A 72,089-nucleotide genomic window follows, 5' to 3' on the forward strand; every position below is an offset into this window, starting at 1 on the left:
AATAAATCAACTAAACCAATGTATTTATAATCATAAAATTGATATTCATATTATTTCTTTTAATCAAGCTTGTCTTGATTATATATTCTGGAAATTTTTCTCAAAACATATTTTCGCAAATATCAAGTTGCGAATCGTGGGCTCACATTATTTATTCATTCAAGATAATATAGGGATTTCTGCCAACTTGAGCTTATGATAGTGGTATCAAATTTGATAAGCCATAAATAAAATTTCCTGGATATTTGATTAAAAAATCTTCATATTTATCGATCCAAGAACTTTTGGCTTCATCATTAACATCTTTGTGCACAATCAATAGTTCTTAATAAAATATTTGTATCGATGATATTTTTGTAGAATATTAGCTCTTCTAGAACTATTGATTTTTAATATACTATTTATACCAAATCAATATTGGCATTGGATTCTCAAATCCATATACGTCAATGTTGTTTATCACTATTTTATTGTATTAAGCATATCATCATTTTCTTTTCATCATCAATCAAATGATCTTTTAGATCCTTAATACATTCATATCAACATACAATGAAAATATAATTTGGGTAGACATCATCGGTCTTCACAAACTTTATATCGGGCTTAATGTATATCTCAATATTTTGTGCCAATTTTATAATTCATTTCTCGTTTGAGATAATATGTTCTACTTTGATATCAAGTGTGTTCATTGGCACTATCACATTCATCTTATAGAATGGATCATATTAGTTAGAAAACTTTGAATTATTTTCGACCTTTATTTCTCTTTGAATAAACAAAAGACTATAACTAAGATATTGAAATTGAGAAATTAAACGTATCTTTCAAATTCTTACATGTATCAAGTAGATTTTTTATCTTAAAGTCTCTCATGAATGTCATTTCATATATGAGATTTTTTTTCCTACATTAGCAAAACATATAAAACAACAATATGTAATACAATATTTTATTATTTACAAGTACTTTAAAATAAAGATAATTTTAATCAAATAATTTTGAGACTAGTCAAAATTATATCGACACTCAAAATTTAGGAAATAAAGATCTAACAACCTACATGTTCTTAAATAAAAACAATCCCAAATCAGAAAAATTATCACAAAATTGCATAGGCAAAAACTTGTGTGAGACGGTGTTAGAATTAAATTTATTGTGGAAATGCTAAGGAAAAACCAGTAGATGTTGGATTAGTACAAAAACAGTAGAACCAGTAGATACAAAACCAGTAGAACCAGTAGATGTTGGATTAGTACAAAACTAGTAGAACTAGTAGATGTTGTAAACCAGAAGTACTTAAATCATGCTAGAAATCAGTAGCAGCTAAAACCAGTAGCAGTATTTATCAAGTACTGCTTAAATAATTTCTTAGCTAAAACCAGAATAAGAAGAATATAAAATTCGAAATATACACTAACAAAATCTTGCGTATCTCAAAGTCTCTAAAATATTACCGTTGATCTATTAACGTGATACCAGCATTTATTGCTTCATTAAATGCCATTAAATGCTATACAAGAGCATTTAAGACAGTATACCATTTTTGGTATGAACTAAGACTGATTACTTTTAATGTATTTTGCAGGGTCCATTTTAAGTAATAAAGCTGAATCACCAAAAAGAAAGAGCCGTTCAGTTTTTGAACGTTGAATAGAGCCTATATATACAGATGAAGGATTTTGTGAAGACAACAACAACGACATACAACAACAACAAAGTGTTGAACAAAAAAAAATCTGAATTCGAGCAATTGTTAGAACTCTCAACTATCAAAAGAGCTCAATACAAAAAAAGGGCAGCACACGCTTCATTGCATACTATTGATCACTGAGATCATATTGTGCTAGCTACTTCAGTTATATCTTCTTAAGCTATTCATTTCATCAATTTATTGATAGAAGAACTTGTAACTGGAAAAGAGTCTTTTCCAGAACTTAAGATTATTCAAGAAGTTAAGTTGTAAAGGTAAGAGTTTCAATAGGCGAAGGGTAAGTCCTATTTAAGTGGGTGCATACAATTGTTGTGCTGTATTCACCAAAGTCTTTTAGTGATACCTTCTGGAAACAGAAGAAGGGGAGACGTAGAAGATTAATCTTCGAACTTCCAGAAACAAACCTTGTGTTATCTACTTCTTTTCGGTTTTATTATTTTTCACCCTCTAAACCAACAGATCGTTTTCCGCACATTATCTTGTGATCTCCTGGTCTTTATACTTGAACAAGAATTGTTAAAACCTCTAACAGGATTTTAGCACATAAATTCGAAAGAATTTATAAGTTGGCCGTTGAGTTTATTCAACCCCCCTCTTCTAAACTCAACCCGATCCTCAACAAGTGGTATCAGAGCAGAGTTATTCTTGTTCTGAAAAATATTTAACAATTATGGCTCATTTCAGCAAAGTTTCAATGTTCTCAAAAGAAGATTTCGATGATTGGAAAATCAGAATGCACGCTCATCTTGCGGCTCAAGATGATGACATGTGGTATGTCATCACTGATGGTCCATTAAAGATCTTAAAGCCAAATCCAGCTATTGCTATCACCGAAGGTGCACCTCAGATGCTTGAAAAACCAAGATATGAATGGACAAGTGAGGACAAGAAGAAAGCCAATCTTGACAACGTTGCGAAGGACATTTTATACAAGACACTCGACAAAAACACCTTCAGCAAAATCAAGATGTGCCATACTGCCAAAGAAATCTGGGAAAAATTAATTCAGATCTGTGAAGGAAACGAAGAAACAAAAGAAAACAAACTGTCTGTAGCCATGCAGAAGTTTGAGAATATGAAGATGAGGGCTGGAGAAACTATGAATGAATTTGATGAACGATTCAGCAGTCTCATTAATGAACTCTCAGCTCTTGGGAAAGATTTTGGCAATAGAGAAATTGCATTAAAGATAATGAGAGGCCTACCCAGAGAATGAGACGTCAAAACAATGGCAATGAGAGCTTCCAGGGATCTCAACAAGTTAGAGCTACACGACTTGTTCTCTGACTTGAAGGCATATGAGTTTGAACTTGAAGTTCGAAGTGGAGAAGAGCCCTTAGCAAATCCACCAACCAAAGCTTTCGCAGCTACTGTTAACTCTACTACGACAGTTGCTCCAAGTTCATCTTCTGCTACTGGTATAGAAAACATTTCTGAGAGAAGTGCTGAACAGATAAGCAATGACGCAATGTCATTATTTGTTAAGAAATTTTCCAGATTCATGAGAAAGAATCATAGAACATTTCAAAGTCCCAACCGCAATTTCAAAAAGGAATCATCACCTAGTGATATGGCATGCTTCAACTGTGGAAAAGTTGGACACTTCATTGCAGATTGTCCAAAACCAAATGGGCAGACTCAAATACCTCTCAAAGTGTCAAACGTAATGATAAAAAGACCAGAAGAGACAAGAAGGCAATGATTGCAGAAGAAAGTAAGTCCAAATGGGCAGACTCAAGTTCTGAATCTTCTGGTTCTGAAAGCCATTCGAGTGAAAGTGATGAAGATAAGATCAAATGTCTGATGGCAAATACTGACTCAACCTCGACACCTGGAGAGGTATTTGACTTTGATTATGATGAATTCACACGCACTGAGTTAGTCAAAGCATTACATGACATGGTAGAAGAGTATTCTAGACTTTCTCAATCATTCGAGGAAGTTAAGATTGAAAATCAAAATTTAAAAGATCAGAACAGTAAGTTAACTTGCTTGCAAGTAGACAGCTGTATTGATTTACAAATTGAGATGAGTAAATTAAAAACGGAGAATGAAATAGCAAAAGCAGACTACCAGAAGAAGATTTCTGAAAACCAGAAGTTATCACTACTGGTAAATGTTTGGAACAAGTCTTCTATTTCACTGGAAAAGATGCAAGAGTTACAAAAACAATTTGGAGACAGGAGTGGTCTCGGATTTTGTAATAATGAAGGCACGTCTGAAATGAATACTAAGCCAAAACTGGATATGTGCAAAGGGAAGTATATTCACTTTGTGTAATCCAGTGTGGTACAGAAACCAGAAGTACCTACTGCTTCAGTAGAAAGGAATGTAAATCAGATGAACAAAAAGATGCATTATGGTCTGGGTTATGTTGAACCTAAGGAAAAAGTTGACCAGAATTTTAGAATCAGAAGAGGATTCAACTCAAGAAGACAACCTCTTATGAAGGTTAAAAACTACCAGTACTATAATTCTAGACCTGTTCAGAAGAGATACATGCCAGACAACAGAAACAGAAGGGAAGAACAACACATTAAGATGCACAATGTTAAAAACAACAGACCTTCTGTTGCACACACCTCCATGGACACCCGAAGTACAAAAATTGTACAAATGTGGGTTCCAAAGGGACTAATAAGGCTTGGACCCAAATAGATTGGGTACCAGATACTAAAATTGATGCTTGCAGGAACAGGTGAAGAAAACCAAGATCAGTAACTCAACATGATATTTGGACAGTGGATGTTCAAGACATATGACTGGACAGAAAAGTCTATTATCAGAAGTGGTAGTTGTGCTGGACCAGAGATAACCTTTGGGGATAACTCAAAAGGTAAAACCGTGGGTAAGGGTAAGATTATCCATGGTAACATCACTATTAAGGATGTGCTCTTAGTTGAAAATCTTTGTTATAACTTGATCAGTATTAGTCAATTATGTAGATAATGGATTTTCAGTAGCATTTCAGAAGCACACTTGCACAGTTAAAAATGCTGATGATTCTACTATTATAACCGGAGTAAGAAAAGGCAACACCTATAAAATCTCATGGAACATAGATCATATCATTGCTCCTACATGTTTAGTTGCATCCCTAAGTATTAAACACTGGTTGTGGCACAAAAGATTGAATCATCTAAATTTTAAGTCCATCAACAATCTCAAAAGGCAGAACTTAGTCGATGGATTGCCAGACATAAAATTTATTAAGAATCATGTATGTTTTGCATGTCAACTTGGTAAGCAAGTAAGATCTAGCTTCAAAAATAAAGGCAAGCAAATCATCCTCAAGATGTTTAGAATTATTACATATGGACTTATTTGGTCCAATCCCTATCATAAGCTTAGGGGGAATGAGATACACTCTTATTGTTGTTGATGATTTCTCTAGATTTACTTGGGTAATTTTTCTCGCTGGAAAAGATCAAACCAGTAGCCTCCTGATCAAACTTCTGAAAAAGATTCAAAATGAAAAATCAGTTTCTGTCATTAGAATCAGAAGTGATCGAGGTACTGAATTTACTAACAAGAGTCTTGAGATATATCTAGATGAACAGGGCATTCATCATGAATATTCAGCTGCCAGGACGCCTCAACAAAATGGAATAGCTGAAAGGAGAAATAGAACACTTAAAGAAGCTGCTAGAACAATGCTAGCAGATGCAGACATCTCTCAGCGCTTCTGGGCAGAAGCTATTAGTACAGCTTGCTACACACAAAACAGAACGATGATCAACAAGAGAAACAATAAGACTCCTTATGAAATATGGAAAGGAAGTAAACCAAACGTATCTTACTTTCATGTTTTCGGCTGTAGATGCTTTGTGCACATTAATGGTAAAAATCATTTAACTGCTTTTGATTCAAAATCTGACACTGGCTTATTTCTTGGATATTCAGCAGTTAGTAAGGCTTTTAGAATTTTCAATAATAAAACTCTTAATGTTGAAAAATCTATTCATGTTGTCTTTGATGAAGACAGTAGTGTTCTCGAGATTACTAACATATCTAATTTAAGTAAAATATTAGACAGGGTTCATCTGGAATTCGACAGTGAAGAAGATGCAGAAGCAAGTGTCAAGGATATTCAAAATCCAGATCCAGACATTCACATTCCAGAACAAGCAGCTGATATTCCAGAACAAGCAGCTGATACTCCAGAACCAGCAGCTGATATTCCAGAACCAGCAGTCGATACTCCAAAACAATCTACCGCCTCATATGAAGACAATCTAAATCCTTTTTTTTGGAGAAAATCTCATCCTCCATCTTTGGTAATTGGAAATCCAGCAGCTCCACTAAGGACTAGAAGACAAATGATGAATGAATACATGCATGCTGCTTTTATTTCTCAAGATGAACCAAAGAAGATTGAAGAAGCTCTTCTGGATCCCATTTGGATAGAAGCTATGCAAGAAGAGCTGAATCAATTCGAGAGAAATAAAGCTTGGTTTCTAGTACCCAGACCTTCTCACCAAGCTGTCATTGGAACTCAGTGGGTATTCAGAAATAAACTAAATGAGGAAGGAACAGTTGTAAGAAACAAAGCAAGACTGGTTGCACAAGGATTCAGACAAGAAGAAGGAATAGATTATGATGAAACCTTTGCACCAGTAGCTAGGCTCGAAGCTATCAGAATATTCTTAGCCTTTGCTGCTTCAAAAACTTCAAAGTATATCAAATGGATGTAAAGAGTGCGTTCCTTAATGGTCTACTACAAGAGGAAGTCTATGTCGAACAGCCTCCAGGTTTCTCTAATCATTTGTTACCAAATCATGTCTTTAAATTATATAAAGCATTATATGGTCTGAAACAAGCACCTAGGGCTTGGTACGACACACTTTCACAATTTCTCATTAATCATGATTTCACCGTTGGCACTGTAGATAAGACTTTGTTTACCTTATCCAAAAACAAACACATATTGTTAGTTCAAATTTATGTTGATGATATCATATTTGGGTCAACTAACCCCAAATTATGTGCAAGGTTTGCTAAGTTAATGCAGTGTCAGTTCGAGATGAGCATGATGAGAGAATTAACATTTTTCTTAGGACTTCAAATCAAGCAACTTGATACTGGAATCTTCATAAACCAAATTAAGTATAAAAAGGAACTACTGAAAAAGTTTGGGATGGAAACATGTTCTGCTACTTCCACTCCTATGAGTTCATCTACTAAACTTGATAAAGATGAAGGGGGAATTTCAGTAGAGGTAACTCAGTATCGTGGCTTGATTGGTTCATTGTTATACCTTACTGCCAGTAGACCAGATATCATGTTTGCTGTTTGCATTTGTGCTAGATTTCAATCAGACCCTAAACAATCACATTACATTGCTGCTAAAAAAATTTTAAAATATCTTAAGGGTACTCAAAATGTAGGCCTCTGGTATCCCAAGGACTCGTCGTTTAATCTTATTGGATACTCAGATGCTGATTATGCAGGATGTAAACTGGATAGGAAAATCACAAGTGGTTTTTGTCAATTTCTTGGTGATAGGTTAATCTCATGGTTTAGCAAAAAGCAGACTTCCATAGCCACGTCTACTGCAGAAGCTGAATATCTTGCTGCTGGAAGCTGTTGTTCTCAAATACTTTGGATACAGCAACAAGTCAAAGACTATGGAGTTCAAGCCTCTGAATCACCTATATTTTGTGACAATACCAGTGCAATTGCTATATCACATAATCCAGTACTCCATTCCAGAACTAAGCACATTGATATCAGACATCATTTTATCAGAGATCATGTGCAAAAGAAGAACATTCGTTTGGAATACATCCCTACTGATCAGCAAGCAGCAGACATTTTTACAAAACATCTGCCTGAGAATAAGTTTTCTTACTTTCGAAATACACTTGGATTGATAGATTTAACTTGATTATTTATCATCATCTGATATTATGACTTAACGTTTCCTCTGTGATTATTTAGATTCATTTTGTAGAAAATAAAAGACAATAAAAGGAAAAATCAGCAGACAAATTACAAAACTTCATTAACGATAAAGGCGGGAGCGTACAATCATTACTTCATCCTTAACATTCTCTCTCCAGAAGGCCAACCAAGTAGTTAGCTCTCCGGTGGAGGTACGCAAAAACTCCTCTGAAAAAGCAATCTTTTTCAAAGTCCTATGCTCCTTTAAGAGCATAAGGAGGTAAACACCATTATCAGAAAAGACATCTGCACTGTCAGCACTATGGAGACGTCGATAATACTTCTCCATTACTACCAGCTGCTTGGTAGTAGCGCACAACCCACTTTCAAAGTCGGGCTGAAGCTCCTGGATCTTAGTCCAGGTGGAAAGACCCTTTTCCAGCACTTTATCTTCAATCACTTGTTTTCGTGCAGTGGTCACCTCTTTCATGAACTCCTCGGCCAGATCAGAACTATTTTCTTTTGACATTCTTTTCGTGATTATTTGGCATAACCTTTTGTTCTTATTTATAGATGTCAAAAAGCACCAAAAATCGAGATAATCATAACTGTGGTAAAGGATACTGAAAAGTCCTATGTCCGGATATTGACAGTTCATTTATCAAAATTATCATTAATTTAGAAAGAACATTTTTCTGAAATTTCTCTCAGAAGCAGAAGATAATTTGTCTCATTAACAAAACATGGCTTTTCTTATCTTCCAGTAAAAGCTATCATAAGACGACCTCTCTTCTTCTGAATTTAATCCATTATTCATCAATTATTTATCTTATTTAGCTAACAGTAAGTTATTTGCAGAAAAGCAGAAAGGAATATCAAGTACTTAAACTGAAATTTTATTAGAAACCATTCCAGTACATTAAACGATGCAGAAGTAAAAAGCAGTAGATCCATAAATGCTCTTTAATCAGAAACTTTACATTAAACTTTTGCATTCAGTAATATCAGCAGATCGTAGTATCTTCAGCAGGAAAAAGATAGTCTTCTTCGAAAAATATTCAAGCAAGCTTGGGTCTTGTCAGCACTAATGTATTGGAAAAAGGCTTACAGGAGTACCACTGGAGATATCAGTATTATCGATCAACCAGCACTCTCTTATTGCATTAGCATGCTTCTGGAAAGGATCGATGCTACATATCAATCTCAATGAAAGCAAACAATCTTTTTTATTGTTAATATTACAACTCCAGAAGTATGATCCAAGGATCATCATGTGCAGAACGAATTCTTCCAACATCTTCTTAGAAATCACAGCAAGCTGTCTTCTGAACATTCTTGCTACTGCTTCTGGATCAGTTGTTACCTCTTCTTTCATTTGATTTTTTTGTTTACTTAACCGTGTTTAACCCTTGCAGGTATTTATAGTAATATTCAAAGGAGATAAGGATCCTTGCAACTGTTCAAATTCAACGGTTTAAATTGAAAGATTGCCAAGAGTCATTTAGTATTTAAAATCCATTACTTTTGCATTAATTGAGGGGGAACATCTTTATGGCATTTATATTAGAAACTGATTTGCCTTTTCGATAAAACAGTATACCTACTAGAAGTTGCTGAAGTGCTGCATTTGTTTCAGCACCTTATCCACTTCCAGTAAATGTTATCATAAAATGCCAAATCAGCTTCTGTTTTTCATTTATTTAGCAACTGCCTCGGACAGCCCGCCAATTTTTTTAAAAATATTTTGAAATGAGTAGAGTAACTGACATTTTTGTCTCTCTCTTCTAACATATTGACACGTATCCCTATGTTCATTGACGGCTGTATATTTTGATTTAACCAGTTCATTTTCTTTTACTACGCTTTACGAACTCAGATTATTTCCTCGTCTCTACTGCTCTCTCTCGCATCTACTGCTAACATACTCTTACTCTCTTTGAAATTTAGAAATGGCCGCAGCATATACACTGAATGCTTATCCGGTGAATTTTGCTTCTGTTCTCACTATTAAGGATGAGAATCTTGTCAAGATGTTCAAATCATTGGAGAAGTCTGGGCTTCGAAAATTCCTGGAAACGCCTACTGGTATCTACAAGTCTGTTCTTCTGGATTTCTATGCCAAAGCAGAAGTTGTGGACGGCAATATTACCTATACACAGGGAGATGCATCGATCTCTATTGATGCTGGACTTCTGGGTTCCACTTTATTTCTACCAATTTATGGCCTTTCCGAGCTCTCGGACATTTCAAAAGAAGACATGTCCATCGCCTTGACAAATTTTTCAGCCACAGGAGAAGAACTTTCACCTTCTTGCTTCAAAAAGCTACTGAAAATTGAGTACCAGGTACTCGCTGATATAGTAGCAAAAGCCTTGTTAGTTAAGGCCGGAACCTTTGACAAACTAACAAAAGAAAAGGTTCAAGTGATGGCGGCCATCACATCAGAAAAGAAAGTGGATTGGGGGCGTTTTCTGTTTCGCACGATGAAGGATATGATTCTCAGGAAAAGTACTGGATTTGCTTTACAAATCAGTACAATGTTGAAAGATGCTGGTTTTCCAGGAACAGCAGAAGAGGATGGCTCTTCGGTAACAATGACTGATGCTGATAGCGTGCTTGCTTTAAGGCCAAAGCCAAACGTTGGTGAATTTGTGGCCATTAAGAAGGAGATTGGAGAATCTCAAATTGAGGGGCAGAAGATAATTAAACGAAAAAGAGTTGTGGTCTTGTCTGATTCTGACAAAACAGAATCTGGAGAATCAGCAGCACCCACTCAGCAAGCTTCACCGCCTCCTACCCCAGCTAAGAAGAAATCTCGCACAACCATCCGCATCAAGAAAACAGCAGCTCTTTCTGCACTGGAGAATGTTCCTCTCCTCCAAGTTTTTCCATCTGTTGTTTCATCCACCAAAACCAAACCTACTGAATCAGGGCCTTCACCTGCTCATAGCTTCAGACCAACTTCTAGTTTGAACATTCGAGAATCAGCTACTGGTTCGTCTGCTTTTAAACCAGTAGTCTCTGCCTCTTCTGGAAAAGGGAAAGGTAAGATCACTGAGTTGGTTGAATCAATCGCGGCTCCCTCCTCAATCCAAACAAAAATAAATCTTCATCTGGAAGAAGTTGAGATCTCAACCAGAGAAGATATGAAATTTTTTGACGAATGGCTTAAGGTACGAGTTTTCCACCCAATCACATTTCTGAAAACTACTGGTGTTTATGCTCAAACTGTAGCCAATGAGAAAAATGTTTTTGATGCTTCCGAGACACGAAATGTGATAGAAGCTATAAATCGTCGCAATTACATTCTGGAAAAGTTGAAAATGCAGAAGATGGGCACTGTTCTGGAGACCTTAAAGTCTAATTTTGATTCTTCTAGCCCTACTGCTTTTCATGACCAGAATGTTATTCAAATTCTGTCGGAACAGCTGACAATTCTTTCTGAACAAGTTGCCAATAAAGAAAAGGCCTTTTCTCGGCCTCCAAAGCTCAGTCTCACATCTGTCTCTGCAAGTTTGAAGAATCAGACAGTTGAGGAACCGACCAAAGCTTCTCCTGAAGTCAAGGTCTCTAGTACTCCTGTACCAGTAGAAGCTCCTACTCAGTCTTCGTCTCTGATCTCTGTACATGAACTGGCCTCTGTTGATGAGGTAATACAATCGCTTGTGCCGACCCAAACAGCACAAAATGAATTGCTTCCCGCTATCCCTACTACTACTGATCCTTCTCCAGAATCTGCTACTGCTATTGCAACTGCTGCTGCTAGTGCTACTGCTATGCCTACTACTTCATTGTCTCTTCCAGCACTTGAGCATTTTTCAGAAGCTCACCAAGCTGAGATGGCAACTTTGTTGCATACTTCACCCTCTGCTGTTGAGACACAAGCAGTAATCGTACCTGCTGCTGATTTGCAGCAACAAGACGAAGGGCCAACAGAACAGTCTATTGCTTCAGTAGGACCTTCTGCTGAACCCGAACCAACTGATACAACTCAAGCAGAAGCTGCACCATCCTCTGATCCTTCTTCACAATCTCCTGAGCGCATTGCCCGAATGGAGGATATTAAACGAAGAATACTAGCAAGGACTCCTTCCCCAGAAGTGGAACCATTTAATCTATAATTCCACATTGATGCTCTCCAAAGGGATCTTGAAAATCTTTCAGACTTAGTCAAGCGAACATCTTATGAATATGCCGCCGAAACTTCTGATGCTAAATTCTTCTGAGACCGCATGTCTAAAGAAATACAGACCACTGCGGAATCTCTGAGTAAAATGTATGCTGAGAGCATCGTCTTTCGACAGGCCATATCCAGAAGTTACGGTCAGATCGCGCTTGGTCAGTCTGATTTACTTACCAGGATCACCGAGCATGATGAAATGTTTCGATCAATCTCCACCACCATGGACCTGATGGATGCCAAAATTGACTCTCAGTCTCAAACACTCACTGCTATTAATGATAGAGTTTCCATTCAGACTCCTTATCTGGAGATGCTGACAAATGGCATTCACGACTTATCTGAGCGAATGGACGAATTACTTGCTAGGGTTCTTATTGATGATGCCAAAAAGGGGGAAGAAGATAGAACTGGAACAAGTAGCAGCAGACCAACTGGAAGGGATCAAAATCCAGATGAAGCTACTTTCAGGGATATTGGAACGAACTGATTTTTATTTGTGTTATTTTTTTATATGATTCTCTGGACATAAACTGTTTTGTTTATCTAATCGGCTCTTATCTCTATTTTACTAACACAGAACATCTAGGTTTTGGCATCACCACAAAGGGAGAAATTGTTAGAATTAAATTTATTGTGGAAATGCTAAGGAAAAACCAGTAGATGTTGGATTAGTACAAAACCAGTAGAACCAGTAGATACAAAACCAGTAGAACCAGTAGATGTTGGATTAGTACAAAACCAGTAGAACTAGTAGATGTTGTAAACCAGAAGTACTTAAATCATGCTAGAAATCAGTAGCAGCTAAAACCAGTAGCAGTATTTATCAAGTACTGCTTAAATAATTTCTTAGCTAAACCAGAATAAGAAGGATACAAAATTCGAAATATACACTAACAAAATCTTGCGTATCTCAAAGTCTCTAAAATATTACCGTTGATCTATTAACGTGATACCAGCATTTATTGCTTCATTAAATGCCAATAAATGCTATACAAGAGCATTTAAGACAGTATACCATTTTTGGTATGAACTAAGACTGATTACTTTTAATGTATTTTGCAGGGTCCATTTTAAGTAATAAGGCTGAATCACCAAAAAGAAAGAGCCGTTCAGTTTTTGAACGTTGAATAGAGCCTATATATGCAGATGAAGGATTTTGTGAAGACAACAACAACGACATACAACAACAACAAAGTGTTGAACAAAAAAAATCTGAATTCGAGCAATTGTTAGAACTCTCAACTATCAAAAGAGCTCAATACAAAAAAAAGGCAGCACATGCTTCATTGCATACTATTGATCACTGAGATCATATTGTGCTAGCTACTTCAGTTATATCTTCTTAAGCTATTCATTTCATCAATTTATTGATAGAAGAACTTGTAACTGGAAAAGATTCTTTTCTAGAACTTAAGATTATTCAAGAAGTTAAGTTGTAAAGCTAAGAGTTTCAATGGGCGAAGGGTAAGTCCTATTTAAGTGGGTGCATACAATTGTTGTGCTGTATTCACCAAAGTCTTTTAGTGATACTTTCTGGAAACAGAAGAAGGGGAGACGTAGAAGATTTATCTACGAACTTCCAGAAACAAACCTTGTGTTATCTACTGCTTTTCGGTTTTATTATTTTTCACCCTCTAAACCAACAGATCGTTTTCCGCACATTATCTTGTGATCTGCTGGTCTTTATACTTGAACAAGAATTGTTAAAATCTCTAACAGGATTTTAGCACATAAATTCGAAAGAATTTATAAGTTGGCCGTTGAGTTTATTCAACCCCCCCCCCTTTTAAACTCAACCCGATCCTCAACAGACGGTCTCACGGGTCGTATTTATGATACGGATCTCTTATTTGGACTATCCATGAAAAAGTATTATTTTTTATGCTAAGAGTATTACTTTTTATTGTGAATATAGGTAGGGTCGACCCGTCTCGCATATTATGATCCGTGAGACGGTCTCACATGAGATCAACTCAATTGCATAATAAATAATGTAATATTTCATGAAATATATTGATCGAATAAGTTCAAAAAATTTAAATTGTTTATGTCACAAAATAATTTATGTGAATCAAAATAAATACATGCTAGAATTTTTCAAAATTTAGTTGAATCTACTAATTCACTATAAAAATTCAAGGCATGTTAGGGAGTAATGCAATGAAACATGGAATTAAAAATCAGTGACAATGGATGAGAAATACGTGAATGTTCAAAGCTCAATTCACTGCCATGATAGTGCATAGACTATTATAATTGTCAATATTTAATATACACAGTGATTATATATTCATTGGATTTATAATTTATTTTCTTTTTCAATTGATAACGTTGTGATCTCACTGCCATATATTCTCTTTCAAACATTGTGGTCTCACTACCACATACTCATATATATTTTATCAAATAGCATATGCAGTTCATCATTGAACATGAAGTCACTACAAATAATAAAATAGTGACTAATAATAAATCATGCATTTTATTTTGATAGATATTAGACTCGACAGTCAGACTCGACAAAGATGAGGGAGGTAAACCTGTTGACCAAAAGTTATTTCGTAGCATGATTGGCTCCCTGCTCTATGCGACTGCTAGTAGACCTGACATTATGTTTAGTGTTTGCTTGTGTGCACGATTTCAATCATGTCCAAAGGAATCACACTTATTCGCCTTAAAACGCATTTTCAAATATCTTTCAAATACTCCAAATCTCGGATTATGGTATTCTAAGAACTCATTTTTCGATTTAAAAGCTTACTGTGATGCCGGCTTTGGAGGATATAAGGTAGATAGAAAGAGCACTAGTGGTACTTGTTTCTTTTTGGGAAATTGCTTGGTGTCATGGTTTTCTAAAAAGCAAAACTGTGTTGCACTTTCAACGACCGAGGCCGAGTATATGGCTGCCGGTAGTTGTTGTGCACAAATTCTTTGGATGAAGTATCAATTACTCGACTATGGTGTTACTTTTTCAAAAATTCCAATCTTTTGTGATAATACAAGCACCATATGTCTAACAAAGAATCCAGTTCAACATTCTCGTACAAAACATATTGACATTCGACATCATTTTATTCGTGATCACATTGAGCAAAATGATGTTGAACTTCACTATGTTGACACCAAGAATCAAATTGCTGATATTTTTACAAAACCACTAGATGAATCTACTTTTACTCGTTTTCGTGGTGAACTTGGCATGATTGAGTTGTAAACATTGGACAAATACTCTCGTACATATTTGTTAAATTGAGGGGGAGTATTATTAATGTGAGCATTATAATGTCGGATAATACAAATTAATTGTATTTATCCATAATTATGGTTCAACATTCTTTTATGTGCTAAATATTTTAAATTTTAGGTGTTCCTCATCTTGGCTACTTCGGAATCACCGTTCCTTATTCGGATGCTTCGTTTCACTTCGGATCCACCGAACGTGTTCGGATCGTTCGAGGATGCGGATTCTTAGCTTATGTTTTTGTTATTTTTGTTTATTTTATCTTTATGCATCATTGTATAAAAGACTTGCATTTATTAGTGGATATTTTACCTGTTTATTTGTCTCTCTTTATGCTTATGTCTTTTTTATTATCGCAAAAAGGGGGAGAATTTATTTGGTTAAAATTGCTATTAATTCAACCTCTTAGACTTGTTATTTGATTAAGGGGGAGCTATTTAATAACATTAGATTATGTTGATTATTGTTTCTCAATTTTTAACCAAGTTTTGTGATCATCAAAAAGGGGGAGATTGTTACGCCTTAAACGCATACAAATCTCGAGGATGAGATTAATGTTTTTAATGCTGTAACATATCCCAAAGTTTTTGTTTTGATGATACCAAAACTTGGATTAAAAATGTACTAATGTTTTATATTGAGGCATGCAGGAAATTAAGAACAAGGTTACGTTCGGAAGATCCGAAATTTGGTTAGGACGTTCCGAAATTGTGCCAATCAGAAGCAAAATAGAAGCTGTTCGGAAGCTGCGAGGAGCAAGTTCGGACGTTCCGAAGACTGGATCGGACGTTCCGAACACAAGCAATCAAATCACTTCAATCCGGAGACAAATTGATCTGACTGTTGATTGAGTAGATTTCGGACGCTACGATGGACATGATCGGAAGCTACGAAGTGTTGAAGATTTCAAATCTCCGGAAACGCGGGAATGTTCGGACGGTACGAACTGGAGTTCGGACCTTCCGAAGTTGTTCATACACTGTCTAAAAGAACTGTTCAGAAGAAACGAAGTTTGATCGGTCCCTCCGAAGCATATGTTCGGACCCTACGAAGTCAAGAACGGAAGATCCGAAGTCATTCCAGAATTACGCAAATTGATTTCAATCACATCGGACGTTCTGAAGTATAAACAGAAGATCCGAACCTTGGCGTCCAAGACTAGTATAAATAGGCCTTTGAGGATGCATTCTCAAACATCCCACTCCATTCTCTCTTGTATCTTACAAAGCTTTCTACTATCTCTTGTGTGCGTTGATTAAAAGAGTTGTAATATCAAAAGAGTTGTAGAAAAAGAGTGAAAGTAATACTCTCGAGTGGGTTGTAAAGTTCGTGGCTATCCTTGGAGCCCTCAAGGCCAAGTAGACGCATCGAGGCGTGGTTGTAAAAGCTAGCTTGGAGCTCCTAAAGCCAAGTCGTCATAGTGATACCTCGATCCTCATCGAGAAGGGGAGACGTAGACGATTCTTCGTCGAACTTCCATAAACATCTCTATCCCTCTTTACTTTACGCATTTACTTTACTACGCATTTATTTTACGCACTTACTTTACGCATTCATTTTTATTTGTGATTGTCCCTCAAGTCTTCCGCTTGCAATTTTTGCAAACTCGTTTTAAAAACGCTAAAGGGCCTTAAAGAACCTATTCACCCCCCCTTTAGGTTCTTCAAGTGGTATCAGAGCCTAGTTTTTCAAAATCTTTTAAAATAGCCAATCTAGCAAGCGAGTATGCCCAAGGACAATCCACAAATCGTCCCCCTCTTTTCAATGGTACCAATTACGGATATTGGAAGAATAGAATATCTCTATACATCCAATCCGTCGATTACGACCTTTGGAAAATAACGGTGAAAGGTCCCTATATCCCCATGAAAACGGTGGATGATAAGGAAATTCCTAAGGGAATGGATGACTTCACCAAGGACGATATGAAACTTATCTCTCAAAATGCTAAAGCTATGAATATTCTTCATTGTTCCCTAGATATGAATGAATACAACCGAATCTAGGCTTGCACCTCCGCCAAAGAGATTTGGGACAAATTGGAGATTTGCCACGAAGGAACCAATCAAGTCAAAGAAACGAAGATAGATCTTCTCCAACTCAAGTACGAGACCTTTGAGATGGAACCCAAGGAGGATATCGACACCATGTTCCGGCGGCTCACCCAAATCATCAATGAGCTTGCCCAACTTGGTGAGAACTACCCAACTAAACAAGTGTGGAGGAGAGCCCTTCGAGCACTACCGGCGGAATGGGATGCAAAGCGCACGGCTATCATTGAATCCAACAAGGGAGATGCGGCATCCTACGACCTTGATCAACTTCATGGGACCCTAAAGACCCATGAACTTGAAGTATCTACCCGGAAGGAGACAAAGAAAGATGACGACAAAGTAAAGGCGAAAGGGATCGCCTTGACCAGTCAACTTGAAGATAGCGACGATGAAGAAATGACACTCCTCACTAGAAAGTTCAAAAGATTCATGCGGAGTTCCAACTTCAACAAGAAGGACAAAAAGATTGAGAAGGAAGTGACCTGCTACAACTGTCAACAAAAGGGTCACTATGCAAACGAGTGTCCCTCCAAGAAGAAGGCCGGCAAAGACAAGAAGAAGGCCCTTCTAGCCATGTGGAGCGACAGCGACAACGAAGAGGAGTCTACCCTATGCTTCATGGCAAAGGAAGATCATCTGACCGACTCGGATGACGACGAGGTACCCTCTTACGATGAATTACTCTCCGCTTACACTAGTATGTACAATAAGGCTAAGTCACTTAGAAATGAGAATAAGCAACTTAAAACTGAACTAGAAGCTAGGATGCATGACAACACTAGGCTCAAGACAAACCTAAGAGACTTAGAGAAAGCCTTCAACAAGTTCAATGTGAGTAGCGGTAAACTAGAAAACCTCTTGAGCATGCAAAGGTGTAACTTCGACAAAGGAGGTCTAGGATATGAAAAGAAATCAGTCAACTTCGCTAGTCTTATCGCAAAGGCAAAACTAAGAACACCACCAACATGCACTTACTGTTGTAAGATAGGCCACATAAGACCTAAATGCAAGAAACTTAGACACCAACACAATAAGAATAGTTATTGGAAATGGATCCCCAAATCCCCAACTACTACTAAACTCAAAGGACCCAAAGAAACGGGTACCAACTATCAAATTGTATCTCAATCTTATAGGGACAAAGGGGAGACAAGTTATCGAGCACTTGGTATCTTGACAGTGGATGCTCTCGACACATGACGGGAGAAAAGAAGCTGCTACAATCCATTCGACCAAAAGAAAAGGGATCGGTGACCTTTGGAGACAACAGCAAAAGGATCATAGAAGGCATCGGCTCAATAGGTATATCTAACTCTACTATTATTGATGATGTACTTCTTGTGAAAGAACTTAAACATAACCTCCTAAGCATTAGTCAATTGTGCGATAGGGGTTATGAAGTCAAATTCACATCACACGATTGCACTGTATCACTCACAACTGACAAATCCATTAGTTTCAAAGGTTATAGAAGTGAAAATGTTTACAAGGTCGATTTAAAGATTTCATCTTTTTCAAAAATAAAAAGCCTTGTAACATTAAATGTTGATGACAACATTCTTTGGCATAGACGACTTGGTCATGTTGGGATGAGCACCATAGAAAAACTTTTAAAACTTGACCTAGTTTCCGGAATGCCAAAGCTGAATTTAAAATTAGATTCTTTTTGTGATGCTTGTCAACTTGGTAAACACACAAAGGAATCTTTCAAAAATAAAAATTTTGTATCCACTTCTATGCCCCTTGAATTACTTCACCTAGATTTATGTGGTCCCTCGAGGACAACTAGTCTAGGAGGTAAATCCTATGCTTTTGTCATTGTGGATGATTTTTCACGTTTTACTTGGACATTGTTTTTAGCCCACAAAAGTGATGCCTTTGATCATTTCAAAATTTTTGTCAAAAAGGTTGAAAATGAGAAAAATCTTTTGATCAAACAAATCCGTAGTGACCACGGAACGGAATTTCAAAATGAAAATTTTTCAATTTTTTGTCAAAGCAAAGGCATTGGTCACAACTTTTCTTGTCCTAGAACTCCTCAACAAAACGGTGTCGTTGAGAGGAAGAATAGGACCCTAGTAGAGATTGCAAGGACCATGCTATGTGAGCATTCTCTACCAAAATATTTTTGGGCTGAAGCGATGAGTTCTGCTTGTTACATCATCAATCGCGTATCAATAAGGCCAATTCTCAAGAAAACTCCATACGAACTATGGAGAGGGAGAAAGCCTAACATTTCTTACTTCCGCGCTTTTGGATCAAAATGCTTCATCCACAACAATGGTAAGGACAACCTGGGTAAGTTCGATGCTAAATCGGACAAAGGTATCTTTCTTGGTTACTCTACTTCTAGCAAAGCATATAGAGTCTTTAATAAACGCACTTTACTAGTTGAAGAATCTATTCATGTCATATTTGATGAAACTAACCCTTGCTTGCCTAGACCTGTTGTTTCTGATGATGATGATATAGATATCCTTGGCGAAGAGTTGGAGTCCACAAGCCTAGATGATGTTCCTAAAGATCAAGAGGACGCACCTCTTCCGAAGGAGTGGACTACGCACAAGGATCATCCCATGGACCTCATCATTGGTAGCCCATCGAAGGGAGTATCTACTCGCTCCTCTAATATGTGCAATTATCTTGCTTTTCTTTCTCACATAGAGCCTAAGAACATAGAAGAAGCTTTACTTGATGATTCTTGGATTATTGCTATGCAAGATGAACTAAATGAATTTAGAAGGAATAAAGTTTGGAATCTTGTACCTAGACCCACTGATAGACCTGTCATAGGAACTAAACGGGTATTTAGGAACAAGTTAGATGAGCATGGTACAATCACTAGAAATAAAGCTAGGCTAGTAGCTAAAGGATATAGTCAAGAAGAGGGAATTGATTATGATGAGACTTATGCCCCTGTTGCTAGACTAGAATCCATTCGCATGCTACTTGCTTTTGCTTGCTCTAGAGACTTTAAATTGTTTCAAATGGATGTTAAAAGTGCTTTTCTTAATGGTGATTTGAAAGAAGAAGTGTATGTTGAGCAACCTGTTGGTTTTGAAGATGTGCACTTATCTGATTATGTGTATAAACTTGATAAGGCTTTGTATGGTTTGAAACAAGCTCCTAGAGCTTGGTATGAGAAATTGTCTGCTTTCTTGCTGTCTAATGGTTTTTGTAGGGGTAAAGTTGATATTACCTTGTTTACCTTGACTAAAGATAATGATTTGCTGGTAGTACAAATATATGTAGATGATATTATTTTTGGTGCTACTAATGAACACTTGTGTAGAGATTTTTCTAAGCTTATGCAGGATCACTTTGAGATGAGCATGATGGGCGAGCTCAACTACTTCCTTGGTCTCCAAATCAAGCAATGCAAGGATGGTTTCTTTGTCAACCAAGGGAAGTACATCAAGGAGATGCTCAAAAAGTTTGGGATGGAGTCTTCCAAAGCCTCATCCACACCTATGAGCACGACAGTCAGACTCGACAAAGATGAGGGAGTTAAACCTGTTGACCAAAAGTTATTTCGTAGCATGATTGGCTCCCTACTCTATGTGACTGCTAGTAGACCTGACATTATGTTTAGTGTTTGCTTGTGTGCACGATTTCAATCATGTCCAAAGGAATCACACTTATTCGCCTTAAAACGCATTTTCAAATATCTTTCAAATACTCCAAATCTCGGATTATGGTATTCTAAGAACTCATTTTTCGATTTAAAAGCTTACTGTGATGCCGACTTTGGAGGATATAAGGTAGATAGAAAGAGCACTAGTGGTACTTGTTTCTTTTTGGGAAATTGCTTGGTGTCATGGTTTTCTAAAAAGCAAAACTGTGTTGCACTTTCAACGACCGAGGCCGAGTATATGGCTGCCGGTAGTTGTTGTGCACAAATTCTTTGGATGAAGTATCAATTACTCGACTATGGTGTTACTTTTTCAAAAATTCCAATCTTTTGTGATAATACAAGCACCATATGTCTAACAAAGAATCCAGTTCAACATTCTCGTACAAAACATATTGACATTCGACATCATTTTATTCGTGATCATATTGAGCAAAATGATGTTGAACTTCACTATGTTGACACCAAGAATCAAATTGCTGATATTTTTACAAAACCACTAGATGAATCTACTTTTACTCGTTTGCGTGGTGAACTTGGCATGATTGAGTTGTAAACATTGGACAAATACTCTCGTACATATTTGTTAAATTGAGGGGGAGTATTATTAATGTGAGCATTATAATGTCGGATAATACAAATTAATTGTATTTATCCATAATTATGGCTCAACATTCTTTTATGTGCTAAATATTTTAAATTTTAGGTGTTCCTCATCTTGGCTACTTCGGAATCACCGTTCCTTATTCGGATGCTTCGTTTCACTTCGGATCCACCGAACGTGTTCGGATCGTTCGAGGATGCGGATTCTTAGCTTATGTTTTTGTTATTTTTGTTTATTTTATCTTTATGCATCATTGTATAAAAGACTTGCATTTATTAGTGGATATTTTACCTGTTTATTTGTCTCTCTTTATGCTTATGTCTTTTTTATTATCGCAAAAAGGGGGAGAATTTATTTGGTTAAAATTGCTATTAATTCAACCTCTTAGACTTGTTATTTGATTAAGGGGGAGCTATTTAATAACATTAGATTATGTTGATTATTGTTTCTCAATTTTTAACCAAGTTTTGTGATCATCAAAAAGGGGGAGATTGTTACGCCTTAAACGCATACAAATCTCGAGGATGAGATTAATGTTTTTAATGCTGTAACATATCCCAAAGTTTTTGTTTTGATGATACCAAAACTTGGATTAAAAATGTACTAATGTTTTATATTGAGGCATGCAGGAAATTAAGAACAAGGTTACGTTCGGAAGATCCGAAATTTGGTTAGGACGTTCCGAAATTGTGCCAATCAGAAGCAAAATAGAAGCTGTTCGGAAGCTGCGAGGAGCAAGTTCGGACGTTCCGAAGACTGGATCGGACGTTCCGAACACAAGCAATCAAATCACTTCAATCCGGAGACAAATTGATCTGACTGTTGATTGAGTAGATTTCGGACGCTACGATGGACATGATCGGAAGCTACGAAGTGTTGAAGATTTCAAATCTCCGGAAACGCGGGAATGTTCGGACGGTACGAACTGGAGTTCGGACCTTCCGAAGTTGTTCATACACTGTCTAAAAGAACTGTTCAGAAGAAACGAAGTTTGATCGGTCCCTCCGAAGCATATGTTCGGACCCTACGAAGTCAAGAACGGAAGATCCGAAGTCATTCCAGAATTACGCAAATTGATTTCAATCACATCGGACGTTCTGAAGTATAAACAGAAGATCCGAACCTTGGCGTCCAAGACTAGTATAAATAGGCCTTTGAGGATGCATTCTCAAACATCCCACTCCATTCTCTCTTGTATCTTACAAAGCTTTCTACTATCTCTTGTGTGCGTTGATTAAAAGAGTTGTAATATCAAAAGAGTTGTAGAAAAAGAGTGAAAGTAATACTCTCGAGTGGGTTGTAAAGTTCGTGGCTATCCTTGGAGCCCTCAAGGCCAAGTAGACGCATCGAGGCGTGGTTGTAAAAGCTAGCTTGGAGCTCCTAAAGCCAAGTCGTCATAGTGATACCTCGATCCTCATCGAGAAGGGGAGACGTAGACGATTCTTCGTCGAACTTCCATAAACATCTCTATCCCTCTTTACTTTACGCATTTACTTTACTACGCATTTATTTTACGCACTTACTTTACGCATTCATTTTTATTTGTGATTGTCCCTCAAGTCTTCCGCTTGCAATTTTTGCAAACTCGTTTTAAAAACGCTAAAGGGCCTTAAAGAACCTATTCACCCCCCCTTTAGGTTCTTCAATTTCTCGGTTTATAAGATCCTCAAAAAACCTTCAACCAAAAAGGCATTAAATTAATATTCCTCAAGAATCTTGTCAAGTCTCGGATCTTATATAAATATTCTTCATAAATATCAACAAATCTTTGATATTTTGATCAATATTTTTTTATAAATGTTGATATACTTTGATATAGATCTATCTTTCAATAATATAATTTATAGATCTTAGATATGTTATCAGATCTCAATCATGAATATCTTTAGATTCTCAATATTTAATCTTATATCATATCTTCTTAATCATGAATTTCTATCAATATAAAATCATGTTGTATTACTTTAGAGCCATCAACATCATGATATTTCATGGGCACCAATATATCAATAAGTATAATTGTGCTACTTCCAGAGCATTCACAAATATATCATAAAATTGAGTATTGACGACACGAATGTTGTGCTATTCCAATAGCATTAAGAGAATGAGAAATATGTTCATCATCAGTTTTTTACAGCATCGTGCTGATAACGTGTTATAAGCCATAAAAGAAAGAGAGATTAGTAGAGAGAATTCATAAAAGAAAAAAGAGAAAGAGTCAATACTCAGTGCAATTTTCATTGAACACAATCACCCTATTTATAAGGAAAGATTACAACATACAAATCTTTATAAATATTATCTTGTCATATTTATGTTGATTACAATCTTTCAAATCTAACTGAATAAGGTAATCATCTATAATAAGAATATATTTGTAACAATAATCGCTTTATATATAATTAAATTCTATTAATATCCATAAAGAATCAATACTATCCATAAAATATAGTTAAAATTTTCATCCATGCAGTGTGGAGCTGAAAATTTACCTGTTGTCTTCTTTATTATATATGTGAACTAAGAGGAAGTTGGGGTATTATTTTTTAACTTTGGTCAATTTTTTTTTTTAAATGATATTCTCAAGTGAAATTGATGAACATGATTGTCAGAAATTTTTTTAGATATTTAATATTTGTGTGACAATAATATTGATATATTATATTCTCGATTTTTAAAAAAAAAAATCAAAAGATTGTCTTCTTCTAAAACATTTATCAATTTATCGTGTTTTGGTGGTTTATCAATTCAAACTAACGTGAAAAATAATTACGAACTAAAAAATATTTATTCACTTCAACCCCATCTCTTAGTTCATTAATTAAATAATTTTTTTTAAAATTTAACATTTTCAATAGAAATTTGAAATATCATATAAATAAATAAATGTGTTAGGCTAGAAATACCCAAAAAAATATTCTTTAAACAACTTATATTATTTATTTTAGTTCGTAATTATTTTTACTTTAGTGTGATAAACTATCACAGTGCTCTAAATAACGGTCGAGGCAGTCGCCTAGGCAGTGTTTAGGCAATAGGCAATCTTCGACTGCCCTGCCTTTGTTTAATATGGTCTCTATAGGCGATCCAAGATTATCTTGCGAGAGAGCATGCGACGGAGGCAGTGGAGGTGGGTAAGGCGGTCAATGATTTTAAAATTCTAGTCAACTGTCAAAGTCAAATATTTTTAAAAATTAGTCAATCAATTTGAAAAACCTTAGATATAATAAAAACTTTGTTGAAGTGTCGTTTTTTGCACCCAATGAGCAACGGAAGTTTAAAAATTTTGTATTTTGACAATAAAAAATCTTTTTGAGCATATTATCACTTAAAATAATTAATAGGGCGTTTCGATAATGCATCGAGACCAAAAATTAAAAAGTTAGTTGATTAAAACCCAAAAACAGTAAAGTTATTTGACCAAAAAAAAATATCTTTCATACTGATATGATCAAATTAAATATTAATTATTATTAGTACTTAATAAAATTTATAATAAAAAAAACAATACATAATGATGACGATAGTAATAACAAATAATTTTAGAACAATTATTATCAAGACCACAAGTACCCAGTAGTCCAGTACTACTATCTCCAACTAAAATGATGACATGGCTATCAATTTAGCGATTCTGAATGAATTTCCATTTTTCAGTGAATTTACTTAGAATACTTTTAAAAATGACTTTCTTTATTAAATTCTCTACAATATAGCCTCTTATAGTTCAAAGTGCTTAAAATACTTTTTTCTTTATCACAATTAATTATTATCGATTTCCCCTTCCCTTCCTAGACAAAAACTTGTGTGAGACGGTCTCACGGGTCGTATTTGTGAGACAGATCTCTTATTTGGGTCACCCATGAAAGAGTATTACTTTTTATTCTAAGATTATTATTTTTTATTATGAATATGGGTAAGGTTGACCAGTCTCACAGATTATGATCCGTAAGACGGTCTCACATGAGACACACTCCCCTCCCTAAACCCTAGCTGCCTCTCTCTTTTCATTAATAATTTTAAATGGTTTTTTTTTTCAAAAAATATTTAGAAAAGTCTATAAAATCTGAAATTGGGTTTTTCTACCTAAGTTTCCATCCATTAAGATTTTAAAATAAAATAAATAAAGATTAAAAATACAACAAAAGAGGCATAAAATAAATATTTTTAAGGTGATTTATGTTTTAAATTAGTCTACATACAAAAAAAATAAAAGATAGAGATCAAATTCATTAATTTTTAAAAAAACGAAAATTATTGGATCGACACACATATACACCTTCATTTTTAAAAAAAAAATAAATTACCTAATATTTTACAAATAAAGAATTTTTTGAAAAATGATTGGTTCATTATTTTGAAGTGATCTATCTTTTAAATTATTGAAAACTTCAACTCTCATTTTTGACTTCTTATCCTGAGTGTCATTTCCTTAAACAAGATATGTGTCAAAGTTTTAAATAAAAAAATAAAAAATAAAAAAAGAATATATCCGAGCTCGTGTCGAAACAAAAAAGAAAACTTGTGATATTTATGAGAGTGCGATTATATCTATGCGTATCAGCAGGGGCGTAGCCAGAATTTCAAAATATGATGGGCTAGAAAATAAAAAAAAATTCTAGAAATCAATACAACATTTTCTGTATGACATAAAGAAGACTTAGTATGGGAAACAAAATGATGAAGGAACATCAAAAAGATAACACGGGAAACAAAATGCACTTTCTTTTATTTTAGAAAACTCAAGCCATGGAAATTTTACGAACCAAGAAGACTGAAAAATACGTTTTTGATGCTTAAAATCAGCAAGTGGATATTCATATATAGGTTGATATGGTCCCATACCAACATATTCTCTTCGAACATCATCTTGTTTATCACATGGATATTCCCATATTCTAATTCGTTTCCCAAGGATCACGCTCATAATATGGATTATTTCCTTCTAATGGATCGAGAGCAACTTCATTGTCAGGTTTGAGTTTTTTGGTTTCAATGTAGATCTTGAACTTGACGGAAGAGGATCATTTGAAGTTTTTGATAACTGCTCATTGTTCTTTTGGATGAAATAATCAGTAATGCTTCTTTTTGACATTTTAATTCACCTATAAATAAAAAACCTATAAACATCATTTTATTTCACCTGAAAGAATACTCTTCATTTAAATTAAAATATGATTAAAAAAACAATTTTATCTATCTTTTGAGTCACCAAACATCAAAGACACTAAACAGATAATTCATGGTGCTAAGATTCCATAAAAGAATACAATTAATTTATTGCAAGTTTTTAATCTTGAACTCAGAATAGACCATACTCATATTCAAAAAACACTAGAAACTACAATAATCTTGGGGAAAACACAAATCAATTAACCCAAAATAATAATAAAAAAAACCAGATTCAATAAACTCAAAACAATGTGAGCAGCTGTCATGAACACAAATTCTGTCTAGCATAAATTCCTCCAATAGTCCAATAATAAATAAATAATAATAAAAAGATGAATATTGATTATTACCGATCTTTCCACTGTTTGTTGCTATTGTTTACAATATGTCAAAGAAAAAGTTGGAGCAATTTGGTGCTTCAGTAAATCAAGAAAGATTATATTTGAAAAACACTAATTAAAGAGTTAAAAAGATACCTGACAAGTGGAGATTGGAGAATGAGAAAATTGGGAAAGAAGAGAATAGGGCAAAGGAGATGCGGCCCAGGAATAAAGCCTAATTAAATAACTAATTTTTTAAAAAAATTTGTAATAGATGGACCTACACTATAACTATATAAAAAAATGAAAATCTTAGCTGGGCTCAACTATAACTATATAAAAAAAATGAAAATCTTGGCTGGGCTTGAGCCGAGCCCAGCCCAGCCCATGCTATTCATACGCCCCTGCGTATCAGATGTGGCTATCAGAGGTATAAGTAGTCGTAGACCTAGTAATACAAGAGCATGGTGGTGCCACTCTTGTCCAATTAGATCTGACATGCTATAAAAAAAAAAAAAAAAAGGTTTTTATGTTGTCAAATTTAAATTTTAGTCAATTATAATTATTATTTTTTTTATCAATTTTAGTTTTTTGTCCGACGTGACACTGATGTATGTAGTGTCAAATTATCACTCTCGATGAAAAATCAAATTAAAATTGATAAAACTCCGGAAGATATATACTAAAAGTGAAAAATTAACAATATAGAAAATTAAAATCGCAAATAGACAAATATATATAATCTAAAATATATTTTTTTTCTTATTTTATTGATAAATACATGTACATGGTTTTTTTTTTTTTGGAATATGTGGTTTTTATTTCATCAATATGTTATAAAATTTTCAATATTAAATATTTTTACAGTACCAGCACAAAATATAGTATCGGACCCAAAAATTGATATGTACATTTATTTTCGGAAACTTTTATTGAAAAAAAGAAGAAGAAGTAATAGTGTTGTAGAGAGGCACGTTTTAAAAATAAGTTTGAATGTGATTTGACAATTGATTTGAAAACCTCTAAAATTACAAATATTATAATTTAAATTTTATTTTTTTGGAATAAAAATTAACATCTACGTAATACAAAATTTAAATTTTTATTTTTAAATAAAGAAGACTCTAAAAGAACCCAAATATTCTTGATATCTAAGATTTGTTGAGCTGAAGGAGCTGTTTTAACAATCCTTCTCGTTTGAAATTATATCTTTTAGACTAATCAAGCTCTCTCCTCGTAAATTACTGCACTCATCGAACGACGGGATCCATAAATCTCAAATTTTTTGAACCCGTTTCCATGGATTGTACAAGCTGCCAGTTGACCCTTGAAGGTTTCAAATACCAACCACTCGTTCTTCAAAAATAAAAGAGGCCTAATAAGAGAGAAGGTGCGAAGAACAAAGTGTTTCGTCCATGATTCCTTCTTCCCATATTTCTTCATCACCCAGATCTCTATATCACTTGTCACTTCCGGAAATATTGAAAAATCGATACAAGCCATTGCGAGGCTACCATCTAACTCCATCAGATCCGGGGACCATTTAGGTGGAGAAAAGTTATCATGGAAATCTAAATGTTGAAAATCCTCTGAGCTCATGTCGAAACATAGAACGAACGGATGATCATCAAGATCATCTGTGATGGCATACCAGTGAATAGCACCTTTAAAGAGGAGTCCAACGCTGAGTGAATCAATGATATAAGGCACTTTTGCTTCGATTTGCTTCCAAGAATTGGAGGCTGAATCGTACAAATCAACCCGGTTGTAATGTAAGTCATGCTCATCCGATATCTGGATAACCTTGTAAACACCACCGATTTGGTCAAACCCAAATCCATATCCTAAGGGATGGGCCGTATGATTCTCCGGAAATTTTAGAGGGGGCAACAACTTGAATTCCCGCAATGCCGGATTACACAAGAAAACAAACTCTTCAACAGCTATGCAGACAAGACCATTACAAGGACCGTGAATTGGGATATTTAAGAGATTATTATACGAAGGGATGTTCAAATCTTTCGGAATTGGGATACGCAGATCGGGTGAGACCGATAATTCGGGGAAATCAGGATAGTGGAAAGAGAGCATCTGACTTAATTTCCCACTTTGTGGTGTTAAAACATGATTTGGGATAAGTTTCACAAGCAGGACACTATGTTTCCTATCGCATTTCAGGTGCCTATCGATGAACAAAGGGCTGCTGATCAAATCTCGCCAAGTTTTAGAAACACACCTGAATTTTAATAGAGACTTCAATGGGAGAAGTATCAAAACTTCAATTAGCACATCCATCGGTAGCCGTGGTTCTTTCATTGTAATTAAGGAATCACTAGTTCGTATTACTTGCTTAATCTTGTACATTACATCACTGGAATTTATATCCCTCGACAAATTCTGATTAAGGTGCACCATTATCAAAAAAGACTGCATTCATTTTGCTTTAAAGAAGATTCGCTTGATATTCAACTTCCCCGAAGAATGAGTTGTAGCCTGATCAACTCCGTGACTTTTAGGTTTCTCTTTTGATTTATCTTGAAAAAATTAATTAATGAACAATGCTCGAGTAAGATCTCATGTTCAGTGTCCAGTGAATATAGAACAGATGATTAATAGAAACCTTGTTCGACCCTGTCCGATTTCAAATTAATCGAACTCAATTATTATTACTATAATTATTATTCGAATTCTCCTAAAAATCGACTAAACATTGTAGTATTAATAATAATATAAAAATTGTCATCAATCTTCGTTCAAGTATATTTTCCAATGAATTATAGAGTGAAATCAAATAAAGGAATTATTAGATTAATTATTCTGTTTATTTATGTGTGCGAGTGCATGCTTGAATATCAAAATCAAAATATATAGGATCGTAGCATAGGTATATAAATAATTTGACCTTTTTATAAAAAAAAAAAATTAATTTATATAATTTTATGTTTTCTATATACTTACAATAGGTTCGACCCTGTCCGATCTCAAATCATGGCCATGCGGCTGCGCAATCCATCCATGTGGGATTTAATTGTATGAAAATATTGACATGTTTTGGATTTTAGTTATGTAACTTATTAAAATTTGATTTTCGTACAATAACTTAGATTTTTTTTTAGTTTTTGTAATTCTTTTTTCCGAAACCACTAAATTCATTGAATATAGTTTATCTGATATTAATTCTATTATACGCGACATATATGATGATAATAAAGCTCATATTACACACATTTAAAATTCATTTGATAAAGAAAAAACAGCCTTCAATACTTCAAAATGAGAGCAAAAAAGTTTGTCGTTACATTTTATTTTTGTTTAGGTATATTTTAGTGTTTGTAACATAAGTTGTATTATCGTCACATAAACCACGTAGAATAGCATCAGTGTGTCAAATAGACAATATCTGGTGAATTTTGTGGTTTCGGTAAAAGAAAAAAATGGACAAAAACAAAAACTAAATTACTAGTAAAAATCAAACTTTGACAAACTACGAGACTAAAACTCAAAGCAGAATAACTTATAAGACTAAAATTGTAATTTTCTCTTAAATCAACATTATTTACTTGAAAACATTATATACAAATAAAAAAAATTATAACATAATTTGAAATGCAAATACTACTTTTTTTTAAATATAGGATTCAGAACCAATCAAAAAAGAGTGAGTCTCCTGTGAGACCGTCTCACGGATCATAATCTGTGAGACGGGTCAACAATACCCATATTCACAATAAAAAATAGTACTCTTAGTATAAAAAGTAATATTTTTTTATGGGTGACCCAAATAAGAGATCTGTCTCACAAATAATACCCGTGAGACCGTCTCACATAAGTTTTTGCCATCAAAAAATAGTAATTCATGTTCATGATAATTTAAAAAAACAAAGATAAAATTTAAGAAAAATAATTAAGTTGTGAATAAAGAAAATCCAAATTTTCATAAAAAAAAATATATTCAATTTATTCAATATTTAATAAAATTAATTAAGTTGTGGGAATTTTTTTTTTGATTTTCTATAAAATATTACATTTCGTAGATATTTATGTTAATAAGCTTAGAATGCCGGTTTCTTAAATGATGACAATCATCTCCTTTAAATTAACTTTTAAGATAAAGTTAGGTCAAATCTATCATCATAACAAGACTTATTTGGACCTTAGTCCTTAATAATAATAATAATAATTCTTATTATATAAAAGATGAAGTCATAATAACTATATTGGAGGAAATCAAAATATTTATATAAAACATTTGAAAAATTGTCTCACGAGTCAATTTTGTGAGACGAATTCCGATCTGACACCCAACTCATGACGATAGTATCATTTTTATGTCAAAATTATTATTTTTCATGATAATTATAGATCAAGTCAAACTGTTGTACAAAATACTTGCTCAAATATTTAATTCTTTTCTTACCCACTACCCACTCAAAATCTCCTCAAATCACTCCAGATTTGACGTAGAAAAAGCATTTCTAAACAATTTTTTTAAATCCAACAATTGTTATAAATTGAAAACAATTTCTTATTTATTATTTAGGATTATTTGATTAATTAAAAAAATTAAGAGAATGTCTCCTCTGAAATCCAGTCAATTGAACAGTCTCGGAAGCAAAGTGTAATGCATCGAAAATTTAAAAGTCCACGTAAAACACATGCATGCAAGTTATGAAATTTCTAGTGTATTTCAATAAATTGTTTTAATTGCAGAAGTTAATTATGTTGTGCATGTTGACATGTTTAAAATGTGTTTTTCTACAAGGGTGCATTAAAATGTATTTTAAAAGGTTATTCGAGTTGCGATCGAGGAATGGAGACATATGGCTGAAAAATAGAAAATGTTTTTATTAAATAATTGTTTTTAATTATTTAAAATATGGTTGATGCTTTTTATTATTTTTGAAAATAATGGGTTTTGATGTGATTTTATATGCCGTAACATAATTTTTATCGGTGTTGATTTTTCAACAAAAACATGAACGTATTGACAACCCGGCTAATAAATTCACAAACTTTATCAAACAAAATATTTTAAATTTGTACTAATGGTCTTAATGGGCCTAATTAACCTTTTTAATGGACCTAAGCTACTATTAACCTTTTTAATTACTATTTAAAGTGCAATAAACCTACCCCAATTCATTATTGTTACACGCCCCACACCCCTTAAGCATACAAACGCATTTCCCTCAACCCACAGCACACACACAAGCATCAACAAAGAGGTTGCTTCGAAAGTTGCAAGTAATTTCAAGCCAAGGTCTCTTCGTCATCGTTCTTCGATTCGTTGACGTTTATTCGTGCGTATTTAGGCACGTGATATTCTTCCTTTACTCATCATCACACCATATTATGTAATTATGAATGAAATTTCATGAAAACAAAGGGCACCTTTGAATATTTTTGTACATGCATATTATATGATTTTTAAAACTTGTGTTTTGATTTAAAAACATGATTATTGTGTTGTTCAAGGGGCTGCCATGTATCAGGATGTTAATGTATGGTTTTACACGAGATTTAGGGTCCTAATAACACACCAAAAATGCTGCAACATGCTAGAAAACAAGCTGGAACCACCTTACTGTTATGGTAATTCAGGGGCACGGTTTAAGGGTTTGGTGGCTGGGCTTGGGTTCCGCTGGGACCAAGGCTGGGCTAGGATCATGTGGGTGTCAAGGGAAGAGTCCTAGCCACGCTAGGAATCGAGTCAAGGGGCTTGGCTGGCTAAAGAGGGGGCGCAGGTGTGCAGCTTGCACATGGATGGAAGGGCGAGGGTTAGGTGAGCTAGGCTGGCTCGAGAGGGGTCTAAGGTTGGTCCAGGGTCGGCTGGGCTTGGGTGTGGCTCAGGTGAGGAGTCCAAGAAGCGAGGGAGACCTAGGCGCATGCATGAAGGACTCGCGCGACTCTCTTGTTTCGTTCAGGGGGTGTTGCTGTGGGTTAGGGTCGAGTCCTAGGGGTCCAAGGGAGGTCTGGTCAGAGGATGGCTCAAGGTGGCTCGGGCTTGGCTCGATGAAACCGAGAGATGGTCCATAGGGTTTCTCTAGTGGTTCTAATTTAGGGTATTTTTGGTTTTTAAATGGAAACTTGGCTCACGGAGGTCGAGTCATGGTTCACGAAGGCTAAAATATTATTAAAAGTCTAAGTTTTCATATGAGAATTTTATACTAAAGTTTGGTTTAATTCGAGATTAAAACACATTGATATGTTATATGTAAAGATTAATATAAAAGTCATCGATTTAAGCCAAATAAAAATATTATAAAATTAATGTAAGCTTAAATAATTATTTGGGATGGTCTAGAGTCGACAGAATTAAGAAAATGTCAAAAACATGAATTTTTACGTCTAGAGGTAAAACGATAATTTTACACCTAGAAATTAGTAAACGTCGTGACAGTGCTCTGATTGCTATTTTATATTAAATGATTATTTTACATGTTTATGGATTTTTATGATTTATATATGGACAATTAAAAGATATATTGCATGCTTGGTTTAAAAAGAAAAATGATATTTTATGCATGATTTTTGTAAAGTTATGATAATATGAAATGTTGGAGGAGGTGAAGTTATTGTGATTATTATGATGATATGAATGAGGATATCGTGAGGAAAAAGGCTCACGAGGGAGCACATTTACGGGAGAATACCCCAGAAGGAGCCAATTCGTGGGAGAAGGCCCTAGAGGGAGCCTGTCTATGGGAGAAGGCCCCAGAGGGAACTCGACGATCGTATTTCCATATGATGATGCTAGTCCAAGACTCAATTGACGGGTGAGAGTGTCGCTGATGTCTCCGCTGCCCAATACTATGGTTACATGATAGAAGGATCCATCGCCCTTATGATGATACGAAAGTCACAATTAACTATCCAAATTCATTAAGAGAAAAACTTATATTATTACGATGAAAAAGGAAATGTTTATGATAAAATGATGAATAATATGGATATGTTTATGATAATATGAAAAAGTTTATGTTTCACATGATCTTGAAAATGTTATTTTAAGTACAAGTATTTTCACTGTTGCATGTGATCTGTATACGTATTATTTGTTATCAATATTATAGTGTGTTGAGTCTTTAGACTCACTAGGTGTGATTGATGCAGGTGATTATGATGATAATAGAGGTCTTGATGGTTGATTTTGCTGGACTGAAGGTGAACATAACCCGAAGACCGACGCTAGTTTTCCGCACTAGTTATGATTTATGATTTTAAGTTATGTTAAAGATATTTTAATGACTTTGATTATGTTTTGAGAGGTTGATAGTATGAGCTATACCTTTCGAATAATATTGTTTAAGTTTGGTAAAACGTTTGACGATTTTATGATTTGAACTATTTCCATTGATTTTTAAATGTTAGTTGGTTGTTTTATTTTAAAATGACGCAATGTATTTTTAAAGTACATATATATGTATAATTCGAATTATCATGATTAAGGAGGAAAAAATAAAATAAAATTCTAGTACATTTTAAGAAAACGAGTAGTTGACGTTTCAGTTGGTATCAGAGCAATGATTCTGTAAAGGGTTGTGCCACCATCAGTATCGGGAAGATCAGTCGTCAAATCTCAATTTGTAAGTTTACATGGTTTATATGATTTAATATGAAATTACCTGCATGACTACATGAAACATATGTTTACGTCACATGTTTAATAGCATTATGATGATATATGTTTTATAAGCTTTAGAATTTCTATACGTGATACAATATGAAATAAGAAATTATATGATTTCAACTCATGTTGGCTTTATGGTGGAATTGAACTATGTTGAATTTTGGATTTTAGTATTGACATTCTGTTTTTGGTGCCATAAGTTAGTCGTAAATATTATAAATGCTTTTGGGATACGTAGATTCTTCTAAGAAGATACTGATGATTCATGGTTACTAATTGAGTTAATTTTGGGAATTTGACATAATGAATAAATATTCGAAGACTGCGATGATATTTGGAAGTAAGAAAATGTATAAATTGGGATTTTAATTTTTATGAGAATTGATTTTGGGTTAATAAGCTTAAAATTTTCGAAATTATGTTATGAGAAACATGTAGAAAGAAATTAAGAATGCCAAAAATTTATTGGTTAATTGTGGAATTTTCAAAATTAAGGACATTGGATAATTTCGAGGAAATTAAAAACTAATTTTGCAATTATTAAGGAATTTGGGGACTAATCTAGCAATAAGTGTGAATTGGATGGTTCAAATGATATGAATTTTCGATGATTCAGGCTTGTAAGAATATTTAGAACCTTGGGATATCTTGGTTATAAGGAATGTTAATCAAGTGTATTATAGGATGAATCAATGTTAGGCTTGAAAATCTAAGCGTTAGTGGATGCGTTTGAGATTTTAATGTTAAATTAGAATAGGATGATGAACATTTTGGGCATAAATAAGGAAATTAATATATGATAAGTAGGGTCATCCATCTTTTTATATTGAGAATTTTAAGAAAAGTTGAAATTCGAGGTTATAATAACATAACACTAACTCATCATAAGTCGTTTTAAGTTGCGAGTCGCAAACAAGGATGTAGAAGATAAATTTAATTGGGATCAAGGAGGCGTAAAGACATTCTAAAACTTAAGTTTTTATCAGAGTAGCGCAGCGGAAGCGTGGATTTTTAAGATACCAGAACTAAGTCTAAACTTGTGAGTACGAAGGATAAGCATTTCGAGGACGAAGTTCAATTTAAGGGGGAAGAATGTAATGCCCCGAAAATTTAAAGGTCTACGTAAACCACATGTATGCAAGTTATGAAATTTTTTGTGTATTTTAATTAATTGTTTTAATTACATAAATTAATTATGTTGTACATGTTGACATGTTTAAAATGTACTTTTCTACATTGGTGCATTAAAATGTAGTTTTAAGGGTTATTCGAGTTGCGATCGAGGAACGGAGACCGAAAACTGAAAAATAGAAAATGTTTTTATTAAATAATAGTTTTTAATTATTTAAAATATGGTTGATGCTTTTTATTATTTTGAAAATAAGAGGTTTTGAGGTGATTTTATACGTCGGGACGTAATTTTTATCGGTGTTTGTTTTCTACAAAAACGCGAACGTATTGGCATCCCGACTAATAAATTCACAAACTTTATCAAACAAAATATTTTAACTATGCACTAATTGTCTTAATGGGCCTAATTAACCTTGTTAATTAGCCTAAGCTGCCATTAGCCTTTTTCATTACTATTTAAAGTGCAATAAACCTACCTTAATACATTATTGTACACGCCCCACACCCCTTAAGCATACAAACTCCTTTCCCTCAACCCACGACACACACACAAGCATCAACAAAGATGTTGGTTCGAAAGTTGCAAAGTAATTTCAAGCCAAGGTCCCCTCGTCATCGTTCTCCGATTCGTCGACGTTTATTCGTGTGTTAAATACGCAAACGCATGCCATATTCTTCTTTCACTCATCACCACACCATATTATGTAATTATGAATGAAATAGCATGAAAAAAGGGCACCTTTGAAGATTTTCGTACATGCATAATATATGATTTTTAAAATTTGTGTTTTGATTTAAAAACATGATTATTGTGTTGTTAAAGGGGCTGCCATGTATCAGGATGTTAAGGGATGGTTTTACACGAGATTTAGGGTCTTAATAACACACCAAAAACGCTGCAACATGCTAGAAAACAAGCTGGAACCACCTTACTATTATGGTAATTGGGGGGCATGGTTTAAGGGTTTGATGGCTGGGCTTGGGTTTGACTGGGACCAGGGTTGGCTAGGGTCATGTGGGGATCGGGGAAAGAGTCCTAGCCATGCTAGGATTCGAGTCAAGGGGCTGGGGAGGAGTCCTAGCAAGCTAGGACTCCACCCGAAAGCCATCAAGGGGGCGCAGGTGTGCAGCTTGCGCATGGAAGGAAAGGAGAGGGTTAGGTGAGCTAGACTGGCTCGAGAGGCGTCTGAGCTTGGTCCAGGGTCGTCTGGGCTTGGGTGTGGCTCGGGTGAGGAGTCCAAGAAGCGAGGGAGACCTAGGCGCATGCCTGAAGGACTCGCTCAGCTCTCTTGTTTCATGCAGGGGGGTTGCTGCGGGTTAGGGTTTATTCCTAGGGGTCCAGGGAATTAGTAGGGTCCAGGGGAGGTCTGGTCAAGGATGGCTCAAGGTGGCTCGGTCTTGGCTCGATGAAACCGAGAGATGGTCCATAGGGTTGCTCAAGTGGTTCAAATTTAAGTTATTCTTGGTTTTTAAATTTAAACATGGCTCACGATGGTCGAGTATTGGTTCACGAGGGCTAAAATATCGCTAAAAGTCTAAAATTTTAATATGAGAATTTTATACTAAAGTATGGTTTAATTCAGGATTAAAAAGCTTTAATATGTTATATGTAAATATTAATTTAAAAGCCATTGATTTAAGCCAAATAAAAATATGAGAAAATTAATGTTTTCTTAAATAATTATTTGAGATGGTCTAGAGTCAACGGAATTAAGAAAATGTCAAAAACATGAATTTTTACGTCTAAAGATAAAACGGTAATTTTACGTTGTTTTATATGTTAAAATGATTATTTTACATGTTTATGGATTTTTGTGATATATTTATGGAAAATTAAAAGATATGTTGCATGCTTGGTTTAAAAAAAAATGATATTTTATGCATGATTTTTGTAAAGTTATGATAATACGAAACGTTGGAGGAGGTGAAGTTATTGTGACTATTATGATGATATGATTGGGGATATTGTGAGGGAAAAGGTTCCCGAGGGATCCTATTTATGGTAGAAGGCCCTAGAGGGAGCTCATTCGTGGTAGAAGGCCCAAAGAGAGCCTGATTATGGGAGAAGGCCCCAGAGAGAATCCGATGATCATATTTTCATCTGATGATGATAGGCCAAAGCTCAGTTGACGGGTGAGAGTGTCGCTGATGTCCCCTCAAACCAGTACTGTGGTTACATGATAGATGGATCCATCGACCTTATGATAATACGAAAGTCACAATTAACGATTCAAATTCAATACAAGGAAAACGTATATGCTTATGATGAAAAAATTTTTTTATGATAAAATGATGAATGATATGGATATGTTTATGATAATATGAAAAGGTTTATGTTTCAAATGATCATGAAAATGTTATTTTAAGTACAAGTATTTTCACTGTTACATGCGATCATTTGTTATCAATATTATGGTGTGTTGAGTCTTTAGACTCACTAGGTGTAATTGATGCATGTGATTATGATAATAATGATAATGGAGGTCTTGATGGTTGATTTTGTTGGACTGAAGGTGCACATAACCCGAGGACCGACGCTAGTTTTCCGCACTAGTTATGATCTATGATTTTAAGTTATGTTAAAGATATTTTTATGACTTTGATTATGTTTTGAGAGGTTTTTGAGAGGTTGATAGTATGATCTATACTTTTCGAATAATTTTTTTTAAGTTTGGTAAAACGTTTGACGATTTTATGATTTGAACTATTTCCATTAATTATTTTTAAATGTTAGTTGGTTGTTTTATTTTAAAATGGCGCAAGATATTTTTAAAGTACATGTATATGTATAATTCGATTCGTCATGATTAAGGAGGAGAAAAAATATCTAATATGTTTTGAGAAAACGAGTAGTGGACGTTTCACAAAGAGATTCCGATGAATTCTAATTTATGCGAACGATTGTCAAAGTAGATTGTAATAGATGTTACTTTTGTTTTATATTTAATATGTTTTAAGAAAACGAGTAGTGGACGTTTCACAAAGAGATTCCGATGAATTCTAATTTATGCGAACGATTGTCAAAGTAGATTGTAATAGATGTTACTTTTGTTTCAACTTTCCAGATTGAGTTTAGATGCAAAGTTTTTCCGATAATTAAAATAGCTGTTACTTTTGTTTTATATTTATTTATTGTCATTTTGTTTGGTAAGATGGTGGACCAAAGTACTCTACATACTTTTCAAATGTGGCAACTAGCAATTCATTTCAAATAATGCAACTAGCGGGAATTTTCAAAGATGGTTGTTGGCAGCTAAGCAAATGAATTTTGTTTCAAATGCACGGGAGCTATATTAATAGAGCTCCCACATCTCAATTTTAGATCATCTCAAAACAAGCAAAGCAATTACAAAGCTTAGTAGATAAGAGGGAAAAAAAAGTTCTCTTGTGTGAGTTAGAGAAAATATTTTCTCGGTTATACTCGGGTTAGGAGTGTGAGATATTTAGTGTATCATTGTGTACACTTATTGTAATATTTCTCTTGTTATAAAAGATCTGCAGTGTTCCGTGGACGTAGCCTACATTGAGTGAACCACATAAATCTTTGTGTTCTTTTTGGTTATTTTATTCCGCATTTTTGTGTACTATTATCATCGTGATCGACATTGCTTCGGTGTAGTTTCTCAACAATTTTAAATTTAAACTACTTAATTGAATTAAATTATTATTATTAAATTAAAATGTGGGATTCGGAATGTGAGTTTTGGATTTTGTGTTTCGATTTTTAATAAAAAAATTATAGGATCAAATGCTTGATATTTTATCAAAAGATATAACTAGTGGTACGATACAACTCAAATATTTTAAAACTCATAGCAGCACAAATGCTATGTTTCGATTGTTCTATTCAATAAAGACAATTATTGCATACAATAAAATTAATTATTAAAACAATTAATAACCAATATTTTACTATTTATATAAAAGTTATGATTTTCAGGTAAACAATAGCAATTATGCCGATTAATAATCAGAAAATATACAGTACGATAATAGTTATATTTAATTAAGAGTTTTAACTGAATATATAATTGAGCTATAGCCATCTTGTCCAAAGACATAATGTGGAGATAAAAAAGATTAATTAGTTGATACCAGGAGAGTTATAGTACTGATTAAATTAAAAATTTATATTAAATTAAAACAATTAATCAAGAAATTAACATGAGTAGAAGGCCAGACCCTGTATTTAATTGTTTAATCTTAAGATTTATTTTGAATTTGGCATCAATGTATTTAACTAACAAAAATATTAAATGTGTTGGACAATGAATTTTAAAAGAGATTGTTCGTGATTTACTCATCACTGCAACTTTATTCTTCGTTTTGAAATATTCCATAACATTATCGATAAATTAAGTTAAATTTATGTCACCACATTCGACACGATGATGAATCATACACTACAAAAAAACGGTAGGATTAGCGACGCTTTCATAAAAAACCGTCGCTCAAATAGCGACGGTTTTCATTTTCCGTTGCTATATAGCGACGGTTTTTATATACACCGTCGCTTTTTAAATTATAGCAACAGTTTTATAAAATCGGTCGCTAAAATAGCCACGGTTTTAAAAAATCGTCGCTATAATAGCCACGATTTTAAAAAACCGTCGCTATAATAGCCACGGTTTTATAAAACCGGTCGCTATTATTGCGACTGTTCCACACACCCGTCGCTATTTTGTGCAACGGGTTAAACAAAAGCGACGGTCTTGTGTCCTACCGTCGCTAATATAGCGACAAATTTTCATAAACCGTCGCTAAATTAAACAGACGACGGTTTTATTAAAAACCGTCGCTTTGTGAAGCGACGGTTTAATATAAAGAGTCGCTATAATAGCGACGAAAAAAAAAAACCGTAGCTATATTTAACGGCGGTTTAATTAAACCGTCGTTATCTTAAAAAATAGCAATGTTTTTAAAAAAACCGTCGTCACTTTTGGCGACGGTCAAAGTTAAACCGTCGCCGACTTAGATCGGCGACGGTTTCTAAAATCCGTCGCTATTAGCGACGGGTTGTGAACAACCGTCGCTATTAGCAATCTGTCTATAAATTGTCGCGTCTTCGACTGCTTTTCTTCACACCTCTCCTCTCCCTTCACTCACATTTGCAAGCGATAAACAAGTCTTCTCTCGTGGACGATTTTTGCTTCTACTCAAGTACGTTTTTTTGCAATTCAATTGTTATTTTTTGTATCGTTTATATATAATTAACATATAATATACTGTTAGTATGTATATAATAATTTTTTGGAAAACTTGTTATAAATCCTGGGAGGATGTTAAGACGACATCCCACACTCCCGGTAAGGGATACGACAAGTATAAAAGTCTATAAAGTTTTTAAACAAAATAAATTATGACACATCATTATAATAATGTGATATGATATAAATATTTGTTTAAAAATGACTAATATTACATACAAGATTTAATTTGAAAAGTAAAATACATCTTACTTTTTATTTTGTAGGATAAAATGGATAACGATAGAAATTGGATGTATCGTCGGTTGGAGAATGGATTTGTAACGGCTGAATATTGTGTTGGTGTAGAGTCGTTTGTAGCTTTTGCACTTAGTCATCCTGAGTGTTTATTAGATGGAAATATCCGTTGTCCTTGCAATAGTAAAAAATGTCAGAACCAAACATATTTAGATGAAGATACTGTGAAGGTACATCTCGGTCGTTATGGATTTGTACCGGATTACTACAACTGGTATTTTCATGGAGAGGAATATATTCCCCCGGTCTTTCCTAATTTTAAGTGGTATAACTTTATTGCGTAAAACTTTATCTTTACGATCCAAGATACAAACAGGATACTCAGTATACGATAGAGACGGATCAAGTTCAACCTCATCAGGCTGAATCACATGAGACGGATCGAGCTCATACTTAGGCAACATAGAAACATGGAAAACATCGTGGATGCCAAACAATGACTGGGGCAATTATAAAACGATAAGCGCAAGTCCCAATACGCTCAACAATCTCGTAGGGACCAACAAAACGAGGTGACAACTTACCTCTCATACCAAAGCGAACAACACCTCTAAACGGAGAGATTCTCTGAAACACAAAATCTCCAACTTGAAATTCTAGAGGTCGACGACGTCTGTTAGCATAACTAGCTTGACGATCTTGGGCAGCTTTCATTCTCTGATGAATCAACTGGACTTTATCATGCATTTCCTGAACAATCTCAGGTCCAGTCAACTGCTTCTCACCAAATTCATCCCAACAAAGAGGTGATCGACATCGTCTGCCGTACAAAGCTTCAAAAGGAGCCATACCAATAGTCACCTGGAAATTGTTGTTATATGAAAATTCTACTAGTGGTAAAGCTTCCTGCCAACTGTCTTTAAAATCCATGACTACCCTCGAAGCAGATCCTCGAGTGTCTGAATCGTACGCTCTGTCTGACCATCTGTCTGAGGATGGTACGCAGTACTCATCGCAAGTCGTGTACCCATTTTTTTTTGGAAACTAGTCAAAAACTTTGATGTGAATCTAGGGTCACGATCTGAGACTATTGCAACTGGAACTCCTTGAAGTCTCACAACATTTTCAATATACAGACGAGCCATTTTCTTGTACGAATATGTCCTCTCAGACGGAATAAAGTGTGCCGATTTAGATAATCTGTCGACAATCACACAAATGGCATCGAAATGACGAGAAGTACGTGGCAAATACGTGACAAAATCCATAGCTACGTGCTTCCAGTTCCACTGAGGAACCTCAAGGCTATGCAGTAATCCTCCCGGTCTCATTCGTTCCGCTTTGACTTGCTGACAGATCATACAACGAGACACAAACTCAGCCACATCCTTTTTCATATTCTTCCACCAAAACTGAGGTCGTAGAATATGATACATTTTCCTTCCTCCTGGGTGGATACTATATCGAGTACAATGAGCTTCTTTAAGGATGGCTGTATGCAATTCAGGAATATCTGGGACAACCAATCTACCATTCAACCGAAGAGAATCCTTTGAGTGAATTGAGAAACCAGATTGGTGTCCTTGAGATACTAACTCATAAGATTTCAGAACTCGATCATCAGTTTTCTGAGCTGACTTTAAAATCTGAATTAACTCTGGCTCAACATAAATCTGAGATACACAAACAACATTACCTTGGATTTGAAAATCCAACCCACAGGTGCAAATATCCTCTCGTAACTTAGAAACATGAATTGAGGATAAATTGACGTCAACAACCTTACGACTCAAAGCATCGGCAATGACATTCACTTCTCCCGGATGATACTGGATCTCACAATCATAATCTTTCAAAAGATCCATCCAACGTCTCTGTCTCATATTCAGATCTGACTGAGAGAACAGATACTTCAAGCTTTTGTGATCAGAATAGATTACAAATTGCTCCCCAAACAAATAATGTCTCCAAATCTTGAGAGCAAAAACAATAGCAGCCAGTTCCAAGTCATGAACAGGATACTTAGACTCATGCGGTTTCAACTGACGAAAACCATAGGCCACAACTCTGCCATGCTGCATCAGAACACAACCTAGACCTCGATTAGATGCATCCGTGCAAACCACAAATCCTCCAGAACCACTTGGAATGGTAAGAACTGGTGCAGAAGTCAGTCTTTTCTTCAACTCGACAAAACTTGACTCACATTCATCAAACCAAATGAATCTCTGATTTTTCTGAGTCAGTTGAGTGATAGGTCTAGCAATCTTTGAGAAATTTTCGATAAATCTCTGGTAATAACCAGCTAGACCCATGAAACTACGAATCTCTGGCACATTGGTCGGTCGTGCCCAGTTCAGAACTGCTTCCAACTTAATTAGATCGACAGAAATACCATGTTGAGATATGACATGGCCCAGAAATACCACTTTATCTAACCAAAACTCACACTTGGATAACTTGGCGTACAACTGCTTCTTTTGAAGAATTCGAAGAACTATCCTCAAGTGTTTAACATGCTCTTCCTCAGACTTGGAATAAACAAGAATATCATCGATGAATATAATCACAAAACGATCGAGATGTTTACGAAATACTCGATTCATCAAGTCCATAAACACAGCAGGAGCATTGGTCAAACCAAAAGGCATAATCAAAAATTCAAAGTGTCTGTATCTCGTGCGAAAAGCTGTTTTCGGCACATCTTCTTGTTTAACTCTCACTTGATGGTACCCTGAACGAAGATCAATCTTAGAATACACCGAAGTACCTTGCAACTGATCAAATAAGTAATCAATCCTAGGGAGTGGATATTTATTCTTGACAGTAGACTTATTCAGTTGCCGATAATCAATACACATCCGCATCGTACCATCTTTCTTCTTGACAAATAGAATCGGTGCACCCCACGGTGAAGAACTCGGACGAATATAACCTTTACTCAACAAATCCTCCAATTGTTCTTTCAGATCTTTCAGCTCAACAGAGGCTAAACGATATGGTGCTCGAGATATGGGTTCAGTTCCTGGCATTAATTCGATACTGAACTCAACTTCTCGTTCTGGTGGAAAACCAGGAATCTCTTCTGGAAACACATCAGGAAACTCACAGACTACAGGAATATCAGAAATCCGTCGCTCATCTTGCGATAGATCCATAGCATAAACCAGAAAATCTTCATTACCAGAATCTAACAATCGATTCATTTCAATGGCAGAAGCTAGAGGAATCTTGGCTTGAGAACCACGACCATAGAAATTCCATTTAGGAGCAAAGCTAGGTCTGAAACGAACTATTCCTCGATAACAGTCAACAGTGGCACGATTTGCAGTCAAAACATCCATACCAACGATACAATCAAAGTCATGCATAGGTAGGACTATGAGATTCAGATATAGAACATTTTCATCATGAAACAAAACCACATTGAACACCACATTATCAGTGATAATCATTTTGCCCATCGGAGTAACAACAGATAGATTGGAATTCATACTAGTGGTGCGAAGATCATGCGAAACAACGAATGCATGAGAAACAAAGGAATGAGATGCTCCGGTATCAAATAACACTCGTGCTATAAAACCACATAGAGTACAATTACCGGTAATGACAGTACCTGGAGATGCCTGAGCCTCATCCTTAGTCAAGTATTGCGTGTTTTCTTGATTGCTCGCAAGCGCACGACGTCAAGTTATAGTAAAATGTAATTTTGAGTACAAGTGTCGATCCCACGAGGAATGTCTTTCTAAATTTATATTAATGCTTGTAATTAAAATAGTTTCGATTTTATTTAGAATAATCAATTGATAGATTTGTTTATACCAATAACTAGATTGAAAATAAATTTAATTGTAGTACCAAACAAAGTTGAACAATGGAATAAAAGATCTAGAGGTCCGATTTCACGCAACTATCCACCATGTGCTATTTTGTGTAGCTATATTATAAATGTCCTTCTTATTCATTAGCCAAGAATTCTATTATTATCTACTCCCTCTCCCGAGTGCTAAGTAGATACTAATTATCTAACAAAAGATTGTAACATCCCTGTCAACAATCTATAATTAAATAACACAATAAGCACTAACTTCTTTTAATGGCTTCAATAGCAATAGATGTCCTCCCGAACTATATAAATACTATCGATGTATTTTTCCCTTTCTTGTTTATAAATTCCCTTTTCCAAGTGATAATTTATAAACATACAAATCATTCAAGATATGGCCAATAAAATGAAAGCATTAAGATTGAAAAAATACAAATGAACAATAAAGGAAACTTATATAGCATAAATCATAAATCCCAACACATGGTTTCTAGTTTTGTTCCATCATTCTTCTAGAATTAAGATTTAGTTCATAATAATAAAAATAACACAACAACACATAAATCTTAAACAAGACATATCAAATAAAAGTAAAAATAAAGAAAGAAGAACTTAGAACAAGAGTTTTGGAGTGTATGAAGCTTTTGTCCAAAAGTGTGCAAGAACTTTGTTGAAGAAGATGAGCTTGATCTTCAATCCTTTCCTTGTAGCCTCCATCCTTTTTCTTGCTCCTCAATATGACCTAGATGATGAATAAGAGCATCCTTTTATAGTCCAGACAAAATTCCCCACGCAGCACACCATTTTCCTCTACTTTTATTCAAAGTCCACAAAGTTTCAGAATTTTCGGACTGCTGTTGGTGCACGACCGCGGGTGCGGTAATGGAAGGACCGCGGGTGCGGTTGGCTTTCGGGAGAAATCTTCGTGTCCACCGTGTGAGACCGCGGGTGCGGTCTTAGCATGACCGCGGGTGCGGTCATGCTTCGGCATGTAGCGCAGGTGCGGTCGCGTTAGGGATCGCAGATGCGGTCCTGCTTTGTCAAACTTTGTCCTTTGCACCTTCTAATTCATCACTATACCACTCTAAACTCTCATTTCTAAGCTTCCAAACTACAATAACAAAAACAACAACAAATCAAATAAAACCTGCTCAAGAATCACAAAATTCCAAGTTAAAAACAAGTAATAAAAGTACAATAAATTGCACTTATCAAACTCCCCCAAACTTAAGATTTTGCTAGTCCCGAGCAAAACAAAACAACAAGAACAAACAAACAAACAAGTCATGAAATATTTTAAAGACTTTGGCCTCAAGATAAATTTAAAACCTTTTATGCATTCACAATTCACATCAATTCAACCACTTGTTCATCCGGATAAAATCATGTGATTGGTTAATTCTCTAACTTCAAATCTCTTCAACCATGTTTCAAATCATTCTCAATTAATTTCAAATTTTTACAAACACATATCACAAGGTCTTTTTCGGTAAAGATTTGGGTTCAAAGCAATATTCATTCAAGGAAAGGGTACCCAATAAATATTTGATGCAATGAGGTGTGTGTAAAATTGATCAAGATTCTTACTCAATGAAAGTGTTTATCGATTTTCCATAGGTTAGATCCTCCCAATCACTCTCCACTAGTATATTGGACAACTATGACTAGGTTAATAGGAATTTAAATGGTTGTAATGTTAGGCCTCGGTTCATGGCTACAAATAAAGATTAAGAGTTCAAATAAGGGAGTAAATTGAATTTCATCTCTTTTGCAAACTCCACTATTTCTTTTATCTCCTTTTTTTTTATATTCATTTCATCTCTTTTTCTCCCCTTCTTCTCCAACTTCATCAATGTAAAATCATTCATTTTTTTCTTTTGTTTTCTTTTGTAGGAGAATATCACTTTCTTTAATCTTTTGAATTCTTACTCCCTTGAGAAGGTAGGAAATAATTGTATAAGATATTCAAAAGGTTGGTAATTGTGGGATACTTGAAAAAATATTCAAATGGGGGTCTTTTACACATATTTACTTGTGCCATTCAAATTTATATAAGCTCAAAGATGTGACAAATGATAAATTAATTTTATTTGGTAGCTTGAAAGGCTCAATCGATCCAAAAATCACCTAAATCATTCCTAAATCATAATTTGTCCGTATTTCGCCTAGAGTGATGTTTGGATAGTTCTAGACAAAATCTCAATTCACCATCAAAGAGTAGAATCTAATCATCGTGAAAATGGTGTCTCAATGCATCAACCAAATACATATATATTCAAAAAGAAATGTGATTGGCTTCCAAGAAATTTCAAAAACACAATTCTATTTTCATAGAGGCTCAAGAGGGCTTCAAATGAATGTTTATGAACAATATAAATGGCCCAAATAAAATCAAAAATTGCCTCAATCATTTATGTGTTTGAAAAAAAATTATTTTAATGTCAAATGAAAATCACAAAGTTTTATAGAAATTATAAGTCTCAAACTTACCAAATCTCATGATTATTCTCTAAATTTTTCAAATTGATCGATTAACATGAATGTAATGCATGACCTTTCTTTTTAATACAAAAATATTTTCATCATTGGCCAATTCAAAATAAATAAAAAAATTTCATGACTAAAAGCACACAAAATAACTAAATAAATAAACACACCAAATAAAATAAAATAAACCAAATCTCCCCCAAACTTAAACAAGTGCATCGTCCTCGATGTAAATAAGCATGATAAATAGGAGAATACACATACACTGGGCAACGACCGTCAGTGGTCATTGCCATCATCCTCATCTTCGTTATCGTGGGGTGGTTAGAACTCCGGCGGGTGGTACACGGGTAGCCACTGTGGAGGAGGTGGAAATGGATGGCCAGAAGTGGAAGCAGATGGAAATTGCTGAGCCAAGACCGATGTGAAATCCATCATATACCCCATGAATGTATCGGTCCTAAACCGAAACGCATCCATCTCTTGGCGTTGAACTCGCATATCTTCTTCCAACTGGGTCAACCTATCTCTCCTATGTCTTTGCTGCGGTGGTGGTTCTTGAGCCTGGGCTTGGGCACGTCTCTCTGCAGCTCTCCTATTGAATTCCCTTTCAGCTCTACGTGCTGCAGCTTGATCACCTCTGACTCCCACAAATGGTTGAATAACCAAAATTTCATTCTTTGGCTTCAACAATTCTTCGTTCGCTGCCCAAGTCACTCCCGCATGTTGGCATAAAACAGTGATGAGAGAGGGGTGGAGAAGTCCACTCGGAGAGTTACCTCTTGCATAATCAAGTATCGAATGCTGAAGCAATTGACCTAAATCAATTGTCTTCCCTGTCATAATGCAAAATGTGAGGATAGCCCTCTCCTTGATGACGGTAGTGGTGTGTTCGGTAGGCTTGATCCTAGCAGAAATGAATGAATACAAATGTTTCGCAACAGTCTTCAGATCAGACTTCGCTAGGCTGATGTGCACATCGTCCCTCATTCTTCACTCAGCTCCCTGTATACAAATTGTTTGAAGAATACTATTATAATCAACATGCTCGTTCCTGTATTCTTCATATTCGTCGTGCATGATTGCAGGGATACCATATAACGTGTTAATTGTATGTGCATCAAAGGCTACCCATTTTCCTCGCACAAACACCGTCAACCGATCATACCTAACCTTGAGGTTAGCATAGAACTCTCTATGACAGCATCTTGTGGCTGCCTGCCAAATTCTTCCCAATGTCGAGCTGTAAGCATTATCTCAATTTCGGATCGAGGATAACTCATATCAAATCCCCTTTATTTGACAATGCTTTTATTCAAAATTTTGCCATATTGCCTCTCCGCCTTCTCATCATAAAACCGACTTGCATCGTAATTCACAGTTGATGAGGATGATGCACCCTTAGATTGTTTTTTTCTTGGAGGCATTGTGTCGAACACCTTTCAAACACCAATTTTACTTCAACCCAATTCTCAAAATTCAAGTATTATTGCACTCCCCCAAACTAATATTCACAATATCCACACCTCAACAATGTACACAACAATCAATCAACAATATCCCCAAAATCAAGAATGTACTTCACCATAAGAATTTTCCTTCCATAGCAACTAACACCAACAATTTCGAATTTTTTTTTACAATAGGAGATGAATTTGCTCACCTTGAGTGTGTTGAATTGTATCTTGAAAAACAAATCAAATTTTCCTTCAAATTGTTGAAGAAATTTTCGAGCCCCTTTTCAACCCTAGGTTTGGTGTTGATTTTTGTTTTTGTGGAAAGAAAGTGATATTAGATGGAATGGGTGAAGCTATTTAGGTTGGAGTGGTAAATTTGTTGAAGGAATAACAAAAATTTGGTGTGAAAAGTGTGTTCTTGAGGAAGGATTTCGAAATGGAGGAGAGGGGTTTTTTTTTTTTGGGTGGTGTTCTTCGATTGTGTCAAATTCTACCCAAATTTGTGTTTAAAACCATCGACCGCGGGTGCGGTGTGACTTCGATTTATAATTTTATTCCACCTTGTGGGACCGCGGGTGCGGTGTGCCTTCGATTTTTTAGCGCGGGTGCGGTGTGCATTGTACCGCGGGTGCGGTGATCTCACGGCAGTTCTTTTATTTTTCGACATTGCAAGACCGCGGGTGCGGTGCTGACAAGACCGCCGGTGCGGTGTTGCTTCGACTCACATAGCGCGGGTGCGGTGTCCATGAGGCCGCGGGTGCGCTCCTGCTTCGAATTTTTTTTTCAATTTTTTTCAGTCCTGAAAAGAAACAATTGGGATTCATTAAATTTGGAAAGATATAAGCACACACTATATTAAAAATACACAACCAAAAATAATCATGATACAAAAATAAAATCAAAACCAAAATCAAAATGCAAAAGAGAAACAAAAATTTGGGTTGCCTCCCAGTAAGCGCTTGGTTTAACGTCTTCAGCCTGACTACCATCAATCTATATCAAGTTGATCCTCCCAAAGGAATGTTGGCAAGGTGCCTTACTTCATTTCCATAGTATGGCTTAATTCTTTGCCCGTTCACCTTGAAAGTCCTCCCATCACTGCATTTTAGCTCAATCGCTCCATGAGGGTACACTGTCTCCACCAAAAATGGGCCTGACCAACGCGATTTCAACTTACCAGGAAACAACTTTAGACGGGAATTGAACAAGAGTACTTGTTGTCCTGGTTTTAGTTCCTTTCGTACAATGAGCTTATCATGCCGCTTTTTGGTATGTTTTTTATAAATCTTGGCATTTTCGTATGCATCATTGCGGAACTCCTCCATTTCATTTAACTGTAGTTTTCTTCCATCGCCAGATGCTTTCAAATCAAAATTCAACTTCTTAACTGCCCAAAATGCTCGATGCTCCAATTCCAGCGGCAAGTGACAGGCTTTACCAAAAATCAACCTATAGGGAGACATCCCAATAGGCATCTTGAATACGGTCCTATAAGCCCACAGTGCATCATCCAAATTTATAGCCCAATCCTTCCGGTTTGTATTGACAGTCTTTTCTAATATTTGTTTGATTTCCCGGTTGGATATTTCAGCTTGTCCGTTCGACTGAGGATGATATGCTAATGCTACTCTGTGCTTCACATTGTATTTAGCCATTAGTGAGTTAAAAATTCTATTGCAAAAATGCGTACCTTCGTCACTTATGATGGCTCTCGGTGTTCCAAACCTGGTGAAAATGTTCTTGTGCACAAATTTAACTACAACACGAGCATCGTTAGTACTGGTGGCGATTGCTTCCACCCATTTCGAAACATAATCTACAGCTAATAATATATAAGATTGACCAAAAAAAGAGGGAAAAGGTCCCATGAAATCTATACCCAGACATCAAAAAGTTCCACTTCCAAAATATTTGTCAGTGGCAATTCGTGACGCCTAGAAATGTTTCCTAACCTTTGGCACCTATCACATGATTTCACTAAGGTATAGCTATCCTTAAACAAAGTAGGCCAGAAAAAACCTGATTGCAATACCTTAGCTGCTGTTCGTGTTGCTCCAAAATATCCACCATAAGGTGATGAATGACATTGTTCCAGAATTTTGTTGGCATCTTCGCCATCAACACATCTCCTAATCACTTGGTCAGCACATCTCTTATACACACAAGGATCATCCCAGAAGAAAAATTTGATATCATGGAAGAACTTCTTTTTCTGATGGTGATTTAGATCTGGAGGAAGAGTACCACAAGACAAGAAGTTAGCTATATCAGCAAACCAAGGGAGTTTAGAACTTACCTCAAACAGTTGTTCGTCTGGGAACGACTCATTGATAACTCCACCGTCAGTTCTTTCTTCCAGCTCTAGTCGTGACAAGTGATCTGCCACCTGGTTTTCACAACCTTTCTTGTCTTTTACTTCAAAGTCAAATTCTTGAAGTAGGAGTATCCATCGTATCAACCTGGGCTTGACATCCTTTTTTGCAAACAAGTAACGAAGAGCTGCATGGTCAGTGAAAACGGTTACCTTCGTGCTAATGAGATATGTTCTGAACTTTGTCAAATGCAAACACCACTGCTAGCATATCTTTCTCAGTAGTTGTATAGTTTTGTTGGGCTGCATAAGTGTACGACTTGCATAGTATATAGCCTTGAACATCTTGTCTCGCCTCTGTCCCAATGCTGCTCCCACAGCATAGTCGCTAGCATCGCACATGAGCTCAAAAGGCTCCTTCCAATCAGACACTATCATAATGGGAGCAGAAATCAGTGCTTTCTTGATCATATTAAATGCCTGCAAGCAATCATCTCAAAAATAAATGTTGAATCTTTCTCTAACAAATTACATAAAGGTCTAGTAATTTTAGAGAAATCTTTGATATAACGACGATAAAACACAGCATGTCCCAAGAAGCTTCTGATCCCTTTAGCATTCTTTGGTGGTGGGAGATTTTCAATTGCCACAACTTTAGCTCTGTCAAGTTCTATTCCTTTAGCTGAAATTTTATGCCCAAGCACAATACCTTCTGGAACCATGAAGTGACATTTTTCCCAATTCAAAACTAAATTCTTCGCCTGACATCTCTGCAAAACAAGCATTAAATTTTGCAAACAGTGATCAAAAGATGAACCGAACACAGAGATATCATCCATAAAAACCTCCATTAATTCCTCAACCATGTCAGAAAATATGGCCATCATACACCTCTGAAAAGTAGCAGGCAGTCCAAATGGCATTCTCCTGAAAGCAAATGTACCGTAAGGGCAAGTGAAGGTAGTTTTCTCCTGATCCTCCGGTGCTATGACAATCTTATTGTAACCTGAATAACCATCTAGAAAGCAATAATAATGATAACCACCTACTCTATCAAGCATCTGGTCAATAAATGGAAGAGGGAAATGATCTTTTCTAGTTGCATCATTCAATTTCCTGTAGTCTATGCATACTCGCCAACCAGTCACTGGACGAGTTGAAATCAATTCGTTATTCTCATTTCTCACTATAGTTTTTCCTCCCTTCTTAGGCACTACTTGTACTGGTGAAACCCACGAGCTATCAGATATAGCATAAATAACACCAGCATTTAACAATTTTAATACCTCAGCCCTCACAACCTCTTTCATTGCTGGATTAAGCCTTCTCTGATGATCAACATAGGGTGAATATGACTCCTGCATCAAAATTTTATGCATACAAACAGTAGGGCTGATCCCCTTTATATCAGAAATTGTCCATCCCAAAGCAGATTTAAATTCTCTCAACACTCTCAACAATTTCTCTTTTTCAGTACAAGTAAGAAAAGAAGAGATGATTACCGGATATGTAGAATTTTCACCTAGAAATGCATAACAAAGGTGACTTGGAAGTTCCTTCAATTCAGGGGATACTTTTGGTACCTCTATACTTGCATCTTCAAGCAGCTGTACATGATGCACATCAATCTTTTCTTTAGGCAATGTATCGAGAGCAAGTAACTCCTCTTGCACGTCCCAATCATCTTCATCCACTGTAGATGTCTATTCCAACAAGCTTCTCTCCAAGGAATCTTTCGTCAATCTACCTGCACCAACATGAGATACACATGAATCAATTACATCAATACTATTACAAGTACTTACCTCATTTGGTTCTTTGATTGTGTTGTAGATGTTTAACATAACTTCTTCTCCACCTACTCTCAATGTAAGCTCACCCTTGTGTACATCAATCAAAGCTTTTCCGGTGGCCAAGAATGGCCTTCCAAAGATAAGCGGAGTGACCTGATCTTCTTCCATATCTAGAATGACAAAATCAGCAGGAAATATAAATTTGTCTACCTTTACCAGAACATCCTCCACTATACCCCGTGGATATGTAAGTGATTTGTCCGCCAGCTGCAGGGTAATAGTGCTAGGCTTCACCTCGCCAAGCTCTAAAGTCCTGTAAATAGAAAAAGGCATTAAATTAATACTGGCACCTAAATCACATAAAGCTTTATTTATTCTAGAACCACCAATAACACAAGGAATAGTAAAACTCCCTGGATCTTTGAGTTTCTGTGGTAGTTTCCTTTGGAGTATGGCGCTACACTCTTCTGTCAACTTCACTGTTTCAAACTCATGCAACTTCCTCTTCTTTGACATCACATCTTTGATGAACTTTGCATAGTTTGGCATTTGCTTTAAAGCATCAGCAAATGGAATGTTGGTGTGAATCTTCTTGAAAATTTCCAAAAATTTGGCAAATTGATCATCCAATTTCTTCTTTTTGAACCTCTGCGGATATGGAAGAATTGGCTTAAATACCGGAGGTTGTTCAACTTCAACTTCAGCTTTGGAAACCTCAGTTTCAACTTCTTCAACAGTCACCTCATTTTCATCCTTCTCATTGGAATTTTTACCCTCAAGTTCTCTTCCACTTCTCAAAGTTACAGCTTTGCATTGCTCCTTTGGATTCACTTCAGTGTTACTTGGGAACTGATCTTTATTTTGATCTTTCAATGCATTAGCCAATTGACCAATCTGTGTCTCCATTGATTTCATTGTGGCTCCCATATTTCCCATGTGAGTTTCCATGCCATCAAGACGAGATTCAGTCCTAGCCATCCTTTTACTCTATTCAACAAAAAATGTCCCAACAAGATCCTCAAGTGAAGGTTTTCCTTCCCCCTTTGATGCATTGAACCTCGGTGGAGGATTCAACACATTCTTATTATTAGCATATGAAAAATTCTCATGATTTCTCAAACCAGGATGATAAGTGTTAGGGGGAGGGTTACCTCGATATCCTCCGTAACCACCAAAATTCCTATTGTTGATATAATGAGCCTCATCAGGAATATGTGGTTCTTCAGTAACAACAGATGCATTTTCAACTTCTGATGTACTAGCCTTGTTCATTGCTGCAATTTGAGTTGTTAAAGCTGAAACTTGAGCGGTGAGTGATGTAATAGGATCTATGGCATAAATTCCAGCTTGCTTCTTTACTCCTGACCTTTCAGACGGCCACTGATAACTGTTAATGGTCATCTGTTCAAGGAAATCATATGCTTGATCGGGTGATTTGGCAAATATTGTGCCACCAGCTGCTGCATCAACAGTGCCTCTTGTTTGGCCTTTAAAACCATTGTAAAATAATTCAATCTGTACCTAATCTTCAAAACCATGGTTTGGACATCTCCTCAACAACTCCTTATACCGTTCCCATGCCTCATATAATTGCTCAAAATCAGTCTGTCTAAAAGTACTGATCTCAATTTTCAACTGTGCAGACTTTGCAGGTGGGAAATATTTTGCAAGAAACTTGGTTGCTAAATCCTGCCATGTAGTAATACTCCCCAAAAGAAGCGATTGGAGCCATCCTCTTGCTTGGTCCCTAAGAGAAAAAAGAAACAAACGCAATCGAATTATATCATCAGAAAATCCATTTATTTTACTGTGTCAGTAATTTCAAGGAATGTTCTGAGATGTAGATGAGGATCTGCAGTAGCGGCTCCCCCAAACTGATTCTGTTGAACCATGTTTATCCATGCAGGCTTGAGCTCAAAGTTGTTTGCATTAATAGTTCCTCGTGCTATACCCGAATAATGAGCATTCAATACCGGCCTAAAATGATCTCTGATGGGTATTGCAGGGGGTGGATTTTCATTGTCTCTATTTTTAGCCATTGCTCGAATCTCTTCTCTTCTTGTCTTTCTTAATCTTCTTGTGGTTCTTTCGATTTCAGGATCAAAGATAAGCAAGTAAGGATTTTGCGATCTTCACATGCACTGTCAAACAAAGACAATAAACAAATCAATGTTACTAATATAAATTCAAATTTGACACTCCCCAGCAACGGCGCCAAAAACTTATTGCGTGTTTTCTTGATTGCTCGCAAGCGCACGACGTCAAGTTATAGTAAAATGTAATTTTGAGTACAAGTGTCGATCCCACGAGGAATGTCTTTCTAAATTTATATTGATGCTTGTAATTAAAATAGTTTCGATTTTATTTAGAATAATCAATTGATAGATTTGTTTATACCAATAACTAGATTGAAAATAAATTTAATTGTAGTACCAAACAAAGTTGAACAATGGAATAAAAGATCTAGAGGTCCGATTTCACGCAACTATCCACCATGTGCTATTTTGTGTAGCTATATTATAAATGTCCTTCTTATTCATTAGCCAAGAATTCTATTATTATCTACTCCCTCTCCCGAGTGCTAAGTAGATACTAATTATCTAACAAAAGATTGTAACATCCCTGTCAACAATCTAAAATTAAATAACACAATAAGCACTAACTTATTTTAATGGCTTCAATAGCAATAGATGTCCTCCCGAACTATATAAATACTATCGATGTATTTTTCCCTTTCTTGTTTATAAATTCCCTTTTCCAATTGATAATTTATAAACATACAAATCATTCAAGATATGGCCAATAAAATGAAAGCATTAAGATTGAAAAAATACAAATGAACAATAAAGGAAACTTATATAGCATAAATCATAAATCCCAACACATGGTTTCTAGTTTTGTTCCATCATTCTTCTAGAATTAAGATTTAGTTCATAATAATAAAAATAACACAACAACACATAAATCTTAAACAAGACATATCAAATAAAAGTAAAAATAAAGAAAGAAGAACTTAGAACAAGAGTTTTGGAGTGTATGAAATTTTTGTCCAAAAGTGTGCAAGAACTTTGTTGAAGAAGATGAGCTTGATCTTCAATCCTTTCCTTGTAGCCTCCACCCTTTTTCTTGCTCCTCAATATGACCTAGATGATGAATAAGAGCATCCTTTTATAGTCCAGACAAGATTCCCCACGTAGCACACCATTTTCCTCTACTTTTATTCAAAGTCCACAAAGTTTCAGAATTTCCGGACTGCTGTTGGTGCACGACCGCGGGTGCGATAATGGAAGGACCGCGGGTGCGGTTGGCTTTCGGGAGAAATCTTCGTGTCCACCGTGTGAGACCGCGGGTGCGGTCTTAGCATGACCGTGGGTGCGGTCATGCTTCGGCATGTAGCGCAGGTGCGGTCCAGTTAGGGATCGCGGGTGCGGTCCTGCTTTGTCAAACTTTGTCCTTTGCACCTTCTAATTCATCACTATACCACTCCAAACTCTCATTTCTAAGCTTCCAAACTACAATAATAAAAACAACAACAAATCAAATAAAACCTGCTCAAGAATCACAAAATTCCAAGTTAAAAACAAGTAATAAAAGTACAATAAATTGCACTTATCATCAAGGCAAATACATGAACAGATGACTGATTTTGTGGACCACCTTGCCCTCTGCTCTGATGCGAAGGGCGACTAGGCTGATGGGAGGACTAGGACGCTGTTGGAATTCTATTACTTTGAGCTCCACTACCTGCCTGGGCTGATTTCCCCGTCTTACTTGGACAAACTCTAGCAAAATGGCCCGGCCGACCACAAACATTGCAAACCCCTTGAACTCCAACACACTGATTACTGGAATGCTTGCCTCCACAGTGATCACAGTAAGGTCCACTATAGCGATATCCCCCACGGTTCCCCGAACTCCCTGAACTCGAAGAACTAGAACCAGGCTTCTTAAATTGTTTCCCACGTGGACGAAGAGATGTAGAACCAGATGAACTGAATTGTTGTCTCCCCGACTGATGATGTTGGGTAGGAGCTCGATTGCCACTCCTCTTAAGACTAGTTTCAGCCCTTTTTGCTATTTCCACTGCTTCAAGTTAATTCAGTAGCTTACCGGAAGAAACAAAAGGGTGCAGATGATCATTCAATCCTTCAATGAAACTTTCGACGACAGCAACCTGACTCGCAACAACATGAAGCGCATATCTCAGCATAGCATAAAAAGAATCTGCATACTCCGCAACTGACATATCGCCTTGTTTCACGTTATGAAACTCAGAAGCCTTAGAACTGTAGAATGATGGAGGACAGTAACTCTCCTTAAACTTCAGCTTGAATATATCCCATGATGGAATGATCCTCTGAGCATCTAAAGTCATTAATGTAGTAGACCACCACATTTTGGCACGATCTTTCAACTGATGCACAACTAATCTCAATCGACACTCTGGAGGATACTCAATCAAATCAAACAATTCCTCAATCTCGAAAATCCATAATTCCGCTTTCTCAGCTCCCTCCGAACCACTAAATCGAGGAGGATGCATAGAATGGAAACGCGCAACTAACTCATCCATCCTAAGCTGCTCTAGATGATCAGCAGCTTGCTCAACAAAAGTATCATCAACAACACGGACACGAGGTCTACCACGTCCACGACCTTGACCTCGAGCTAAAAGAATCTCATCAACAGAAATTTCCCACCTCCCTCCATTCTATACGATAAAGCATCAAAACAATTAGAATAGAAGCAAACAAATCATATAATCACATAAGCATGTTTTCAAGTAGCATACACATGCGCAACAACCATTTTAGTGCCAAGACTCGAGTGTCCTAGACTCTAGTTCGAGCGTATCCCAGTTTACGCTTTGATACCAAGATGTGAGGCTCATTTACTCTAATGACAATTAATGATCAAACAATAATGGTTTGACTTAAAACTGCAGCGGAAAAAAGTTTAAAATACTTTAAAACGGACCTCAGGGCCTAGAAAAATTTCGGCATGACCTCCCCGTAAATAGGACATCCCGAAAACTCAAACAACAATTTATATCAAAATATACTCCAACTAGAGTCATTAAAACAACAACCAAAGTCAACAACCTATAGCCGCACTGGCCAGGACTAAACAGAATTTAAAACTTACCTAATACTCACCAGAATCCTTGCTCAAACTTCGCGATTTTTGACTTGAATCGAAGCATAGGATGTTAGGAAGACACCCCTTCAGACCGATCGAGATTTGGACGCCGGACGGAGGAGATATCACGATTTTTATGCGGCTGCTACACAAGTGACGAGAATTGGGGTTGAGGGAAATGGTTTTCTTCTTCTTATTCTTCCTTCTCTCTCTATTTAAAGGTAAGTTGTGTGTATGTATATGTGTATATATATATATATATATATCTTGTGTATTTAGTTACTAAAATAGTAACTCAAGCCCATCTATCCCGGTCTGTATTTATTTTGCTCTCGTGTGTTATTTAAACTCTATATGTATTTTAATATCGTTTTAACTCCGATATTCTAAAATATATATTTTTAACACACTTTTTGAATTTATTTGGCATAAATAATTATTTTAATTTACAACTCAATAATTATTCTAATTATGCCAAAATTACCAGATAATTAATTACATGGCCTTACAACAAAACTAAAATGATGACATGGTTATCAATTTAGTGATTCTCAATGAATTTTCCTTTTTTAGCGAATTTACTTAGAATACTTTTAAAAATGACTTTCTTTATTAAATTTTATACAATATAGCCTCTTATAGTTTAAATAGCTTAAAATACTTTTTTTTTTTATCAAAATTAATTATGATCGATTTCCCCCTTCCTAAACCCTAGCCGCCTCTCTCTTTTCATTAATAATTTTAAATGATTTTTTCTTTTCAAAAAATATTTCAGAAAAGACTATAAAATCTGAAATTGGGTTCTTCTACGTAATTTCCGGCCATTAAGATTTTAAAATAAAATAATTTCATATAAAGCTTAAAAATACAACAAAACAGGCATAAAATAAAATAATTTCATATAAACAATTTTAAGGTGATTTATGTTTAAAATTAGTTCTTTTTGGCTCCCATTCAACAAAACAGGCATAAAATAAATAATTTTTACCGGACACCGCTCTGACGTCCATTCACGAGTTCTTTTTTTTGTTCGCAGGTGTTATTGAATTCACTATCCTTACTCATATTCCATAAACACAAAATCATCTTCATTATCTGGTGGATTGCCCACTTACATCGTACCCAAATCACCTGGATATCATCATCCACGACACACGTTAATTATGAAATTTTTATTTTTAAAAAATTTATTTATAAAAAAACTCACATATTTAATTGTAGGGATGTAATCGAGTCGAGTCGAACCGAGCCGAACTCTTGAATGTTTGAGCTTGGTTTGTTTATAATCGATCCGAGCTCGAGCTTTATTTAACGAATATATGCATGACTCACGAGCTTATTCAAGCCTTTATCGAGCCTAAACAAATTTAATAAATATGAATTATACATTTAAATTTTCATTAAATTAATTAAAAAGTAAATTATATATTTAAAAAAAAATATATTATTCTCATGAGTCAAGTTTGTGAGACGGATTTAAACATGACACGCTCACGTCACAAAAATATTGAAGGAAGAACCGATGAAGTATCACTTTGGCCTTTGGAAATATAGGAGTATACTGTATACATATATAAATGCTCAAATCTCAATGCACATGATATCAATCTTTCGTGTATAATCGTGTTTATTTGGGGTAATCCTCTCGGTACGTAATACATACTATTTGATTAATAAATCCCATACATTTCTTGGAAAAAAAAAAAAGAATTATAAGTCCTATATATTTTTTATTTTATATACGACTGATTTACGTTCAATACCTATCTCATATATGTTAAAATAAAATATTAATACTTATTTAAAATTCGATGTTTTACTGTTTATGTGTGAAATATTTTGTTAGCATTGTGAAAAATATTTTTGAAAGTTTCTTTTTGAAAAATCTAGGAGATATTGTTTCTTCACTTGTTGATGGTAGACTATATCGCTCACATATTCACTCTCTTCCAGGTAGTAAGAGCGAAGATGTAGCCGTTAAGTGGAACAAACTGAATTCTGAGTTGATAGAAAATGATGAAATATATATATATACATATATATATATATATATACATATATACATATATATATACATATATATACATATATATAATGTTGTTAAATTTTGAAGGAGGTTAGTTAGTATTTGAATTTTGATGTACACATAAGCAGGCAGAACGCCGGCCGTGCCCACTGTCGCACCAACAACCATACCCGTCGCGAATCCCCTAGAGCTGGCTACGGCAGCAGCCGACGCAACTTTTAGCCCTGTGTTTATTATGATACCAACAGCAGAACACACAGAACCAACAAACTCCATCTTTTATGTGTATTTCTTTAGCGAAGAGATGTCTTAGAATGTTGAGCATCGTCTGGAATTTATAGGCCTCGATGGAGCAGTCTTGGAAACAACTGCAGATGTATTGGAATTTATTTGCACGATCTTCAAAAACGACTGCATTTATATACAAGTTATTCCTAGGGGTGGGAAAAATACCGAAATTACCGAAAAATAATCATACCGTACCGACATTTTTTTAGGTATACCACATTTTTTCGGTATATCGAATTTTTTTTCGGTATCATTATGGTATTGGTGTGAATTTTTTCCATAGAAAAATTTCGGAATTCCGGTATCGGTACCGGTATGAATTTTTTGATATCGAAATTTTTGCCACGGTAACTTATTCCCGATTGAGATGAGGATGAGTTCTCATGTAAAGTTAATTAAGTCCTTCAAACTTTATATTATTATTATTATGGATTTAAACGGTTGGAAAATAACCAAATAGAATCTATTTACATTAATTATTTTAATTATATGACAAAATTAATTTATAAAAAAGTAATTTTTGTAATTATTTTGTTTATAATGTTTAATTGATATAAATATCGTAAATTAATTATTAAATTAAACTGAATCAATTCATTAATTGATTCAATCACTTATATAAGTGACTTAAATAATTTAACATGTTGATATATTAACTAGTTTATTAATACTAATTTAATGGAATAAAAAATGAGAATTTTTTTGAACAATATTCCTTAATTCATGAAGTTGATCCGTTTGAAATGAGTTTTGTCTTTGTTGCAGAAATTTCACTATTATATTTTGCTGTAAAAATCATGCTAAGATAAATTGCTAATTGTTAAATTAAACTTGAATAGATAATTAGTTATCTTGGTTGAAAGGAATATCTTATTCCTTATTTATCAATTTAAGATTTTGTCAATTTAAGATTTTGCATTTCTAGATTATAAGATGTTGAGATATTTCTAGATAGTACAAGATTTGATTCTACTATGGTATTTATCTCTAAAATTGTTGCGTATTTTTCGCTCGCAAGCGCACGGTTGTCAAGTTTTAATATATGTGAGTAAGTATCGTTCCCACGAGAAGTGTATGTAAAAATATATGAGTGCTTGTAATTAAAATAGTCACGAATTTATCTAGAAAAATCAATAAAAGGTTTGGTTGATTGAAAACGAATTAATCGCAAATAAAAATTAATCTAATCACCGAGTCGAGAAAATATCACTGAGAGAATATCTAGAGGAGTGATTTCATTAAGTTTCCACAATAATTATTCTCGGTTGAATTTATATTCATGAATTCCAATTATTTAATGGCTAAGAACACTTAATTATTTTATTCTCATTTCTCAAGTGACGAATAAATTGTATCATTCAAACTTCGATCCAAACATTCTTAATAAGAATCTAAGTTTAATTTATATATGCAACCGATGTCCTTACCTATGTCTCGCTAAAGTTATACGTCTTCCGAACGATATAAACATTCAACGGTGTGTTTCTAATTATCTACAATCCTAGTCCCTCTCCCGAGTTGTAGAATCAATCAGACAACAAACAATTTATCGTCGGTAAATTGCAATCAAATAAAAACAAAGAAACACAATTAAACCAAAACGGAATTCAATCATATAAACAACCATGTCAAATCATCGTATCCACAAAACTACATCATCTTCTAGAATGAAAAATTAGTTCATAACGAAATCTAAATAAAAACAACGTATGTTTGAAATTTTAGACACCGCAATACTAGAAAATAAAGATGAATGAGTCAGATAACAAATCAGAAGTGGCGTCTCTTTCACCAGATTCGTCGTTCTTCGTCTTCATGAACGATCCCTTCCACTCCAGATCGTCGTCTCCGTTTTTTCTCTTGTTCTCTCTTTTGTTTTCTCTCCAAAACCGCCTCCTTCTTCTAACCCTCGTTTTTCCTTTTATTTCCGCCTCCGAGTCGTAACCACAAGCCCATTAGTTATGTTCTCGCTGCCACTAGCGCCGCGGCCCTGCTGATGCAGCGCCTAGGCGCCTGCCTCTCTAAGGTATGGCGTTGCGACGCTTTTGTTCTAGCGCCTAGGCGCTTGATGTTCGCATCTTCTGGCGCCACGACGCTGAGCAGTAGCACCTAGGCGCTTGTGTGCGGTGATTCTGGAGCCACGGCGCTGGGCACAACACCTAGGCGCTTGTTCTTTTGTGTGACATGTCAGTGCTGCGACACTGGTTCCTTGGCCTTGTCGTTCTAATCCATCGCAGTTCACAATCAAAACATGCTCCTAATCGCCATCATTCGTCCAAAAATGATTTATTTGCTGCACGGCACAAAAACAATGAATATCATGCGAAATTTTGTTCGAAACTAACATAATTCAAATAGATTAACATATAAATTAAGTGTAATTCTTGCACTTATCAAATCTCCCAAACTTGAACTTTTGCTAGTCCCGAGCAAAATAAGAATATGAATTCAATCAACAAGTAATGATAACGACTATAAGTCATGGATATTCAACCATTAATCTTGGCCTCCGACTAATCCATTTTCATGTAATTCTATATATTAGATTTTTTGTTCCTACATTTGCAAAACATATAAAACAACAATATGTGATACAATATTTTATTATTCATTAGTACTCTAAAAAAAAGATAATTCTAATCAAATAATTTTGAGACTAGTCAAAATTATATCCACATTAAAAATTTAATCAAAATTTAGGAAATAAAGATTTAACAACCCAACATGTTCTTAAATAAAAAAAATCCCAAATCAGAAAAATTATCACAAAATTGCATAATAAATTAATGTAATATCTTATGAAATATATTGATAGAATAAATTCACAAAATTTATAAACTATTTATGTCACGAAATAATTTGTGTGAATCAAAATAAATACATGCTAGAATTTTTCAAATTTTAGTTGAATCTATTAGTTCACTATAAAAATTCAAGGCATGTTAGGGAGTAACATAAGAATTGTGAATAACATGTAATGAAACACGGAATTGAAAATCAATGACAGTGGATGAGAAATACGTGATTGTTCAAAACTCAATTCACTGTCATGATAGTGCATATGCTACCATAATTGTCAATATTTAATATAGATGATGATTATATATTCATTGAGTTTACAATTTATTTTCTTATTCGATGATGACGTTGTGATCTTACTGCCATATGTTCTCTTTCAAACAGCGTGATCTCACTGCCACATACTCATATATATTTTATTAAATAGCATATGTAGTTCATCATTGAACATGAAGTCACTACATATAATAAAATAGTGACTAATAATAGATCATGCATTTTCTTTTGATAGATATTAGATCTTTAGTCACATTCTTTATGAATATAAATAATTTCAGATCTTATGCCGATATTCTTTAAGAAATTGTAATAAATTTCTCGATTTATAATATCCTTAAAAAACATTCAACCAAAAGGACATTAAATTAATATTCTTAAAAAACTTGTCAAGTCTTGGATCTTATCTAAATATTCTTCATGAATATCAACAAATCTTTGATATTTTGATCAATGTTTCTTTATAAATGTTGATATACTTTGATATAGATCTTTATCGACATCATGATATTTCATGGGCAGTACCAATATATCAATAAATATAATTGTCCTACTTCCAGAGCACTGACAAATATATCATAAATTTGAGTATTGACGACACAAACGTTGTGCTATTCCAATAGCATCAAGAGAATGAGAAATATGTTTATCCTTAGTTATTTACAGCATCGTGCTGATAACGTGTTATAAGCAATAAAAGAAAGAGATATGAGTAGAGAGAATCCATAAAAGAAAAGAGAGAATGAGTCAATACTCACGTGCAATTTTCATTGAACACAATCACCCTATTTATAGTGAAAGATTGCAACATATAAATCTTTATAAATATATCTTACCATATTTATCTTGATTACAATCTTTCAAATATAACTAAATAAGATAATCATCTATAATAAGAATATATTTATAACAATAATCGTTTTATATATAATTAAATTCTATTAATATCCATAAAGAATTAATACTATCCATAAAATATAGATAAAATTTTCATCCATGCAGTGTGGAGCTGAAAATTTACCTGTTATCTTTTTTATTATATATGTGAACTAAGAAGAAGAGGTTAGGATATTATTTTTTAACCCTGATCAATTATTTTTTTAAGAAAATGACATTCTCAAGTGAAATTGATGACCATGATTGTCCGAATTTTTTTTATATATTTAATGTTTGTGTGACAATAATATTGATATATAATATTCTCGATTTAAAAAAAAAATCAAAAGATTTCTTCTTCTAAAACATTTATCAATTTATCGTGTTTTGGTGGTTTATCAATTCAAACTAACGTAAAAAATAATTAAGAACTAAAAAAATATTTATTAACTTCAACCCTGTCTAATAGTTCATTCATTAAATTTTTTTAAAAAAAATTTAACATTTTCAATAGAAATTTGAAATATCATATAAATAAATAAATATGTTATGCTAGAAATACCCAAAAAATATTCTTTAAACAACTTATGTTATTTATTTTAGTTCGTAAGTATTTAATTACGTTAGTTTGATAAACTACCACAGTGCTCTAAATAATGGTCGAGGCAGTCTCCTAGGCAGTGCTTAGGCAATAGGCGGTCTTCGACTGCCGTGCCTTTGTTTAAGCCGGTCTCTATAGGCGGTCCAAGATTATCTATGGGCGAGCATGCGACGGAGACGGTGGAGGTGGCCGAGGCGGTCAATGATTTTAAAATTCTAGTCAACTGTCAAAGTCAAATACTTCTAAAAATTAGTCAATCAATTTGAAAAACCCTGATATAATAACAACTTTGTTGAAGTGCCGTCTCTTGCACTCAATGAGTAGCGGGAGTTTAAAAATTTTGTATTTTGACAATCAAAAATCTTTTTGAGCATCGTATCATTTAAAATAATTAATAGAACGTTTAGATAATGTATCAAGACCAAAAATTAAAAAGTTAGTCGATAAAACTCAAAAACAGTAAAGTTATTTGACCAAAAAATATATCTTTCATACTGATATTATCAAATGAAATATTAATTATTATTACTGTTAGTATTTAATAAAAATAATAACAATAACAATACATAATGATGACGATAGTAATAACAAATAATTTTAGAATAAACTATTATCAAGACCACAAATACCAGTAATACTATCTCCAACTAAAATGATGACATGGCTGTCAATTTAGTGATTCTCAATGAATTTTCATTTTTTTTAGCGAATTTACTTAGAATACTTTTAAAAATGACTTTCTTTATTAAATTTTATACAATATAGCCTCTTATACTTTAAAGAGCTTAAAATACTTTTTTTCTTTATCACAATTAATTATTATCGATTTCCCACTTCCTTCCTAAACCCTAGCCGCCTCTCTCTATTCTTTAATAATTTTAAATGGTTTTTTTTTTTCAAAAAATATTTCAGAAAATACTATAAAATCTGAAATTGGGTTCTTGTACCTAATTTCCGACCATTAAGATTTTAAAATAAAATAATTTCATATAAAGCTTAAAAATACAACAAAACAGGCATAAAATACCCTTTTCTTTATCACAATTAATTATTATCGATTTTCCACTTCCCTTCCTAAACCCTAGCCGCCTCTCTCTTTTCATTAATAATTTTAAATGGGTTTTTTTTAAAAAAAAAAATATTTAGAAAAGACTATAAAATCTGAAAGTGGGTTCTTCTACTACCTAAATTTCCAGACATTAAGATTTTAAAATAAAATAATTTCATATAAAAATTTTATGGTGATTTATGTTTTACATTAGTCTACATACAAAAAAATAAAAGTCGGAGATCAAATTCATTAATTTTAAAAAATACAAAAATAATTAGATCAACAGACATACACACCTTCAATTTTTTTAAATATAAATTACCTAATATTTTACAAATAAATAATTTTTTGAAAAAATGATTGGTCCATTATTTTGAAGTAATCTATCTTTTAAATTATTGAAAACTTCAACTTTCATTTTTTTTTTTGACCAGCAAAATGTATCCATTTTATTAAGAAATCAATGTTCACATATACAAATTAACCAACCAAGATGGGAAATCCCCATTCACCCAACAAAAAGGCGAGGGAGAAGAAATAACAAATTTAACTAAAGAATGCGCTATGATATTAGCAGAGCGTCTCATGTGTTGTAGGCTTAGTATCCACGGCTCCTTAATCAGATTCTTAATCTCTTCTGCACAAGCGCCAATATATCCAAAGTCTGAAGATGGGTCCATGACTGCTTGCACGGCCATCTGAGAGTCCGAATAAATATGAGTGCAGACTAACCCCCTCTGGCATACTTGTTTTATTCCTTCCTGAATAGCTAACATCTCCGCATGGACCACCGATAATGGTGGCTCGATTCTCTTTCCAAAAGCCAGGACCATATGCCCGTCCTGATTTCGAACAACACCAGCAACCCCGTAAATGTTAAGATGTTCATTAACTGCCTGCATCCACATCAAGTCGTAGCTGCTGAGAGGGTGGGGGAGTCCACTCCTTTGTCACCTCGGCCGCTGGTTCAGTTTTGTTTGCCTGTGATGCATTCCTAAGGCCCCAGAATTCTTCGATATAGCTGTCATTCCATTGAGTCGGCCTTGTTAGTTTTGCATCGTCAGTGTTATGTGTAGCACGGAGTCTGCCACGCCAAACGCTCCAAGTGCGACAGGCAAACCTCTCAAATTCGGCTTTGCTTAGTTGGCTCATCATCCAATTGCATATCTCCATCGTGTCCCAACCACGGACTTTCTTTAGGGGCTGTTTATAAATCTGTCCCTTCCAGTAAACTTTGGCCTCCGAGCAATAGAACAGATCGTGCGCCGTTGTATCGCTCCCAAAACCGCACAACGGACAAACGTTCGGGACTGGGACATGATGCTTTATCAGATTGCTTCCTGTTGGAACTAAGTCCAGGGATACCCTCCACCAAAAGATCTTAATTTTTGGTGGAAGCGTGAGTAACCAGAGGAACTTCCACCACTTCATCATTGGTAACATGGTTTGATTTTCCGGCATATCATAAAGCCCAATACATGCCCTATATCCCTCTTTCACTGAATATCTTCCCTTTTTATCGTATTTCCAATACCTGGTGTCAACTCTCGGGGATTGCGAGAGAGGAATTCGATGGATTTCATCTCCAATATAAGGTAGGACTAATTCTCTTACAACCACTTCATCCCATTTTCCATCCTTAATAAGAGCTCCCACCTTGAGTTCATTTAGGTTCGGATGGCTATGGTTAGTAAGGTAGTTGCGATACTTTGGCACCCATTTATCTTGGAAGATGCGTATTGAGTTTCCATTCCCTACTCGCCAATATAACCCATCTTCCAATAATGTCCTGCTCCATAGGAGTGATCTCCATACAAACGATGGTTTACTCCCAAGGGGAGCATGCATGATGTCTCCATGTTTAAAGTAGCGAGCTTTGAGGACTCTGCTAACAAGCGAATCAGGTTTCCTCAGAATTCTCCAAATCTGTTTGGCAAGGAGAGCTTTATTAAATATCTCAAGTTTGAGAAACCCCATCCCTCCCTGGTATTTCGGTTTACACATGTAATCCCACTTTTTCCAATGAAGCTTTCAATTGTCTGTAGTAGATCCCCACCAGAACTTGGCACATTCTCGTTCAATATTATTGCAGATAGATCTGCGGATTCGGAAGCAGGACATGGCGTATGTGGGTATGGCCTGAAGAATTGACTTAATCAACACCTCCTTTCCTCCTACCGATAACAACTTGTTGCCCCAGTTAGCAATTCTCTTGGCCACTCTTTCAAGAAGGTATGTGAATTGGACTCTTCTAACCCGAGCTGAGAAGGTTGCCAGACCTAGATAGATTTCATGTCCTTGTACTACTGGAATGGATAGTCGTAACTTAATGAGTTCTATCACATCTGTCTCTGTGTTTGGACTAAAAGAGAGGCTCGACTTTTCAAGATTGATTAGATGTCCCGATGCCTTAGCATACTGATCCAGACACAAATGAATTTGTACGCAATCACCCTCGGTTGCCCTAAAGAAAACCAGGCTATCATCAGCGAAAAACAAGTGTGAAAGTTTTAGACATGAGTTTGCAATCTTAATTCCTCTGAATTGGTTTCGCTCCTGGAAAGCGGACAGCATCGAGGAGAGGCCCTGCGCGCATATCACAAATAAGAATGAGGAAAGAGGATCTCCTTGTCTAATGCCTCTTTTTGCAATTAAGTGGCCGAAATTTTTCTGATTGATACGGAATGAGTAGGAGACCGAGCTGATACATCTCAAAATCTTTTTTGTCCAGATTGAGGCAAAACCCAATTTGTTCATCATCTCGTCCAAGAATCGCCATTCCACTCTGTCGTAAGCCTTGCTCATATCAAGTTTCAGTGCCGCATACCCATGTTTTCCGACCTTTCTATTACGCATCCAATGAATAGCCTCAAAACCCATAATTATGTTATCAGAAATCAATCTTCCCGACACAAAAGCACTTTGGTAATCATCAATTATGTCATCCATAATGGGTTTTAGTCGATTTGTCAAAGCTCGGGACACAATCTTATAACAGACATTACAGAGACTGATATGTCTAAATTCTTTCATGAGGAGAGGATTTGGAACTTTTGGAATAAGAGTGACCACTGTTTGGTTCCATATATCCAGGGAAGCTTCTTCATTAAGTACTGCAAGGACAGCTTCAGTGACATCCCGACCCACAATGTGCCAAAATTTCTGAAAGAACAGTGCTGACATACCATCTGGTCCAGGTGATTTATCCGGATGCATGTCAAATAGGGCTTTCTTCACCTCACGGTCCGTAAACGGGGCGCAGAGCATTTGATTCATCTGATGAGTGACCTTGGATTGCACACAGTCCAGTACAGGAGCCATTTCTTCTGGGGAGGGGCCGTTAGAGGTGAAAAGTTTTGAGAAATAATCAACAATAATTTCAGTCATACCTTGGGTTTCCGAGCAGAGGTCTCCATGTGCCGTGATCAGTCCCCTGATTGTGTTAACATTTCTTCTAGAGGATGCATATAAGTGGAAGATCTTTGAGTTTCTATCCCCCCTTTGAATCCAATCAGTCATGCTTCTTTGTTGCAAATATTCTTCTTCTTGTGAAGTCAGCTTCTCAAGCTCAGTCTCAAGCTGGTTTACTTGGAGCGTTGCATGAGGCCAGTTTGCTTGACTCTTAAGTGCATTTAATTTGGCCTCTTCTCCTTAATCTGCCGTGGCAAAGATTGAAGCTTGTGTCCAGCCCTATTGTTGAAGCGTTTGTAAGCAATTGGAAATTCGGGCATGAAGGGTTAATGAGTCATCGAATAGCCTCCACCCTTGAGCAACTATATCTTTACACTCTTTTTCCCTGATCCACCCAGCCTCGAATCGAGGGATAAAAGCGTGCTGTAGCGAGTAACCCGCTCCGGTAGAATTTTGGTCTCCCAAACATATATATATTGGTCGATGATCCGAATGGAAGAACTCCAATGCCTGGACATAGGCTGTTGGGTACATTAGTCGCCACTCGAGAGTACCAACAAACCTGTCAAGCCTCTCCAGGATTAGTTGATTTCCCATTCTCCTATTTGCCCATGTAAACAACTCGCCTCGACAATGCAGATCCTGTAGAGCACAATCATCCAAAGTGTCCCTAAATTCTGCATCTGTGATGAGTTTCGATGTTTGCCACCCAATTTTTCACTGTCAAAACAGATTTCTTTGAAGTCTCCACCCACAAGCCAAGGCAGATTTGTTAATTCACTCATACCCGCCAGGCGACGCAGCAATTCCCACGAATGAAGTCGATTTGATGCATTTGGGTTACCATAAAATCCTGTAAATCTCCACCTTTTGTTTCCTTCAGTCACTATAAAATCAATATGGCCTGTGGAGAAGGATGTGATTGAAACAGACAAGGAGTCCATCCATAGAAGGCATAAACCCCCGCTCCGTCCTACGCAATCCATCGTGAAACAGCCCATGAAGCCAAGTAACATTTTCCATTGCACACTATTTATGTTTCTCCTCCTTGTTTCGCTAAGGAAGAGCAAAGTGGGCTTCTTTTCGGTTACCAACCGCTTAAGTTCACGGAATGCCCGTTGGTTCCCAAGCCCCGGGGCATTCCAGGCTATGCAACTCATTCCTGTCGGCGGGGTTGCGTAGCAACCGCCGCTGCTAAATCCATGTCAATACATTTTATTTTCTTTGAAGACGCAACCTCAGAAGTGTTCTCTCCATCTCCCACCCTCTTAGTTCCTGCCAGTTCCACATCTCCAGGTGTGACCATTCTTCCCTTGCCCGGGCTACCTCTGGCCCTTCTCTTCTTGTTTTTTGGGGTGGGTTTTGGTATAAGAGATCGTTTCTCCGTCCCTTGGGACCGAATGGCCTCTAGGTTGAGAGTTACCAAGGAATCTGGGCTGGGTAAAATCATCGAATTTGCATGAGCATCGATATTTTCCTCAATCAGAGGGGTCTGCATGGTTTGCTGATTAAAGGTGTTGGGGTTTAATGGCTCAAGAGAAGTCGGCAGAAGAGCCTGAGATCTCGATACACTATCGTCCAATTCATTGTAGGACCAACTCTCTCCTATTGTCTTGTCCATTTGCATATGCAGAGGCTCCACCCCCTCATTATTACTGTTGGTAATTTGTCTTTCCCTGTTGACCCCATCCACTTTACTAGTGTGAGGGGCCCTATCTGACGGGTGTTTAATATTCTGAGATAGATGAGATTTACTTCTGTTCCCTCCATTCGGTTGCACCGCTCATAACCATGGCCCATATTCAAGTTTTCCTGTAGGCGTTGGGTTTCTATCACATTCTCGAAAAGGATGTCCAATACATCCGCATGCGTAGCAAAAGTCGGGTAACCTTTCATATGCAAGTATGATTATCAAGTCATCCTTTGTGTCACCCATACCTATCCGGATAAATCATTTTACAGGTTGTGTAGTATCAATACGCACACGAATCCTCGTGCAACTCCCCATGAAATTCCCATTCTCCCCACTTCCAGTTCTTCGATAGATCCAATCTGCGAGCCCAGTTTTTCTATGAAATTACGATGCATGAGCGCTGGTGGCATATTGTGGCATTGAACCCATATCGAGATTTCCTTAAAACTCATCGTTTGTGGTGTCTCCATACCGTAGATTTCCTTAAATATCACCAGATCCCGGAAGAAGTTCCAAGGACCATCCCTAGGGCCCGACGTCTGTCCATGATTGAAGAGAACTCTAGCATAAAGAGATTATCCCCCAACGGCTGAGTCTTGATGTTTTGCGACGCTTGTAATATTCTACCAATTTGTTGTCTAAATGTTTCCTTGTTGATCGCTTTTGATGAGATTACCTTGGCGGCCAAACAATTGGCCATATGTGTTTGGCTGCTCTTCACATCTTCCTCTGCCAATATTATTGAAGGCTCATCAACATTTGATATCTTAATTTCCTCAATTAATCTGGCTATGTCATCTGGTTCCATGGTTTCTTTGATTGTGCCTGACGTCTAGATCACCGAAGGAGGCGATGAAATAGACGAGACTGCCCTACACGCCGTAGGAAGGAAACCCTACACGCGGTAGGAGTTAATATTTCAACTTTCATTTTTAACTTGTTGTCTTGAGTCTCATTTCCTTAAACAAGATATGTGTCAAAGTTTTAAACAAGATAATAATAATTAAAAATATTAAAAATTAAAATAAAAAGCTAGCAG

The 72,089-nt window shown here is 35.5% G+C and overlaps 4 protein-coding genes across 4 annotated transcripts; 1 reads left to right on the top strand and 3 right to left on the bottom strand.

The window, feature by feature from the left end:
• Window positions 1-2,387: 2,387 nt before the first annotated feature.
• Window positions 2,388-2,933, top strand: LOC140811095 (uncharacterized). Its single transcript, XM_073168970.1, has 2 exons — window positions 2,388-2,764; window positions 2,846-2,933. The coding sequence occupies exons 1-2, from the start codon at window positions 2,388-2,390 to the stop codon at window positions 2,931-2,933; spliced, it is 465 nt and encodes a 154-aa protein (XP_073025071.1).
• A 25,047-nt stretch (window positions 2,934-27,980) lies between these two features.
• LOC140812614 (F-box/kelch-repeat protein At3g23880-like) lies at window positions 27,981-29,280 on the bottom strand. Its single transcript, XM_073170927.1, has one exon. The coding sequence runs from the start codon at window positions 29,239-29,241 to the stop codon at window positions 28,030-28,032; it is 1,212 nt and encodes a 403-aa protein (XP_073027028.1). The 5' UTR covers window positions 29,242-29,280; the 3' UTR covers window positions 27,981-28,029.
• Window positions 29,281-41,222: 11,942 nt separating this feature from the next.
• On the bottom strand, window positions 41,223-41,943 carry LOC140811096 (uncharacterized). Its single transcript, XM_073168971.1, has 2 exons — window positions 41,578-41,943; window positions 41,223-41,513 (listed from the first exon to the last, which is right to left on the bottom strand). The coding sequence occupies exons 1-2, from the start codon at window positions 41,941-41,943 to the stop codon at window positions 41,223-41,225; spliced, it is 657 nt and encodes a 218-aa protein (XP_073025072.1).
• A 27,693-nt stretch (window positions 41,944-69,636) lies between these two features.
• On the bottom strand, window positions 69,637-70,517 carry LOC140811097 (uncharacterized). Its single transcript, XM_073168973.1, has 2 exons — window positions 70,145-70,517; window positions 69,637-70,040 (listed from the first exon to the last, which is right to left on the bottom strand). The coding sequence occupies exons 1-2, from the start codon at window positions 70,515-70,517 to the stop codon at window positions 69,637-69,639; spliced, it is 777 nt and encodes a 258-aa protein (XP_073025074.1).
• Window positions 70,518-72,089: the final 1,572 nt, after the last annotated feature.

This window comes from Primulina eburnea, chromosome 14 (assembly GCF_022965805.1).
Source record: "Primulina eburnea isolate SZY01 chromosome 14, ASM2296580v1, whole genome shotgun sequence".
NCBI lineage: Eukaryota > Viridiplantae > Streptophyta > Magnoliopsida > Lamiales > Gesneriaceae > Primulina > Primulina eburnea.

Coding starts and splice junctions, on each gene's coding strand:
- LOC140811095 (XM_073168970.1), top strand. CDS start 2,388: ATGGCTCATTTCAGCAAAGTTTCAATGTTCTCAAAAGAAGATTTCGAT. Junction 2,765..2,845: donor GAAACAAAAGAAAACAAACT/GTCTGTAGCCAT, acceptor ACGATTCAGCAG/TCTCATTAATGAACTCTCAG.
- LOC140812614 (XM_073170927.1), bottom strand. CDS start 29,241: ATGCAGTCTTTTTTGATAATGGTGCACCTTAATCAGAATTTGTCGAGG.
- LOC140811096 (XM_073168971.1), bottom strand. CDS start 41,943: ATGGATTTTAAAGACAGTTGGCAGGAAGCTTTACCACTAGTAGAATTT. Junction 41,514..41,577: donor GTAAGTTGTCACCTCGTTTT/GTTGGTCCCTAC, acceptor TAATTGCCCCAG/TCATTGTTTGGCATCCACGA.
- LOC140811097 (XM_073168973.1), bottom strand. CDS start 70,517: ATGAGTTGCATAGCCTGGAATGCCCCGGGGCTTGGGAACCAACGGGCA. Junction 70,041..70,144: donor ATTGCTGCGTCGCCTGGCGG/GTATGAGTGAAT, acceptor AACTCATCACAG/ATGCAGAATTTAGGGACACT.